Source organism: Nelumbo lutea, chromosome 3 (genome assembly GCF_056320005.1).
Source record: "Nelumbo lutea isolate HS-2025 chromosome 3, American lotus-T2T, whole genome shotgun sequence".
Taxonomy (NCBI): domain Eukaryota; kingdom Viridiplantae; phylum Streptophyta; class Magnoliopsida; order Proteales; family Nelumbonaceae; genus Nelumbo; species Nelumbo lutea.
The window spans coordinates 44613080-44685168 of record NC_142686.1 but is presented as its reverse complement, the minus strand read 5'-3'; the positions used below and the strand labels follow the sequence as shown (position 1 = coordinate 44685168).

The window sequence follows — 72089 nt, the reverse complement described above, 5'->3', positions numbered from 1 at the left end:
CGCTGCTTGAACCCTCACAAAGGTATAGAAGTAAGCCCCTAATTTCCTTTTTCTTTTAGGAGATCAGTAATATCATTTATAGTGGAAAACTTTTGAGTTAAGCCTCAAGATCAGTAATATCATTTGGACAACTCAAATGATATTACTGATCTCCTAAAAGAAAAAGGAAATTAGGGGCTTACTTCTATACCTTTGTGAGGGCTCAAGCAGCGATCTCTCAATGCTCTTTAAACTGCTTCTTATCACTAATATCATTTAGGAGATCAGTAATATCAGTAATATCATTTGATCACCAGTAATATCAGTAATATCATTTGATCTAAACGTCTTTTTTAACTGTTCTACTTTTGAGTTGTCCAAATGAACACCAGAAGATCCGGAACAGAAATCTTGAGGCTTAACCAAACCAGTTTCTTATCACTGCAACTCATCTATTTCAAAAATTAGTGTTTAGCAATGATCAATCTGATTTAATCACCTCAATTAAAACTTGACTTTTAATAATGGACATTGCACTGTATAGAGGGGGATCAATGATGGAAGGAGATTCGTGTAGCTGACAGCCTGACACCATATAGTTGAGGCAAGGCTTTTTTGACTTGTTAAGTTGAATTGGAAGCTTTTTTTTTTTTTTTTTTTTTTTGAGAGGCTAAATATCAAAATAAGTTTTGTGAAGTTTTTTATCTGATAGTTTTTATTTCATTTATTATTACTATTGTTGCTGTTGTTGTTGTTGTTGTTGTTATTATTATTATTATTAGTAGTAGTAGTAGTAGTAGTATTGTTATTATTATTTACTTTCTTTCTTTTCTTTGATCATTTCTAAGTCATTCATTTAGTGTTCTATATTAACTCTAAATTTATACGGATCTACTTGTAAGGCATAAGTCCTAGGAACTTGTGATGCACTTGGTTTGATTTCTGGATTAAAAATTGGGGTTATTGTAGTTTTTCCTTTAATCTCAGTATTGATAGCTAACAAACTATATGTAAGCTATAACGCCCAAACGGTTATATGTGCCTATCATGCTAATGTTTGATAAATATGTGCCTGATACATCAAAGGATACTGCATGGATACTTATTACAGTATGTTTCGTAGCATTAGTACTCTTAAAATATGTAAAATGATACATCTTAACAAATCATAGTATAAATGTATAACTAATCTCTATAAATTATTAGTTTAACTAAATTTGGCAGGTGAAAAATGGCACTCAACTTCAAACAATATTAGTATAATAGACAGCACACCTTTTTTTCGATAATTATAGACAGCATACCTTTTTATTTACTTTTCTTAAAAAAAAATCTTTTTACCACAAGATATAACCAAAATGTTCAGGATCTCATGTATATTAAACTAGTGTACATAATAAAAACATGTATACTTTTTTCCTTTAGGTATGTTCTTTAAACTGCTTCTATATTCTCCTTTTTTTAGCGATAGAGTTCTTTTGATTGTGTTGGAAATCAAAGAAAATAAAATTAAGATTTGTGTGGTGTTGAGAGATATACTGTATTTGGTTGTATTTGTAATATTGATAAGTTATGGGGACCTATATGTACTTATGTTAGAAAAAGGGGCTTATGTGTAATTCTAATGTATTTTGGTCTTTTGCTTATTTAAGCAAGTGGTTGTGTGAGTGAGGAAGAGAGTAAGAGTGTGTGTGTGTGTGTGTGAGAGAGAGAGAGAGAGAGAGTTGTATCTCTTGTTCTCATAGTGGATATGTTTCCTCTCCTCCTGTGGATGTAGGGTACCAAGTCGAACCACATTAAACCTTAGTGTTTCCCAATTTCTTCTTCTTGTTTCTTCCTTGAGTTGTTATTCTATTTTATGTTGGTTAACATGGTATCAGAGCTATTTTATGTTGTTTAACATGTGGGATACCATTTAGGACAAAAAAAAAAAAGACAGTCAATTTCTTGAACTTGAATGTATCTTACATTTGCCTAATTGTTGCACCTTTGAAGTTTGAACCTGGAAGAATGTAAATTGACAGTCAGTTCTTGTTTGTTTGCAGCAGTCGGTACTTCTACTTGCTTTACTTATTGGAAATGACTATTGAAATCTTATGCCTTTTACACTATTTCCTAAAATCAGCATCATAATCATTAAACAGCTAACCTGAGTTGGGCATTGCCCGGGTCTGTATTAGACATGTTGCATGCCCGGCAGATTCAAGGAATAGCAGCTATTCCTTGGACAATCTGGTCTGAAAGGAATAGCAGAATTTTCAAAGCTAAGGCAAAACCTCTAGAGGAACTCTTTAATATAGCTGTTGGCAGAGTTGGGTCCTGGGCCTCAGTCTCTAAGAACATCTCTCGGACCACCCCATTGCCTTCTCTGTATCATGCTGACCTTGTACTGATGTGATGTTTGTTGTTTGTGTTGGGGGATCTTTAGTTTAGAGCTTTCTCCAGTGGTGTGTTGTATCATTACTTCTTTTCATCAATAAAATTTACTCATCTTTCTTAAAAAATAAAATAAAATCTAAGCCTTGTCCCAACTATACAGGGTCAGCTACATGAATCCCACCATTCCATCCTCTTCAGTACCATAATCATTGCTAAATTGTGAGCCCTTAAATCATTTCTCAGTTCTCATTCCTTCAATCCATGTTGTTTTTTTCCCTGCTCCCCTAGCTCTTATTAGCCCCCTCAACATGTAATAGATTACTTCTTATTGGTGCTGTAGATGGCCTTCTTTGCACATGCCGAAACCATTTTAGTCTATTTTCCCTCATTTTATGACCTATTAGAGCTACTCCTAGGATGTAATTTGTGGTTTTTTAATAAATCTTTCTTTTATGTTACTATAAAAAAAAAAATAGAACTACTCCTAGGTTCCTCCAAAGTTCATTTATGATCCTATCCTTTCTAGTTTTCCAGTTCATCCATCTCCGCATTCATATCTCCACCACACTAATTTTATGCACACATTGTTTCTTGATTTCCCAACACTATATACAACATTACAACACTATATAACTGTTTTATATGGTTTTCCTTTTAGTCTGAGTGGTATTATCCTATCACATAAGACTCTGTATGCACCTCTCTATTTTGCCCATCCTGCTCTAATTTTTCACTCACCATTAATATTATCAGAGGCTTGACGTTATATGAAAGTACAAGGGTCTATCAGAAGAAATTTATAAAAAAAATGGGTCTATCACAATAAATAGTACAGGGAATTTAAGTGTCATGCCCCCATGATACAGAGGCGATCTTTGTAGTTTACCCAAGAAGAAAGATAGCAATATGGTATGATAGAAACAAATAAGAATATGTCAGACAGTGCTTTATAATGTTATATTCTCATGATCATCATTATGGGTCATGGCTTCTCTATTTAACAGGATGTAATCAAAATAGCGTTGGCTGCTAATTATAATAGAAAGTTGTCCAAAAGTTAGAGAAATTGGCTATTCATTGCCAAAGTCTTCAATGGAGATGTTGCCTATGCAAGTAAACATGCGTTGAATAGTTGATTTGCTTAGATGTTAATTTGGATATTGGACACTGGATGAACTGTGTTGGCTTAAAGTGTTTATATGTTAATTTGGCATGCATTGATTGGTTATGTAACTCTTGGTTCATAACAGACTAACCGATGGCCTACTAGATGAGCAAATCAATTAGTCATCAGGGCATTTGTATATGATGGAAAATGATTGTAAACAAATAAAAAGGATATTACAAACTATGTACAAATGTGAAGATCCTGCAGGAAAACCTGGATGATAATATATTTGAATTACTTTAACTGAATAAAACCTTAACCCAACTATCAGAATCAGCATTTGAATTACGATTATAAGAGTTCATTAATATGTTTGAATTACTATTAATTTGGTAAGGATGACTTCTCAAATGTGGGTTTTAAATTTTAAACAAAATAAAACAAATACATTAAATTTTGTACATAGAAAAATTGCGTGCCATACCCAGGGACCACATTGTAAAAGCCTTGCTGCAAGAGTTTATAATGAGCATGTAGAGTGTTGTCAGCTCAATGCTTTTATGTTGTCCCCTCCAATCCTATCTTTTGAATTTACATTTTTTTTCTTTATTTTCACGGTAATAAGGTTTTTCAATTATGTTAACTAGTGTAAGGGCATGCTGGCAAGTAAAGGGTAAAGATACTGAAGTTAACTTTTATAACCTGCACCAAAGCCAAGTATCCACTTTATATAGTATAGATGATATATTTTAGTGATGCTTTCTAAGTGTTAAGAGATGCTATATTATTAGTTTCAGTAGTCTTTTTTTCCCCTCTATCCTTCCCAAACAAATCCCTCCAACACCAGCCTGTTCATTTCACAGGTCGGTGTTATTAAGGTTCTAAATTTATGTTTCTATCTATACCGACTAACAAGAAATTTTCTAATGCATCTCTTGGTGTTTTTGCAGGTTTGAAAGATTAGTGTCATGGAGGACTAATGTAACCATCAAACAAGTTGTAATTGTAAAAACTCTCTTTGGGCCAAGGTTTCGGCCCCTTGCTTCAATAAAATTTCCTTTTATCCAGAGTAAAAACTGTCTTACCCATTCACAAGAAAATTGATGAATTGGAAGACGCTTGTTATAAGGGTATATAATAAAAAAAGAAAAGAAAAGATGATTATTTTCTGTAGGATTTTTGGGAAGAAAATGGTACTGCTTGAAAGATTTCTAGAGTCGAATCATACCGAGAAAGTTGCTTGATTTATCATTTTTGTTTATGGGAAATGATCGACTGAGCTGATCGTTTGCATTCATCCTTACATGTGCAAGTCAGAAACTAGGGGTGTCAATTGGACTTGATTTGGTCCAGTCCGATGTCCAATATGAGTCCATTACATATGGACCACGTCCAATCCAATCTGATGAATACTCTGGACCATTTTGGACCAGTTCAATTCAATGTATGTACCATCCAATCTGTTTAAATTGACTTTAATTTAGATTGGTCCCAACCCAAACCTGGTTCATTGACATCTGTATTCTTATCTTCTATCAAGGAATCAGATATTGGTTCAATCTGACCCTATGCAATATATATTCATTACTGATGGACCAGGTCCAATCCAATCAAATACTTTTGAACTCTTAAGTTTGGACTGGTCTAATTCAATGTTTTATTGGTCCATCCAATCTGTCAAAATTGATTTGATTTGGACAGAGTCCAACTCAAAACCATTGACACCCCTATCAGGAACCTAGTACCCAAAAGAATAGGCGAAACTTTAAAGGTTTTATTTTGCCTTTTCTTTTACAAATATATATATATATCTTTTAGGCTGTTCTTAGGTTTGATAAATTACTCAACTTTCCCTCAATTCTGTTTATCTCTTATTTTGAAATTCTGTAAGAACTTTGTCTCAACGTTAAGACCCTTTCTTTTCCTTTTTCTTCTTCCTAGTTGGTTTCTATGCTACTGGTTTTAGGTTGTTAAGATGTATTCTTTTTTTTGCTATTATTTTTGCACCCAACAAAACAGCTTGCCTACCATTCTCAAAGATCAATATAATGCAATGTACCAGACTAATTTGTCAAGATCTAGGTTATATTTGGTACCACTGCTGTTTCTTCATGAAACATTTGGGGTTAATCAATAGAAAGTGGTATTAAAATATGAGTTGTCATGTCATATTATCGGAAACATTTTGGAAGTTTTTTGTGGAAATCCAAAAAGAAAGGAAGAAAGAAACTGAAATCAATAAAAAAACAATTCAAAAAAGGAGAAGCAATGGGGATTAAAAGAAACAGGGGAAGAGAGGAAACAATAAAAAAAGATGTATAGAAAGAGGCATTTCGAAAATAAAGAAAGGAACAATAATTGTAAATCTTTTTTGGGAGTGCAGATGCTTCAACAAGTACACAGAATAACTTGGAGTGGAGGTAAAAATCAGGAAAGAAACAAAAAATTTAAAGATCAATTCAGAAGAGATGTTTAATTGTTGTATTTTAAGTTTTTCTCTATTTTCAAATAAGTGGGTTAGGGGTTTTGTCCCGCAACAGAACTCAAGGGCCAAATGAGGATTATGAGCTGGAACTGTCAAGGATTAGGATCCTCTTTGACAGTTCGTGCCTTGAAAGATATCAAAACAAAAGAAAAACCTGAAATACTTCTTTTTTATGGAGACAGACAAACTTAATTGTAGAAAGAAATTAGATTTTCTTAAAATATGGGAATCTTGGGGAGTTGATGTTAGTGGGCTGAGTGGGGGTTAGCCTTGTCTTGGACTATTGACATAAACTTGAAACTCTTTATGTGGACTGTAAATTTATTCATGTCAGAATCCATGATGGCAACAAAGGCAATTTGGCAGAACTGACTTCAGAACCTTAGTTATACATGGGGGATTTAAATCTCACTTCCTAGATAAATGAAAAGGAAGGGGATAGAGATACTAGCATAAACTATCTTCAAAGAAATAGAGATTTCCTTTAACAATGTGGCTTATTGGAAATGGCTATTACAAGTCCTTGGTTTACTTGGTCAAATAAAAGAGAGGATCCCCATTTAATAAGAGCAAGATTGGATAGAGGTATTTGCAATAATAGTTGGAGGCAATTATTTGAAGAGGCCTTTGTCCGAAGCTTTAGGACCTGACGATTATCCAATTCTAGTAGAAACTGGAAAAGAAAATTTGAAAGAAAATACATTTTAGGTTTGAAGAAATGTGGATGTCACATGAGCAATGTGAATCTGTAGTTAAAGATAATTGGAGTGTGAAGCCCCATGGGTCAAAACAACTTAAACTTTTCCAAAAAGGTAAAGAAATTAGGAAAAACTTTCAAAAATGGAATAAGGAGGTTTTTGGTATTGTTCAAAGGAAGATCCAAGAGTTGAAGTCTAAAATTGAAGATGAACAAAAGAAGCAGGGTAATCAATTTCAAGGAGAAATGATAAAAAAATCTGGAAAAAGACCTAGCAGACTTTATGAAGAGGGAGGAAATCATGTGGCATCAAAAGGCTAGGGTGAATTTGATGTCTTGTGGAGATGGGAACACTGAGTATTTCCATGCCTTAACTTTGAAAAAGAGCAAGAAACAAAATTCAGATCATCAAAAATGAAGAAGGAATCTAGTGTGAGGATGAGAGAAGATGAGGGCATCTTAAACCAGCATTTTCACTAAAATACTTAAAACCTCCAACCTCGATTGTCTAGAAGAATGTATAAATGGGCTCTAAAGAAAATTTGATAAATATGAGAGAATTCAACTAGAAAGGGAGATTACTCAGGAAGAGGTGAAATAAGCAATGTTTCAAATGGTCCTGAGGAAGGCTCCAGGTCTGGATGGACTTCCATTTTTTTTTTCCAAAAGTATTAGGTGGTAGTTGGAGAGGATGTAACCAAAGCAATTTCCATGTTTTTTAATGAAGGATTTTTGCTGAAAGAAATAAATAATACCTTCATAGCCCTAATCCCTAAAGTCAAATGTATTGAGTCTCCCCCCACTTTAGACCTATAAGCCTATGTAACACTACCTACAAGATAATAGCAAAAATAATGTTGATCAGGTTGGGAAAACTAAAGTGCCTTTATCCCAGGAAGGTTGATTTAGGACAACATACTCATTGCTCATGAAGTGATTCATTACATGAACCAGACAAAAGGGAAGAAGAATTGGGTCGCCCTTAAGCTTGATATGAGTAAAGCATATGACAGTGGAATGGTTATTTCTCAAGGGTGTAATGCAAAAACTTGGTTTTGGGGAAATGTGGATTGCTTGGGTTATGGAGTGTGTAACAACAGTGACTTATAGAATCCTATGAATGGTACTCCTGGGGTTGTAATAAAACCTGAGAGTGGACTAAGGTAGGGTGATCCACTATCACCCTACTTATTCCTTTTTGTCTCTAAAGCCTTATCAGCAAAATTAAATAAACTTGTTGCAAAAAACAAAATCGATTGAGTTAAACTCAATCGAAACTACCCTACCATCTCACATATTTTTTTGCATACGTCAACTATCTGTTCATTAGAGTTGATCCTAATGAAGGGAATGCCATATTGGAGGCTATCCATAGTTATGAGAGCGCTTCTGGATAGAATGCAAACTTAGCAAAATTTGAGGTTTTTTTTTTCAACAAAAATATGCATCTTAGGCTCCAAAAATTGATGACAATTTTTTTAGGAATGAAAAAATTGACTATCCATCAATTTACTTGGGTTTGCCCACTAAAATTGGTAGATAAAAAAAAAACATCTATTCAATTTCATCGTGAAAAGAACTGGGAAAAAAACTCAGAGTTGGGAGAGTCTACTCCTTTCTTGGGCAAGAAAAGAAGTTCTTTTGAAGTTGGTTAGAACAACAATCCCATCTTACACAATGTCTTACTTCCTCCTACCCTTGTTAGTGTGTGAACATTTGAAAAAAAAATCCAAAGAAAATTCTGGTGGAATACAAAAAACTCAAAAGATAAAATTCATTGGCTGAATTGGAAGAAAATTTGCATAAATAAATTAAGTAGAAAACTGTGCTTTAAAGACCCTCGCAGTTTTAACCTAGTCCTTCTGGCAAAGCAAGCCTGATGGTTGTGCACAAAAGAAAATTGTTTGTGGGCTATTAAAGGTATTCTCCAACAAAGGTGTTGTTGGAATGTGAACTCAGGTGACAAGGCAAAAAATTGGAAGAATCCTTGGATCCCCTCGATTCTAGGTTATAAAATACAAGGTCCAACACCTCCAAACCAATCTAACTTAGTGGTTCAATATTTAATGTTAGAAGGAAGACGGGGCTGGGATGAACAAAAAATTCAAAATTTGTTTATTGAATTCTATGCTAAAAAAATTATCAATATTCCCTTGGTAGTAGGAAGTTGGGAGGACATACTCATGTGGAAGTTTACAGAAAATGGTAAGTTCTCTATTAAATCAGCATACCAGGTGGCAATGAACAAAACCAAGAGCATGGGCCAAGAGAGAATGATAGAGATGGGAAGGGTCAAAGTGGAATGGGGAAAAAATAATTGGAGCTTAATCTGGAATCTAAATGTAGACCCCATAATTAAGTTCTTCAACTGGAAGTGTTGCTGTGAAACTATTGCAGTTAAAGAAAATTTAACAAAAAGAAAAGTGACAGACTCAAGTATTTGTCCAAATTGCCATACTGAAACTAAATCAATTATCCATGCCCTTTTCCTCTATCACCATGCAAAAGCACTGGTTTGCAAGCCCCCTAAATCTGAAAAGCTATGCTTTCTGTTCCTTAAGAGATTTCAAATCCTAGTTCATTTTCTAGGTGGAAGAAAATGAAATCATTTTCCTATCAGCATGTTTGCTTTGGCTGATCTGAAAAAATATAAATAATTTTATTTTTAATAATGACACCCCTAATCCAAAATGGACTGTTATTGTGGTCTACAGGAAGATGAGGGAGATGAGCCAGACTTCCCAACAAGATTGGTAGCTTACTTCCCCAACAACTGAACAAAGAATGTTGAAAGTTTTTTGGTCTCCCCAAACTTTGGTGTTCTCAAAGTTAATATAGATAGTTTTTTGAAAGAAGGTTGTGTGGGTTTTGGGGCAGTGGTGAGAAACCACTTCGGTAAGCTTGTAGTTGTTCAGTTTGGTCAATCTACAGTCTCATCTTTGGTCTAAGTGGAGGCTACTGCAGTCTTGAAGGGGTTGGAGCTTTTGTATCGGTTGCAGAATCCCAAAGCCATAATAGAAAGCGATTGTGCCAACCTAATCAGAACCATACATTTGAGGGAAAATGATTGTGTTAAGGATGCCTTCTTCGTGTGCAAGGATATACTGGAAGTTTCCGACTCTCTTGGTGTTTATTTAAAATTGCCCTCTTTGGGTTTAGGAGCTTGCTGCCCAAGATCTGCCAAGCTTTAGGGCATCTATGTAATCTGTTTTCTTGTACTTAGTACATTTCGCTCTTTTTACCAAAAAAAAAAAAAAAAAAAAAGAAAAAACCTCTAAACAGCAATGATCAGTCCTTACATGCATTTTTCATAGTTGAAATGATTCCCTTATGCAAGTGACAACCCATCTTTCTCATCAATTTCTATTGATCAACCCCAAAATGTTTCATGAAGAAACACCAGTGGTACCAAACACAACTCTAATAATTTCTTTCCACTTTTACCCATGACCAAACAAACATACATAGAACTAGTAAGAAATGATTTAAGCATGAATAATTTAATAATATATATGATATTAAATAGATTGGAATGGTGAACCAGGATTAATGTAGCCAACCCCATATAGTCGGAACAAGGCTTGGTGATGATTCTAGCTGTTGAGCATGGTGACTTGGATAGCTGAGTGAGACCTTGATATTTTTATGTTTTTTATCATATAACTAGGTAAACTGGTGGTTACCAAATCCACTAGGTCACTACCCAGCCAGCTTTTCACGTATCATTTAAGTATTGATACATATAAAACCTATGACCAATCAATTAGATGGTATTTATCAAAAGGGGGATTGTCTAAAACTCACCACAAGTTTTTAGCATTTCTCTTAAATTCACCACAACTTTTCAAAATGTCTAAAATTCACCATGTCATTAAGTTGTTATTTTCCAAAACTCACATTCGGTTAGTGCATCGATAATGCCTCTTAATAGAAGTGTCCATGTCAGCATAAATAACAATTTTCACGACCAAATTACCCTTGAATGGCGAGTTAGAGGAAAAGGGTCTTTTTTAGTTTTCAATTTTTTTTTTTGCATTTTTAGTGTTTTGTTATAATTTCCAATGTTTTTTATAATTTCTATTTTTTTTTACATTTTCTATTTTATACGATCTATAAATTTTCCTTTTTTTGTTATTTATTTGCATTTTTTGTGTTTCTTCTATAATTTTTATTTTCTGATTTTGTTTTTCAATTTCTATAGTTTCTATAATTTGAAAATAAATTTTTATTTTTTTTTTCAATTTCTATAATTTTTTTTGTAGTTTATGTGTTTTTATGCATTTTATATTTGAAAATATTTTTTAAACTTTTTCCTTTTTTTCATGTCTAAATATATATATATATATATATATATATATTATATATATATATATATATATATGTGTGTGTGTGTGTGTGTGTGTGTGTGTGTGTGTTTTATATTTTTCTATGAAGGCTAAAATGATAATATATTAATACCGTTAGTCTGTTTAACGTCAAGTTAGTGACATGGTGAGTTTTAGACATTTTGAAAAGTTGTGGTGAGTTTAAGAGAAATGTTGAAATCTCATGGTGAGTTTTAGGCAATTTTCCTTATCAAAATTCATTAGTAAGTTTTGCTTGGTCAAAGATCTTCCAATACCATGTCTTTTTGGCATGTATGCTTTCCCTCTACTGTATTGTATGGTATTTATTAGTTTCCAACATCACCGAAATGCTATATTACTAGGATTTAGGAGATTTCTAAATTTAAAATTAAAGCCCCTTCTAAGTCCTAATGTACTGCACTGAAAAAAAAATATTGTTGTTTGAAAACTCATAAAAATGCAAATTTTTTATGCAATGAGTATTGATACATTGAGCCATGTTTCGGTGCAAGTGCAAAGTCTTGTATTATCTATATATTTATAATATTTATTTGTTATAATCTATTTATAATACATAATGCATTATATATTATATATATTTATATATTATAAATACAAAAAACAAAAAAAATAAACAAAGAACCAGATTAGTCAAAACCGGAATTGGTCAACAGACTAATTGGTTGATCCGATTCTGTTTTGGGCCGAGGATGTTCAAAATCGATAATATTGATTCGATTTCAAAAAATAACCCACGATTTGGTTAATTGAACCATGAGCACTTGTGAAAGCTGTTCGGGTTATGGTTGAACTAGCTCCAGACGTTACATGGCCGCTCTATTCCCTCAGCCACATCAGCACCGCATTGTCTCCGAGGCTCAGCTTAACTCTTCTGCTACATCAGCACTACATCACCTCTGTGGCCCCACCTTATCCTTTCAATCACGTCAGCACCACATCATGAAGATAGGGGTACAATCACAATGTCCAATAAGCACAAAAGAACTCCAAATCAAAATGCAAGGTTGCAATTGACTTGTAATTGTACTGCAAACAAACAAATCTTAGAAGAAGGCATTCCAAATAGGGGCACACTCGAGAGTAATAACATTTCTATAGGTCTGCAAACTAATTGTAAAAGATTGGATATAGGTAGGTCCAATTTTATTGTCAACAAAAAAGGTAGGTCCAAATTTGATTCATTTATATTCGAATTTGGATCAGGTCTCATCCATTAGATTTTATATTGGGTTCAAGTGGTTGAAGCCATATCCATATTGCACTTAGGCATTGAATAATAATAAATAAATAAAACAAAAAAAATCAAGATGTAGCATATTATTAATAAAATGAATTAAAATTAACTGATATCGTATTGAACAAAATGAATTAAAAATAGCTTCCATGAACTTAAACAATTTATTATATATTTTATATAAAACACATATTTGCCTTGGTTTTGATGCACATATTGAATGATATAATATTAACTTATATCTATATAATGTTAATTGAATCAAATTGAATTATTTTGGATTTGGATAAGGGTGGGTTTATATTTCATCAAATTTTATCATCATCAAATTCGAATTTGAATTTGGACATATACCATTTGTAGCTCTACCAATCTTCACCTAGAAAGGGCCAGGGTGCACCAATCATGTGTCTGGTTTGTTTGTTGGTGTGTTAGCTGGTTTGTTCTAGCGTTGACACGGAATTGAATTCCACAACAAGAACTTTGGGGGAAAATGGGATAAAGGGGAAATTATCAGTGGTGCATGGCACCAAATGCCAAAGAAAAAAAAAATAATGTCTGCATGCAACATCTCTTCAAAAGCATGGATGAATAACTTATAGGTCCAATGTGATTCGGTGAAACCCGACTCAGATTCAAGTTGGGGCTTGTAGTTGTAGATAGGATTGGGTCATATTCAGCTTTAGGGTTGGGTTAAGGTTTTAATTATTTGAACTGTGTTATGTTTAGGTTTTGGCTGACCCATCCTATTGGGTCATGATACCCTTGCATATATACAAAATATTCTTATACTTTTTGACTTTTAACTTTATAGTCTTAAAGTTTAAGATTTATTTATATGTTGATTTTGTTTTCTTTAAATGAGAAAATGGCACCTTAAATTTATAAAATAATTTCGAAGAAATAATGACAGGCCCAATGCTGATTTTTGATTTCCACTGCAGAGCTATAAACAACATTCAAAGGTTAAAAACCCACACTTTATGCAACCGGTATCCACCCATTGGCATCAATTCCCATATGGCACCTATCCCAAATGTACTTTGAGCCTACAAATTCTGACCCTAGGCTGAACGGTCATTCTCCCAAATAATTTTCTAACTTAAATGATTGAATTTTAGGTCTTTAAAATGTATTAGAAAATTACAGTTAAAATTCTACGATTAGGTTGGACATCAAATTAGACCTTATAGGATCCAGTCGGGATAAGATGTTAGAGGGTCGGATTATGGTTGAGGCAAACCCGTGCCGTGTTGACATCCTAGCTGTGGTGACACGAAATACTTGCCACCTGTCTCATTTTCCCAAAAGTGGTCAGCTGCCACTAGTGGGTTACACCAAATAGAAACAGCGAATAAAAAGCCCATTAATACATGACGGGATGGGCGCCTCACAGGCACATTCACAATGCATTGGGAACATTGAGCGCCTGACACTGAGCAGATCTGGTCTCCGCTTAGCCGGAGTTGGAATCTGTTCCTGACATTGTACGCCTCACAACGACCTCACAGACACATCCACCGTGCATTGGGAGCAACTACCGTAAATAATAACACATCTCCCGTAACGACCTCACAACGACCCCATCCACTCCCATCTGTTTTACTTTTGCCGTTCACGGTTTTTCACTTTTCGTGCCGCCAAACTCAAGTCTCAAGTCTCAACTCTCAAAACAAGAAGAAGAGTAAAGAGAAAGGAAACCAGGGGATGGATGAAACGGAAGTAATACTAACACGAACAACTGTGAGTGAGTTCGAAGCAGTGAAGACATAACGAAAGAAGATGGGGTGGGGATGGGTGATCTACGAAGGAGTGGTGGTGTTGGGGTCTCTTTCTTTGCTGGGATGGGCGGGGCTCTGGTTCCTGAACCGAAGACTGTACAAAGAGTATGAAGAGAAGAGGGTTCTGGTTCAGATCCTCTTCAGTGTCGTCTTCGCCTTCTCCTGTAACCTGCTCCAGCTCGTCCTCTTCGAGATCATACCAATCCTCTCTAAAGAGTGAGCTACCCCAATTCCTCGCGTTTCTCTCCGCTGCATTTCTATTTCAATTCTTGAATTTCTCCCAGTTTGGCACAATTTAGTTTCTGTTTTTGGTGTTCCAAGGGTTCGATCTCGTTGTTGTTTCAGGCAGTAGCAGAGTATAGGTTTTTATTTTTGATCTAATGCTTTTTTTTTTTTTTTGTTTTGTAAAATGCCTCGAAGATGTTGGGCATTCTTGCTTATGCTATTTCATAATCTGACTTTTGTGAATTCGATCTGAGTTATATTCGTACTTAATGTTTGGTTTAGTTCTTGCACGTGGCTGTAAATCTGTTCCGGATAGAACCAATCAAGGGAGAAAAAAAGGAAATTATACTTGGTAGTTAGGGTAACTGAGTTATAGGGAACTATTTTGGACGAAGGTTTGACATTTGTTTGAAATGCTTGGAAGATTAGAAAGTGCTGTCTCATGTCGCTTGGTATTCTGAATAACGTGATTTTTGACTCAAATTGTGGATTTTAGGGGGTCAATAGTCAGTTCTTTCAGTATGGTCTATGGCAGAGCTTTGCTTAGTATACAGTACTACTGTACTAGACTACTAGTGAAATTTCAGATTCATATTCTGTGGGCTTGAAGAGGTTAAAATCAGGTAGATGATTAGTGATCACCAATGCATTGAACTGTTAGCGGTTGGTTTGCTGGATGAACCAAAGTTTTTTTTTTTTTTTGATTGGTAAAGAAGTAGCTTTCTTTATTATGTGTAAAAAGAATCAAACAAGTACAAGTATGCTGTGCATCCCTCAAGTAGGCTACTGGAAATCATCTCACCACTTACCCCTTACAAGTTATAAAAGTGAAGGGATTATCATTGATCCATATGCATAGATAGAGGGTTTAGTGGTAATTCTCTAGTTAATACCATCTAAAGGGAAGATGGTCGGGTTCCGGCACATAATTGATCTCTCTCACCAGATGATGGCATCAATGGGTTATCCTTTGGTTAGAGTCTTCAACTCTGTGATGATGATGATATAATCTGGACTGGACTGAAACTAGTGTTGGTTACTTGCGAGTTTCAATGTTATTCCCCTCTATAAGTGGATCACCAAATCTTGATACCCTTGCTAATCCTAATTCTTAGATTATTCATTATTGCATACAACTCTGCCTAATGAATTGCCCACTCCCATTGGCCCAGAAAATATCTCCATCATGATTTTTGAAAACACCTCCTATGCCAGACTGACCTGGGTTGCTAAGGCTACAAATGTCAAAATTCAGCTTTACCACACCTCCTAGTGTTATCTCCACTTGAAGAAGATGATGCCACTATTTTCTATCCCCTAAAATAAGCATAATAAATTTTCAAATGTCTTTATGCAGTGAATTACTCTGAGCCCAATAATTGATTCCTTGAATTGATATTTGTTAGAAAATGTCTTGAAATTACCTTCTTCCCTTATCCAGTTATACCTTTTTTTTTTTTTAATTTCCACAAGTATTAATATTTAGATGGTATACTTTTTAACAAAGAAAGCTCTAATTAGACCTGTTGTAATATCTGCTGGTTGTTATCTTAATAAATTTTCTTCTTTATTTATCTTCAAGAAGAAAAAAAACCTTTTAACAAAGAAGCTCTAATCTTTGGAGTGGTCCCAACCGGATTGCTTTATCTAGAAATGCCAAAGGATACAGAGGAGAAGAGACAAAGGGCTTTGAAGAAAGAAGAAGAAGAGAATTGTCCACAATTATCAACACTTCAACAGTTACAGTACTCTCTAATCCACCCCATTAGAATCCAGGAAGACACCCTCAAGAATCAGGAGATGATAGAAGCATGACTTTTAACATCTGTTGATCCCTGAGGCCTTTCCTAAAACTAAAATACCAAGAAAAGGAATTACCTGTAAAAGACACAAATGATGAGATTGGATGATTTTTATAGGTTGAATAACCTAGGGAAGCTCTGTTTCAAAGGAGATTCTCCCCACCAGAGATCTTCCCATAATGTAACCAATTCTCACTCACCTAGTCATTTCTAATGAATTTAAGAAAGACTTAAAATGTAGAATAAATAGTTTTCCATGGAGAGGCCAAGGTAGTTATTGGCACCAATTTTGCATCCCATCCATTTGGCTGAACCATATGAATACTTTTAATAGATGTCATAGCTCGTTCTAGATTGAATCTCCAGAGCCACTTACCTAACAAAGATGTGTTTATCAACAATATTCTGCTTCCTCCACTGCCTCCATTACTCACTTGGTTTCTTCCCATTTACTGGTCAATCATTGAATCTAAAGACTTTGCATCCTCGTCAGTGTTCCCAGCTTTATTAAATTTCATCTGATGGTTGGTCCTGGGTTTGCACACCTTGTGCTTTTGCAGTGACAACATAATTGTTGGGCAGGCTTTTGCCTGACTTGTCAGAAAGATCCCTAATCTTTTGAGTTCTACAATTATCATGCATTAAATCCTGCTAGTTACTTGAATATTTTGGTTTTCATATCCTTTTCCCCTGCCACTTTTATGTCTAAGCATAAGAGTGCTCGAACACCCCTCAGGGTCATCACCCGCCATTCTTCCTGTAAATACTACCAGGTACATTTCAGAACAAGAACAGAATGTCTGAATAGGTTAATCAGTCTATTTCCTTTTATGCCCACCATTCTGTGATTAATACTTCCTTATGGATTAATGACAGCCCTAAAGTCTGATATTCTGAGTAAAATTGGCATATTTCCTACCAAACTGGTTGTATAGGTTAGATGCAAGGCTGCTGGCTGAATCCTCCTCCTTCAGTGTGGTCTTTTAATTGTGATAGGTCCTTGGTGGAAGACAGGTCCAAATATGGAGGCATAATTTGAGGGCATACTGGTGACTGATGATTGCTTGTGGTGGAGTATGCAAGGGAACGCTCATCCTTGAGGTGGAATTCTTGGTTCTGTAAAGAGTTTAGATTTGGACTGCCTCAGTTTCCTTGATGTCTGGATTTGAGACCATAGACCATGGGGGTGCCAGATTAAGCCTTTTGCAGCACACATTTTGAATATTCACTGTGCTAGGATTACTTCCAGGACAAAGAGGAAGGCCTATCTGCTGACTTATTAGCCTTCTTTTCTCCTGAGGGCTCTTGGTTCATCTGTCTGCTTTGCCCTGGATTTCTATGTACTGTACAAATTGATATTGAGCAAGTTGCATACCAAATGATGTAAAGATCTCCTTCTAACATGGATGTTTCTTCTCTGAATTTCATTTTCAGTATTTTACAAATGGTTAAATTCCTATATTGATAGGAGGACATTTTTATAAGATATGAAGAAGTTTGACTACTTTCTGGCTGCAGGGCGAGATGGATAAACTGGAAGGTTGATTTGTTTTGCTTGATAATATTGCTGGTTTTCATGTTGCCATACTATCACTGCTATTTGATGCTCTGTAACAGTGGTATGTTGCATTTCTCTTTGCTTATTTGTTGCTTAACATGATTTTCTTTTGTGAAATGATTTAGTCAATGGAAAAAAATAGTATTGGTCTTTTCATTGCAGTTTAAACTTCTGTTAGTGCTTTCAGATAGACAAGTTGTTAAAAAGTCTAGGTGTTGATATTATTTTCAAATTCTATCCAGTATTTACTATATAATTTTGGGGAAAGTAATGTGTGTAATATTGCCATAGACAAAAGTGTACAAATAAAGAGACAACCTTCCAGGCAAAATGTTTGAAGGCAAAGTGCTATCATCACTCAAAAACATCCTTTGTACCCTAGATCTAGCTTTATCTGTTTTTACAATTTAGCCCGTAGACAATTTATTTCCCACCAATTGATGTGAATTATAGATTTGTTCATGATGTAACATATGCTTGCATCTACTAGTGTCATAGACCTGGCATCATACTTTGGCAATCCACTAAATTTAGCAGCGCACAGGACTGAGTGTAGCTTTTAGTTGTTTTGAGTACTAAATTTGAAGCAGGGAGACTGACGTCAGTGATAATTTTCTGCTAGGAAGGTGCCATTGTCTTCAAGTTTTTCTTCTTACATTTATGGTGGGTTTTTTTGATCAATAATGAGAAAATTTCATTAATTAACAAAGAAGGTCGAATTATTGCCATGTATTCTGGTTCTATTGGATGGGGGGATTCTCTAAGAGCTGAAATATTGGCTGTTCTGGAAGGGGTATAAAGAGCCCATGAGCTGAATATCAGAAAACTGATGGTGGAAGGTGATTCTAAGCTGGTTATCAGTTGGCTACAGAAGGAAGAGTTCAGTTTGTGGAAGTACTTAAATGAGAAAAAGAAAGTTAAACAGTTTAGTCAAAACATGGAAATCAAGTTTCAGTGGACTAAGAGGAGTGGGAAGAGTCAATCTATTCTGGGCAATATGTAACTTGAAATGTACCTTTGGGGAGGGTTAAGAGATTTTACCCCTCCCTCCTCTTGTATCCTTTTCTCCTAATTTTTCTTAATAAAAGTTTCTGTTAATTATAAAAAAAAAAAGGAAACATCTTGGAGAGAGAAACTCTTAACTCTCTCCAAGTCCAAGATGACAAAAACATACAGCAATTACAGAACAGCCCAAAAGAGTTTATCCCTTCCCACCCCTTGCTTTGCCAAAACATCGGCAAAGGCATTTGCACTCCTTTTAACCCACTGCAACTTGATCTCTATATCTTGTGTTAAAAACTTAAACTTCCTCCTTTTATTGATAAGTTTCCACCAGCCAGTCCCATCTTTTTGCAGCCAGCTAACTACCAGCTTTGAATCCCCTTCTATGCTCAACCTTCTTATATTCATCTCATTGGTTTTTTGGATCCCTTCCATCACAACCAAGATTTCTGCCCTCAAGGAGTCTCCCACATCTATTGGCCCCGAGTAAAGGACAATAACTCTTCCCTCCTCATTCCGAAAAGACATCCTTTACCTGAAGGATCTGGATTCCCCTCATTACTACCATCAGAATACAGCTTAATAAACCCACTAGGAGGTAGGACCCAAAGAGGCCTTATAACAGCTATTGGAAGAGAGGAATCAGCCACCTCCTTCCACTTTCTAAGCAAGTCATTTGTGGGAATGTCATCGAAGCTTCTCAAGGATTTAACCCAATGGATCACTCTGATAGTAATGGCTTCAATGATTGCTTCTCTGCTCCTTTCCTTGTCTGAAAGAATTCTTTGATTTCTTTCTTCCCATATCATCCAGCATACTGTCACTCTTGTACTTCTCCAAAGGGTTCTCCCTTCCTCTTTTTCTGGTTAACAAAGGAAGAATGAAACAAGCCTTGAACATTTGGCAGGGGTTCCACCTGCACCCAAATAGAGAGAAAAACCATTCCCAAATAGAAAGAGCAAAAGGGCAGGAAATTAATAAGTGGTAGCTAGTCTCACCATTAGCCTTGCAAAGGATGCACCAATTTGGGGAGAGACACCAAATTTGTCTCCTTCTTTGAAGAAGATCACAAGTATTAATTCTTCCCAAGAAAAAAACCACTTACCCTAGGGGGAATAGGCTTGTTCAAAACCTCCTTCATTGGAAAGGCCAACATTGAATTATCAGAAGGTTGGGTCAAAGCCGAAAAGAAGGAAGTACAAGAAAAGGAACCAGAAGAATCAATACACTAAATCCGACAATTTGACTCTGAAGGTTCGAGAATACCCCATCCAAATAATGAAGTAAGACTGAAACACTACTCAATTCAGCATCCTCGAGACTCCTAAACCCTAGGTTCCAGGCATAGCCTGAAATTGAGCTAGAAGGTAACAAAAAGGAAGACACAGGTTCATCCTTAAAGATAGAAAGTCTAAAAAGGGAGGGAAATTGTTCTGATCAGCAATGATTTTTTTGCTACTTCTCTTGGTCTTACCCAAGGTTTAAAATATCGCAACGTATTGGGCCATATTGGCCGATACATATCATTTCGACAAGAACCCGATACACGGAACGTGAAGAAATTGTTTGTGCCGTTTCTTATCGTATGTATCACACAGATATGGGCCCATATCGGCCTGTTTCAGGTTTGTATTGGCTGATACGATCCCAAAACAGTCCGATATAGCCCGATACACTTGATTGGGCCCCCTTCTCAATCTATATTTAATACCGAATTCTCCCTCATTAATTTCGTTAATTACTCCTAGACTTAAGTCTAATCATTAATTAGTTAATTACTTCTAAGACAAATTTAAATTTTAAATTTGAATTTTAGCGCTTAAGTCAAATTCTCTCATTAATTCCATTAATTAATGATCCCCTCTCTCATTAATTTAGTTTTTTCTTGTACTTCATTAATTTCGTTTTGTTATTATAAAAACTTCAAACTTAAGGTGATGGCAAGATTTGAACCTTGGTCACTAGACTTTAACACCCATAAGTTCACCACTAGGCCACATCTACTTGCTTGTTATTAGTATATGCATTTTTATTTTTAAGTAAATGTTTTCTTTTCTTAGTGGGTGTTTATTAATAAATGCTGGAATTAATTATTAAATTTTACATATTAATAAATATTAAGATAAATTATATTGGTTATTTTAATATTGATGTATATACACTCATATTTTAATTTTTTTTTTTGTTTTTTTTCATATTTTATTTATTTATTTTTTCACATTTTTGTTATTCCATTATTTTTCAATGGTTTCTAATTGTGTCCCGTTATCTCACACTTTATATAAATTATTAAACTATGGTTTTTTACATTTAAATGACTTATTTAGAATCATATAAAACTTGTAATTATTGTTGGTAATATATTTTTTAGGATTTATTTGAATTTCCTAACATATTTATGTGTATCTTAATTTTTCGTTTGTATCAATATGTATCCAAAGCGTATCCCGATATGTCTCTTAAAATTGTCTTTCCGATACACCTTGCGTTTTTGATACTTCGAACCTTGCTCATACCTGTTTTTTTTATCTAGCAAAATATGAGAAATTTCAAAGTTATAAAAAAAAAAGGTTTCAAATTACGAATATTTAGGAGGTTTCCAGCTTTTTTCATCTATGTGATGAGGCTCATCATTGAGGGAGACTCCCACATTGTCATTACTTACTAGTGGGGACCCGTGCAATGCACGGGATTTGTTAAGTTAAAGATAAATAATAGAAACATGTAAGAGTATATAATCGTTTTATATAATAATTAATAATCATTTATATTTTATATACTACTTTTAATAATTTTTTACAATACAAAAATAACAATAATTAATTTTAGATAGGGTTGTTTATCAAACTTAGGAATGACAATTTTCCCCATTTCCCCAATCCCCGTGGGGATCCGCCACGAATGGGGTAGGGATGGGGATGATTTTCCCTCCACGGGGACGGAGATGGGGAAATTTTCATCCCTGTTGGCGAGGATGGCACAGGGACGGGGAGAGCACTCCCTACCCCACAGGGACCCCGATCCCCGTCCCATGGGATTCCCGCTAACACACACACACACACACACATATATATACACACACACACATACGTTTATATATGTATATATGTATACATACATCTATATGTTAATATTTTTAAAAAATGGTTGAATATGTTTGAATCTTTTCTAATAGGATTGTAAATTTTAATTATTTTATTTTTATTTTTTAAATAAAATATAAACAAAAACATAATGGTTGATATTATAAAGAATCACAGGGAGTGGGGATCCCCGTGGAGACAGGGATGGGGAGAGGCTCCTCGTTCCCACCCCATCCCATTGCCATTCCTAATCAAACTAATGAAACTGACCAACCCGATTTCTAGTATTTCCAGTTGGCTTTGGTTCAACAGTTTCCTAACCCGAATGGGTTGAATTAGTTTCGCTTTGCCCATTTGTAAGTGGACTAAAATCGAATGACCGACCATAAATATTTATTAATATTTTATATTTTAAATGTATTTTTTAATACAGGAAAGTGGAAAAATTCCAATATTTCCTAGGCTAAAATATTTTATATCATAGATTTAATTTTTAATAATTCCATTGTAATTTTTTTAAAATTTATATTTAATTTTTTAAGTTTAAATCTTTCAAACCAACCGACCAAACCGAAAATTAACCCAAACCAATATAACCTGAGTGATCAACCCCCAACCTGACCAGGCCAATTTGGTTGGCCAAACAATTTACAACTAAATCGAACCAACCTGTGAACAATAGTTTAATATCCAATAATTGTTATAAATTTATAGCAAAAATACACAATAAATTAAATTTAAAAAGCTAAATAACAATAATTTAAACTCCAATAATTATTGAAAATTTTCTATTAAATAACAAAACAACAATAGATTTATACATAATTATTGAAAATATATTTATCATAGAAAACAATAAATAATTATTGAAATACAAAAAATATTATTTTTAGTATATTTAAATATATAATAAATATAAATTAAGTTTTAAAAATATTATTAATAAACATTAATTTTTTTGAAAGTTATTTTCTAGAATTATTAATTGGTATAAATGAAATTAGTTATTTACAATATTATTTATTTATTGAAGTAATATCATTATTTAAAATTTAAAATGTTAATTACTTGTTGAATTTAATAATCCATAAAATTATAGTACTATTAATACATAATTTTGTTATTTTAACTATTTAAAATTAGTTATGTTAAATATTTCATTATTTAAAATATTTGGTTATTTAACTAAATATTTAAAATCTTAATCTATGTATTATAATTGAAAGTTATTCAGTAAATATTGAAAATATATTATTAATTGATTTAATAAGTATTGAAAATTTTCTATAAAATAACAAAACAAAATAGATTTATACATAATTATTGAAAATATATTTCTCACAGAAAATAATAAATAATTAGTGAAATACAATAAATATTAATTTTAGTATATATAAATATATAATAAATATAGCTTATGTTTTTAAAATTATTATTAATAAACATTATTTTTTTGAAAGTTATTTTCTAGAATTATTAATTGGTATAAATGAAAGTAGTTATTTACAATATTATTTATTTATTGAAATAATATCATGATTTAAAATTTAAAATATTAATTACTTGTTGAATTTAATAATCCATAAAATTATATTACTATTAATGCATAATTTTTTTATTTTAACTATTTAAATCTAGTTATGTTAATATTTCATTATTTAAAATATTTAGTTATTTAACTAAATATTTAAAATCTTAATCTATGTATTATAATTGAAAGTTATTCAGTAAATATTTAAAATATATTATTAATTGATTTAAAATGTTAATTTTAATGTTTTGTTATTTAAAATATTTAGTTATTAAAATATTTAAATAATATTTCATTTTTAGTGTTAGATTTTTATTATTTGAATAACATTTAGATTGAACGATCCGAAAAGCATAATTTATATCGTTTGTACATAATTTTGTGACGAGTTTTCTAAAAATATATAATTATTCTTAATATGAATATTATTAAATTGATTATAATTATTTTTTGTCTTTTTAATTAAGATTTTAAAGTTATTATATACTTCTGTTGGAATATTTAAATAATTCATAAATTTTTTTAATTCAAACTTTCTTTAGATAGATGTAGATAAAAAGTGGGGGAGAAGATAAAATAAGAATTAGAGATAATTTTTAGGAGAGAAGCTCTCTACTAAATTAGAGATAATTTAGGAGAAATTTGGGGATAGTGGGGGAGGGAGGGAGAGAGAGATTTTAGGAAGATTTTTTTGGGGAAAGTAGCTAATTGGTAGTTTAAAAAATGACATGGATTAAAAAAATAAAAAAAATTCAAAAAAGGAGAAAATTTCTAGACTTCCTTGTTTTAATATATATATATATATATATATATATATATATATATATATATATATATATATATGAGATAGAGTGGTTAAGAGGTGTTTTGTCCTTCACCTTTAGATTGAATCCCTCATTCTGATGGATGTCAATATCCACTACTTTGGTTTCTGACAGCCTAGCAAAAGGGAGTTTTATGAGGGTTCATTGTATTGTAGCACTGACATGCCAGTTGCCAATCAACATAAATTAATAAACAAATAGATAATAAATAAATAATGGAAGGATCAAACTATTCTGAAAAAAATGTAATTTCATACTATTGTGTTTTTGAACTTAAGAGGATTTGGAAATTTTACATGTGTAACCAATATCTTTGTTTTTCGATGAGTCACATAACAAAACCTTATTAAAGAAAAATCCTGAAATACAATGTATGAGGGTAGCAGTTCTGTGGCGTTGTGGTGTGAAAGGAATGCAAGACTTCTTGAGGAGAAATTTATGCCGGTTGAAGAGATGCTAGAGATTACAATGATAGGAGTGTCACATTGGGCACTAGGGACTGACGAATTTAGGGGAGTGTCTGTCAGTGATTTGTTAAGGGGTTGGCAAACAGTGGCTGGGTTTCAGGATAGCAAACAGCAAAGAGCAAAGACTGCTGGGTTGGTCTCCTCCTGAAGCAGGTTTGATTAAGTTCAGCTTTGATGGGTGTTGCCTTGGGAACCCAGGGCCTTCTGGTGTGGGGGGTGTTGTAAGAGATCAGTGTGGCAGTATTATCCTCAGCTTTTCAGGTCCAGCAGGCCTGGGTAATTCATTAAGGGCAGAGCTGTTAGCTTTAATTCAAAGTTTAGAACTGATGCAGTGGCAGGGGTTAAGGGATGTGATAGTGAGTGGGACTGTCAAACTGTGATTTATTGGATGAGCACAAGATCATTTACCGTGGGAGTTTAAGCAGTTAGCAGAGGGTGGCAGTTGCAATAGGGACTTTATTGAATGCCTTATTCAATTGGGTTCCTAGAAGTGCAAATATGAAAGTGGACTCTTTAGCAATAGCTGTGGTGGGGGAAGAGGTGTTAGATTGGGGTTGCCCAGGGCTGCGCTGTAATTTGTAAAGCTTTTGTAGTCTTTGGTTGTCCTCACAATGTACTTTGTATGCCGTCTGTTCTTTGTATGAGCAGTTACCAGTTAGGCGTTTTTATTTGATGAAATTATTTCTGTTATCTATCAAAAAAAAAAAGGAAAAATCATGAAATACAAAGGAGAGGTATCCCAGAGGTTGAGATGACCTGATCATAGAATATGGACATCAATGGGTACTACCATGCCCTTAAAATAGGTTCCTTCTCTCTTCCTCTTGATTTGTCAATCCATCAGCCAGCCCATTAGAAATACTAGAGAATAATTTTAGAAATAAAAGGTAGGTAGTTTATATTGGAAAATGTTTTCATGTAAATCTTTTAGAAATACTAGAGAATAATTTGAAATGCCCACAATGAGGATGCTTTGTTATATTGATTTCTATCATATAAATTGTCTAGGAAACTCCTTCAAATGTGTTTTAATCTTTAAACCGGAACTTCATTATCTCATCTTAGGTTTGAGGAAGGAACGAGCTGCACTGGGGGCAATCCTATTCTTATTGGCATTTCTATATGCTTTTTGGCGCATGGGGATTCACTTTCCAATGCCTTCCCCTGATAAAGGTACTGCTCTACTTGTATTGCTTTACTTGGTTTTATTCTTTTCAAGAAACAAAGAGATGTTTGGGCTGTTTAGTTTTTATTTGATCTCCCATGTTTCACCCCTTCCCTGTGCCTTATTTCTAACTTCTAAGTAAAACAAGGGGACATTTATGTTTCCATTCTTTTGACATAAACTTTTAGTTAACGAAATCGGTTTTCATCAATTTTTTGTTTCCAGGTTTCTTCACCATGCCTCAGTTGGTCAGCAGGATTGGAGTGATAGGTGTAACTGTCATGGCTGTCCTCTCTGGTTTTGGTGCTGTCAATTTGCCATATAGTTATTTGTCTCTCTTCATTAGGTAAAGAACTAAATTAACCTTGCTACTGTAAATGTGACTAGAAAGAAAACTTGAAGCCCAAGTTTCATTATTGGGCTCTTATCTTACATGCGCTTTTTATATGATTCTCATTTCTCAACACTCATCCTACAAGGAACATGCAGTAGACAGCATAAGGATAAGGCCATTATTGGACCCTGGATCCAAGGGAATTTAAGTGAGAGTTCTTCCATTTTAAGGGGTATCAAAGGAATTTTGAATCTGGTGGGTTGAAGACTTGTAGTCATAGAAAAGGTAAGAGTCACGTTTGCCTTGAGCAGGTTAGCACATAAAACGCCGGGTTCCTTATTGATGATGGCATGTGAGGAGAGTGCCCCAATGATGGTGATGCTGCTGTTGGCAGTGGCTGAGAGGTGGTAATTACTAACTTGTGTCTGTGACTCTGTGTTCCTTCTTGCAATTATGCACATAGTAATGAATTGAATTTGTCCGTATCTTATGGAAATTGCATCCCATCATGTGTTCTAAGTTGGGGCCTTCCTCGAATATGTCACCACTTATTGGGAGCTGCAGTCTGTCTGTATTGGCAATAACTGTTTGGTTATACATGATTTGAACTATGACTCTATGAGGCTGGGATGGGAGATGGGAATGGGGTTCTGGTGACAATAGTGCTTTGAGTGGGTTGGAGGCTATTTCTTATAGTGTAATAAGCATGAATTGATGACTTGATTTCTTTTCCATCTGTTGGGATGGTGGGTTGTATTGGTAGTGTTTCAGATTTTTCTGTTGTTGTCCTGGGAATTTTTTTTCCAACTGAGTTTTGGTCAGAGGGGTAAAAGGTCCTACTGCCCAAGGAAGAGTAGGGGAGCAGGATATGGTGTCTGATGCTATTGGTGATGTAGAAGATAAGAAGCAGCCTGATTTGGCAAAGTTTTCCAAATTGAGATATCTTTGCCACTGGACTAGGTTGTCTGGTAGGAAGTTGTGAATATGACGAGAAGTGTAGGAGAGATCCTGCATAGAAGCCATGGGTTGTTCTTTTTAGGGCGAACATTTTATGAGGAAATCTGTAGAAAGTTGGGAATATGATGAGCAGTGTAGGAGAGATCCTGCATAGAAGACATTTCCTTTGTTTGATGGGGGTTGTGGTAATGATTGCGTAGGGCAGTGTTATGGGGGTTGTGGTGTGAAAGAAATGCAAGGATTTTTGAAGAAAATCTATAGAGGAAACATTTGAACTGATTAAGATTAAGGCTGCTCACTGGGCTGTGGTATGTGAACATTTTAGAGGTGTTTGTCTAAACTGTCTATTGAGAGGATGTCAAGTAGTAGAGGCTGCCTTTCAAGTGAGAAAACAACAGGGATTGACTGAATGGGCCCCTCATGTAGAAGGGATGATTAGATTAAACTTTGATGGGAGCTGTCTTGGAAATTCAGGGGCTTCCATAGTGGGTGGAGTTGTAAGGGATCATGGGGGGAATATAATCCTGAGTTATTCTGGGACAGTTGGCAATGGGAACTCTCTGAGGGCAGAACTGCTTGCCTTGATTCATGGTTTGAAGCTGTTGGTGAGGCAGGACTGAGGAATGTGCAAGTGGAAGGTAATTGTCGAACAGTTTTAAGTTGGATGAGGACAAATGTTAAGATACCATGGGAGTTTAGAACTCTGGTGAGACAATCTTTCTCACTAGATGCCACTTCGAATGCCTCATTCACTTGGGTACCCAGGAGCAGGGGTGGGTAGGGAAGGTTTTGAATTGGGATGCCCAGGAATGGGTGCTAAACTGCTTGTGTAAAGTTATTTTTTCCTTTTTTTTTCTCTTCAGGTGTAGACACCTGGTATGGTGTTCTGATGTACCCGTTTTTGGCCTCTGCTTGTTTTTTGAGCAGATTGTTTTTTTTTTTTTTCAATGAAATATATCCATTACTGATAAAAAACCCAAACCTTCATGCATTTTTCTCTCTATATTAACTTTCTTGTTTAAAACTTTTTGTCTACTTCAGTGAATAAAAGTATTGAAAATTTCCAAGCGATACTTTACATGCATGGGGCACAGAAGTTTTCAGGGCAATCGGAAATGCTGTTGGAAACTTTAGAAGTTTCGATTTTAGAAATAGGAGGTCGGAGAATATTCAGTTTGCAAGAATCTTAGTTGAGACAGAGGATGTGAGCTCAATACCAACCTTCCTGGATTTATTTTACCTGAATGATGTATTCAAGCTTAGGATTGTTATAGCAAGGGAAGATCCACTTTTCCGTCTGAAAGACTAGAAGGCAGCAAGAGAGGCGCTAAAAGGAAATAGTTTGGAAAAACTGTTGGTAGTTTGCTCTGCGTTGTGAGAGTTGCAGAGCAAGGGTGTAGTCAAAGGTGAAAGGTCGGGGACCTTTGTGGCTCATTTTGTAAATTTAAAAAACTCTAGAGACCAGATCGAAAAGAGAGAAAACTTTAAATTTCGGGTTAAGTGGGGCTGGTCCAAGTAAACCATGGGTCAACCTGATCTAGCAATGGTCCATATCAAATCCTGTTCTGAACATTAATAATAACAGTGTTTTGAACGAAGGAACAGAAGCTTCAGTGGCTGTCAAAGGAAAGAGACACATCCAGGGGAAGACCATGAGTGTTTTTGGAAAAAAGGAGATTACAGGTGCTTTGTTATGAGATGTACCCATGCTAATGGTGATTGTTCTGAGAAGGGACAAGACTCTGTCCAAGAGATCCAAAGATGCTTGGTGTCTTTGGAGGAGAAAAGTGAAGCACCAAGGAGTCTTGAAGGCATGAAGGTTGATTTTACTTTGTCTCAACCAGGGAAGCTGGAGGGCGACTCTGTTCTGGATTTTGGGGCAGAAAAGGAGTTGGTTGTATGCATTGCCTTAGGTCGCAGCATTTTGGAAGACAATCCCTTCATGTTAGAGGTAGGTAGCTTTAATTCCTTTTTAACTTCTGAGTTTGATAAGGGGAAGAAGGTTGATAGTGAGGTTTCAAAGGATCTGGGGGCTGTTCCTCTCTCCATTGCGGGGACAGACCAGGTTCTAGAACCGACCTCTGATAGAGTCAAAGAAGGGGCAGAAGAAGGTCCTCCCTCTAGCTTGGTTATGACTGTTCTTTTGGAGGGGAAGGAGTTAGTGGAAGGGGGAAGAAACAAAGGTAAAGGCCAGGTCAGCTCATGACCTGAAGTGTATAATAGGAAGAGAGCATACAGGACAAGACTGCTGAAGAGTCTGAGCTTGAAAATAATTAGGATGAAGTTCTTTCATCAGATGAGGATGGAATTATTAGCGAGGTAGGTGAGGAGGAAGCTTGTTTATATGAGACTCATCAGATTGATAAAACTATTGACTTAAATGAGGTTGCAGATACGGTAGTGGATGTAAAAGTCTTAGGTTTGTTTGTGTTGGGAGGTGAGTTGTTCACAAGGAAAATGTTCCAAGAATTGGAGGGGAATTACAAACTACCCACGAAGAAGATTCTTGCTTCTTAGAAAAAGAAAGAAAAAAGAAAAGAGAATGAGAAAAAAGGAAAAGAAAATAGGAAATAAGAAACTTGCGTTGTTTCAGCTGCTTCTTCTTTCAGCACTATGTTGAGAATTGTCTTTTGGAATGATAGGGGGTGAAGGGATTTCTGAAGAAGAGAGGTAGTTAGGAATTAGGTCGGGGCCTTCCGAATAAAAAACAGATACGGATCTTATGTCGGAGTTGTGGGGATCTTCTAGTTTTGGGTGGGATGATTGTGAAGCTGAGGGGTTGTCAGGGGTTTGGTGGTGATTTGGGTTTCTGAAATTTGGGCCAAGGTGGCTTTTTCTGGGGTATTCTTTCAGGCTTTTGGTGTCAATCGTGTATGGGCCATCAGGGGAGGGCAGTAAGGAGGAGTTGTGGGAGGAGCTAGAGGAAGCTCTCGGTGGTAGGGATTTTCCTGGGCGGGGGGGGGGGGGAGGGGGTGATTTTATTGCTCATTTGAAGTCGAGTGAAAGGAAAGGGGGAAGGGGCAACAGGATCATCAGGGCTATGAGAAATTCTTGGGAGTTTGTAAGAAGGTATGGTCTTGATGGAAGGGCTGAGGAAGCAAAAGTCTGAAGGGGTTTCAAAAGGAGATCTTGGTGTTTGGATTTTGGAATTCTCTAGAGTTGGTTTAAAAGCTGTCCTTTTTTTGGCTTTAGTCTTGTCTTTTAATTTTAGTGCCTATCTCTGTACTGTTTTGTATTTCTGGTGATTTCTCATTGCCCTCAGTTGTACCTTTTTTTTATTAATAAATTTTACTTTTTATTTATTACCAAAAAAAGGTAGTACCCATTAATCAGAGAGAAATAAAATTTCTATTCCATGTAGTTGATCATAGTCTCTATAAAAGGTGCTTTTTGGTATCTGCTGAAATAGGTGCTGAAGTGCAGTTTGGGAAGTTCCAAATTTAAAAATGGCTTAAACCTAGGGTTATTGATGGCATACGATAAAATTTTTAGCAGAAAAATAATCACCTCAGTGGCTGTGCTTCATTATTCTGCAAATAAGGAGGTTGGTGACTGAAATGTGGAGTGGGGCATTTTAAATTTAGAAGCCTTTCTGCATTCTGCTTTCAGCCCCTATTCAGCAGTTATCAAAAACACCTGAAACAATTTTTGGAAGTAAAGCAATTGTTAGAACCTCTAAATGTACACTAAGCCCTAAGGGGTTGGGGGGAGCTGAGAGGGAGGTGATAGTTTAGTCTGGTCTTGTATGCTCCTGAGACTTGATTCAAGCTGATATTGGCTTTAGAGCAATTGTGCAAAGGCTCAGATTGATGTAGTATTTGGTTTTTGAACCAAGCTTTATTCCAACTATATGGGGTTGGCTACATGTATCCTGTTTTTCCATTTGATTCTGTATAAAGCTATTATCCATTGTTAAATTATTGACGCTTAAATCATTTCTTACTACTACATCCATGTTGTTCTTGGTCTACCCCTAGCTCTTCTAGCTCCTTCAACTTGCAACAAATCACTTCTTATTGGTGCTGTTGATGGTCTTCTATGCACACGACCAAACCATTTGAGTCTACCTCCTCTCATTTTATCACCTATTTGGAGCTACTTCTATGTTCCTATGAATGACTTCATTTCTGATCCTATCCTTTCTAGTTTTTCCATTCATCTATCTTAGCATATGCATTTTTGCCATACTCATTTTTTCAACATGTTTCTTGACTGTCCAATACCCATCCATCCTGAGTCCTGCCCATTTGCGTCTTGCATTTGGGAATACTTTTGTTCTCTTTTTGGTTGCAGATGGGTTCCCCCATAGGATGTGGTAGATTTGTTCAACTCTAGTTTCTTGAGGCAACAGAAAAAGATAGGAAGAATTATGTGGAGGACAGTAAGAGCAGCAGTGGTGTGGATTCTTTGGGAAGAAAGAAATCAAAGGATCTTTAATGAGGAGAGTAAATCAAAGCAGGAAATGATTGAAGCCATAACAGTTAGGACAGCACATTGGGTAAAGACTTTGGACCTTTTCCGAAAATTCTAAACCAATGACATAATAAGGTCTTGGACTGAAGTTGGCGCAAACAGTTAGACACATGGAAAATGTAAGGTTGGAATGGAAACCTCAAGCTTTAAATTGAAGTTGAACTTTGATGGCAGCTTGTTGGGCAATCCAGGAAGAGCAGGCATAGGGGGAGTGTTTAGAAACAATCACGGAGTGTAGTGGCCTTGTTTTCGGGAGTCAGGACCAATTGGCTTTGGAGATTCGGTTCAGGCTGAAATATTGGTTTTCTAACAAGGACGGGACTTGTAGTACAGATTGGAGTTAGGGAACTGAAAATTGAAGGAGATTCACAATTAGCCTTTTCGTGGACCAAGAAAATCAATTCAGTCCCTTGGAAATACAGACATGCTTTCAGGGAAATCGATCTCCTAGCAAAGATGTTTAATTCTAATTTCAGCTGGGTAAGAAGGACTACAAATGGGATGACAGATGTGTAAGCAAAACAAGGAGTTGACATGCCTCTTTTGTTTTGGGCAAAATTGTAATATGATGACTGATGTAATTTGGGATGGTGGATTGCTTTAATAACTGTACCAAGTTTCTGAATTATTAATGAAACCTTTTTGCTAATAAAAAAAATCATCCATCCTGAGGTAGTATATCATACTGTGTTGAGATGGTTCCTATTTGTATATGTTAGCCTTTTTATGGAGTGAGCTTTGTTTTTGGTCTTGCCGCTCCTTCCCTTGGAAGGATTTGGCAATTGCATTCTTTCCTCTTCCTTTTCATTTTAACAGTATAATCAAAGCATTGCATTGGAGTCAACTAGGCAACTGCCTAGGTGTTTTGGAGGCCTATTGCCTGGGTGATCGACTAGGTGGGTGGTATAGGTATAAAATAAACGTGTACTATGTGCACAATTTGATTTACTTATGAGAAGAAAGGGGGTTCCAGACCAAATAGGGGAATGAGAGGTTCTGTTGACTTTATGGGAAGATGGGAGCTGGTGGATTTGCCGCTGCTGTGTGCTAAATTTACCTGGACAAACAATCAAGATGATGCAAACCTTAGTGAAACTGGACCGTTTTGTGATATCTTCAGATTGGGAAGAGAAATTCCCAAACCTCTGTCTAGAGGCCTTACGGCCCTTACCTAGACATTTTCAGAAAAAAAGCTAAAAGCTCTAAAAGAGAAAAAAAAAGACTTGGAAGAATAAAGTGTTTTAAGGGGCTAGAATAGAAGAAAAAGAAATGCCTGGAGGTAATACATGAATTAGACAGGAAGTAGCATATCAAGAAAACACAGGAAGTAGACAAAGCTGAAGAGGAGGGTTAAATTTCTCAAGGAGATAAAGAAGAAGATTAAATGCTAAGGCAGAATTTGATAAAGTAGCATATCAACAAGAGATAAAGTGGAGACAAAGGGCCAAATGCTTGTGGTCAAAAGAAGGGGATAACAATACAGAATTCTTTCATAAGATGGCTTCAGCTAAGAGAAGGTAAAACTTCATAAAAAGGTTGGTAGTGACTGGGGAAGTGGTGGAAGAGGAAGATAGAATCAAAGCCTGTATAGTTGAGTACTATGAGAACTAATACAAAGAAAAATGGAGGTTTAGACCCAGACTTGATGGGCTAAACTTTGATGGGTTGTCTAATGAGCAAGCATGTGAGCTGGAAAAGGGATTTTCAAGAAGAGGAGGTGAGAGAGGCTATTATGGAAATGGAAGGCGACAAGGCCCAGGGACCAGATGGCTTCACTATGGCATTTTATAAGCATTGTTGGGATTTTTTGAAGGCGGACATTATGAACATCTTGGAGGAATTCCATGCAAATGCAGCACTGGAAAGGGGGCTAAATTCAACTTTCATAACTCTTGTTCTGAAGAAGAAAGGGGCTGAGGACGTAAAAGATTATAGGCCTATCAGTTTGATTGGTAGTGTTTCGACTGTTGCTACAGTAGTTCGAACAGGAAGAGGAGAAGAAGAAGAAGAAGAAGAAGAAGAAGAAGGGTCTGTCGAAAATCTGATGGGTTTCCCATTCAGTCGACCCCCTTAATCTATATTAGGTTCTAATCATAGTTACAAAGACAGAAATGACCTTAAGTGTGGGGCAGAGTAACTCTAATAACACTGCCACATAAGCAAGTTACTTAATAAACAGAAGAAGACTAAACTACCCCTATTCGGCACCTCTTAACACTCCCCCTCAAGCTGGAGAATATATGTCATATAATCCCAGCTTGTTACATAGATAGTTCACTTTCCCTGAGTTTAAAGCTTTTGTAAACAAATCTGCCCACTGGTCATTGGAGCCCACATGTTCTGTATTTATCTCTTTGGCAAGAACCTTCTCTCTCACAAAGTGGCAATCAACCTCTATGTGCTTTGTTCTCTCATGAAAGATAGGATTGGATGAGATATGTAGTGTAGCTTGGTTGTCACAGTACAATTTCATAGGTTTATCCACGTGAAACCCAATTTCTTGTAGGAGATTCCTCAGCCACACTAATTCACAGGTAGTGTGAGCCATGGCCCTATATTCGGCTTCAGCACTGCTTCTGGCTACAACCGTCTGCTTTTTACTCTTCCATGTCACAAGATTTCCTCCCAGAAATGTGCAATAGCCTGTAGTAGATCTTCTGTCTTTCACTGAGCCTGCCCAGTCTGCATCTGTATACCCAACTACTTCAAGTTTTCCTCCTGGTTTATACAATAGCCCACGGCTTGGAGCACCTTTCAGATACCCCACAATTCTAAGGACTGCATCCCAGTGAGGTATACGAGGGTTCTGCATGAATTGGCTCACCACACTGACTGCAAAGGAGATGTTGGGTCTCGTGATAGTCAGATAATTCAGCTTTCCCACTAGTTGTCTATACCTTCCAGGATCTTCAAATACTTCTCCTGTATCACTGCTCAACTTAACATTTGGTTCCATAGGGGTCTCAGCCGGTTTTGCACCTAACAGTCCTGTTTCTTCCAATAGATCAATGACATATTTCCTTTGGCACAGATTCACACCTTGTTTTGACCTGGCAACCTCTATTCCCAAGAAATACTTTAATGTTCCAAGGTCCTTTGTTTGAAAATGATTTTGCAGAAATACCTTTAGTTTGCCAATCCCCAATTTATCACTACCAGTGATGACAATATCATCCACATAGACCACTAATAAAATCTTCCCAGCTTCTGAGTCATAGCTGAACACTGAGTGATCAACCTGGCATTGCTTCATTCCAAAACTCTTCACCACTTCGTTGAACTTCCCAAACCAAGCACGTGGAGATTGCTTCAACCCATAAATTGCTTTCTTCAGCCTGCACACCTTACCACCCTCCCCCTGAGCAACAAACCCAGGTGGTTGCTCCATATATACCTCCTCCACTAGATCACCATGGAGGAAGGCATTCTTTATGTCAAGTTGAAGGAGAGGCCAATCGTACATAACTGCCAAGGAAATTAGGACACGAAAGGAACCAATTTTAGCCACCGATGAAAATGTCTCCATATAGTCCACACCATACACCTGTGAGTAACCTTTAGCAACAAGTCTGGCCTTCAGACGCTCCATACTACCATTTGGCAAGTATTTCACAGTATACACCCATTAACAGCCCACAACATGCTTCCCAGGTGGAAGAGTAGTAAGTTCCCACGTTTGAGTATGTTGAAGAGCAGAAAGTTCCTCCTCCATTGCCCGTCGCCATCCAGGAACTAAGAGCTTCTTGAACATTGTTAGGTAGGGAAATAGAAGACAAAAGTGAAACAAACTGGCGATGTGATGCAGAAAGACGAGATAATGAAACAAAATTGGAAATGAGATGGAGTGTGGAACTACGTTTACCTTTCCGTAAGGCAATGGGTAGGTCAAGATCTGAAGGTTCAGCAATAGGAGCCATGGGAGGATCCGCAGATGAGGTAGAAGCTGGAGGAGGGGCCGGTGTCGTTCGACGTGTATACACTTGTCGGATCGGTGGTCGTTCAGTGGTGACCTGCATCGGATGAGGAGATGAGTCTACTCCAACAACAGCCTCTGGAACTGAATCACTGACAGGAAGAGGAAGAGGAGGTAAGGGTGAGGACAAGGGTGCTTCATGATTGGAGAAGAAGGGGACAGACTCAAAAAATGTGACATCAGGGCAGACATAGCACTTTCGGGCAATAGGATTGTAACACTTGTACCCTTTTTGAGTCCGAGAGTAGCCAAGGAAGACATTTAATTGAGCATGCATCTAGCTTGTTTATTCCAGGACTCAGATTATGAACAAAGCACACACAACCAAAGACACGAGGAGTTAATGGAAACGGAGATAAAGTGGGAAACAAGATGGAGAAGGGGGACCGACCATGAAGAATAAAAGAGGGCATCCGATTAATGAGAAAACATGCAGTGAGTACAGCATCACTCCAAAACCATTTAGGAACATGCATGTGGTGAAGCATAGACCGAGCAATTTCAAGAAGATGACGATTCTTCCGTTCAGCCACCCCATTTTGTTGAGGGGTGAAAGCACATGAGGTCTGATGAATAATGCCATGCTGTTCTAAATACTGTTGAAATGCAGTAAGAAAGTATTCACGACCATTATCTGAACGGAGAACTTTGATTGGAACACCAAATTGTGTGCGTATTTCAACATGGAATTTTTGAAAAATGGAAAATAATTCACTTCTTTCTTTCATTAAGTAAATCCATGTCATTCTTGAACAATCATCAATAAAGGAGACAAAATACTTGTACCCATTATAAGACTCTATTTTGATCGGACCCCAAACATCTGAGTGAACCAAAGAAAAATGACTCAACATACAACTCTCAACTCTTGGACTGAAGGACACACGGCGGTTTTTACCAAACTGACATGACTCACATTGTAAAACTGACAACTGACTCAATGATGGAACCAACATCTTGAGGACCTTGAGAGATGGATGTCCCAGTCGGCAATGCCATTGTAGAGGAGTAAGGGAAGTCTAAAGTGCAATTGAAGATCCACCGCCATCAAGGTAATACAATCCACCAGCTTCATGCCCCCCACCAATCTTCTTCCCCGTCTTGAGATCTTGAAAAACACAAGTGGAAGGAAAGAAGGTAACAGAACAATTAAGAGCTTTGGTTATTTAACTAACAGACATAAGATTGAATGGAAACTTAGGTACGTATAAAACAGATGATAAAGGGACAGAAGCCAAGTCAACATTACCAACACCACAGATGGGGGATGAGGACCCGTTGGCAAGTGTAACAGTTTGTGGTGTGGAGGTTTCAGCAAGAGAAGAGAACACACCTGGAGTCCTGGTCATGTGATCTGAGGCTCCAGAGTCAATAATCCAGGAAGGAGTTTTAGATGACATGCAAGCGATACCTGATTGGGCATGTGTGGCAATGGTATGCTGTGAAGTAGTTTGAAGGAACCGTTCATACTCATCACGCGGAACACTCACCATCTCCTTCCCAGAAGTAGATGTAGATGTGGAAGGAGTTAGGTCTGCCAGTTTACTATCACTAATAGCAACCTCGCCTGCTACAGCATGATTAGCCCATTTAGAGGGAGGGCCATGTAGATCATAACAGAAATTCACTGTGTGTCCATCCCTACCACAATGAGTACACTTCTTTGTAGAGTTATTTTTTTCCTCTGCCACGGCCTCCCCCTGAGTCACGGCCACCCCTACCAATCATGGGATTGCCACGGCCCCCTCTGGAATGACCTCCCCCTCTTGTACTATGTCCACCACCTCTAGCTGTCACAAGTGCTGATCTATCATACTGTGTGGGGTTCTCTGTCTGGCCCAAAGAGATTCTACGAAGTCTTGAGAATACTTCCTCAAGTGTAGGAAGAGTAGAACCCCCCAATATTTGAGCTCTAACTGGTTCATGTTTCGACTTCAGCCCCACTAAAAATCTTGTAACATCTAGCTGCTCCCTTTGCTGTTGCTGAACTTGAATATCTGGAGTAAGGGGATGATAGACATTGAGTTCATTCCTTATATTCTTCATGCAGGCATTGTACTCTTCTAGTGTTTTGGTTCCTTGTTGTAAATCAAAGTACTCCTGATACAGCTGATATACTCTTGTTGTGTTATCTTGTCCAGAATATAGCTTCTTAGCATGCTCCCATATATCCTTAGCCGTATCAAGGAACATGAAGTTGGCACTGATTTTGGGTTCCATACTATTCCACAGCCAAGTCATGATTTGAGCATCTTCTTGTTCCCAATCATCAAACCCTGGAGAGTCAACCGGTGGCTTCTCATCTCTAACATGCTTTGCTTTCTTCTTTGCCTTGAGAAAAACTTCCACGGATTTAGCCCATGGAACATAGTTCTCCCCATTTAGCTTAATTGAGGTCATTTGTACTCCTAGTAGTCGGAAGAAATTATTACACTAGGTTTCTGATCATTGTAGCCATCTCCTATTGCTGCCATTGTACCTTTTCACGGTTGTCTTTAACTTTACTTCTCAGCTACAAGCTGATTGATGTTGTTCACAGTTTGATATTTCAGCCCCTATTTTAGCCTCTAAACACCACTGCTGAGTTCACACACTTGTTCTTATTCACACTACTGCTGATTTCACACACTTATGTCCCACATAAGCATCAGTTTACCATTCACTAATCACAAGTAGAGGCCCTCTTACAACCACTCAAGCACCACAACACAGCCAAATCTGCTGCACCCAGTTCAGACTTATTTAACACACTTAAGAGGGCATTACACAACCACAAGGAGTTCGGCAAGGTCACTGCATTCTACCTTATACCACTCGGCTACTACCCTACAACAACTTACTGCATTCTACCTTATACCACTCGGCAATGTCACTGCATTCTACCTTATACCGTATCAAGAGGGCATTACACAACAACTTACAGCAGCCCTACACATTCGGCTATTACACAACAACTTACAGCAGCCCTACACATTCGACTACTGCACACACAGCCCTTCCTAGGGCAACAACGAACCTAGTTCTCTAGGTTCTACTCAGTACAACAACTTCTTGTAGGGTTTCTCCCCAGAAATGTAAGTAACACTAGAAGAAGAAAGAACTGACCTTCCTTTGAGAATATCAATCAACCATTCACTACTGAAGTCACTTTCCTTGTTGAAGAAGGTTATGCGCAGCAGAGAGACAAGCTGTACTGTTTCTGACCTAGGGCGAACTAGTTCTCTCCATTGACTGATCAGAAACGAAGGTGAAGAGTCACGAACAGTGCTGAGTTGCTTTACCAACTGACTTAGGTCAGGAGCATTGCTCTGATACCATGTTTCGACTGTTGCTACAGTAGTCCGAACAGGAAGAAGAAGAAGAAGAAGAAGAAGAAGAAGAAGAAGAGAAGAAGAAGAAGGGTCTGTCGAAAATCTGATGGGTTTCCCATTCAGTCGACCCCCTTAATCTATATTAGGTTCTAATCATAGTTACAAAGACAGAAATGACCTTACTTAAGTGTGGGGCAGAGTAATTCTAATAACACTGCCACATAAGCAAGTTACTTAATAAACAGAAGAAGACTAAACTACCCCTATTCGGCACCTCTTAACAGGTAGTATGTATAAAATCATTGCAAAGATGCTAGCAAAGTGGATGTAGCCAGTTTTGGGGTGCATCATTTCAGAATGGCAAGGGGCATTTATGGAAGGAAGAAGTGGAAGGGATGGCTTGCTTTGCAAAGTGGACCTGGAAAAGGTGTATGATCATGTGAATTGGAGCTTCTTTGAATATGTGCTTAGGGGGATGAATTTTGGTTCCAAATGGAGAAACTGGATAGATGTATGTGTTGGTACTCCTTCATTCTTGGTTTTGGAAAATGGAAGAGCCCACAGAAATTTCAAAAGCTTGAGGGGAATTAGACAAGGGGGCCCAATCTCCCCTTTCCTTTTTATTTTGTGGTGTAAGCTTTCGGCAGATTGGTGAAAAGATCTGGTAAGGAGGATTTATAGAAGGCTTTTCAGTAGGCAATGAGAGGTTGGAGGTGAATTTACTGCAATATGCTGATGACACTTGTTTTTTGTGATGCATCTCAAGAACAGTTTTAATTTGTAATGGCTGTGCTGAAATGGTTTAAAATTGTCTCAGGGATGCAAGTGAACATGAGTAAAAGTGAGGTAGTGGCTGTGGGAGAGGTGTAGGAGTTGGCTAGATGGGCAGCGATTTGGGGATGCAGAGTGGGAAAGCTACCCTTAAAATACTTGGGAATGCCTCTGGGTGCAAGGTGCAACTCCAAAACAGTTTGGGAGCCAAATGTAGAAAGACTTGAAAATAGATTGGCCTCCTGGAAAGCCAAATACCTTTTCCTATGGAGGCAAAGTTACCTTGGTAAAACGTGTGTATCTTCCCTCCCTATGTATCTCCTGTCTTTATACCCAATTCCAGCAGCAATGGCAGCTGTTATCGAAAAGAAATCGAGGGATTTTCTTTGGAGAGGCTGGAAAGAGTAAAAGGAATACCACTTGGTGAACTGAAACAAAATTTGCAGGCCCAAATCCCAAGGGGCGCTGGGTGTTAAGTTGAAGAATGTCAAAATTGCTCTGCTAGGGAAATGGTTTTGGAGGTTTGGGGAAAAATCAAGGAGGGCTGTGGAAAGGAGTGGTGCAGGCTAAATATGGTGAAAGGAATTTGCGGTGGGATCTGGGAGCTTCAAATCAATCCTACAGGTGCTCAGTTTGGAAAGGAATTGAAAACATGTATAATATGTTTGCAAAAGTAGTGAAATTCAGAATAGGAAATGGGGAACGGGTCAAATTTTGGAAGGATGTTTGGTGTGGAGAGAGTCCTTGATTGAGAGTTTCCCAGTTTTATTTCAAGTTGCAATGGACAAGGAAGTCAAAATTGCTGACTGCTTGCAGATTCAAGATGGTAATGTGGTCTGGGCCCCACAATTCAGGAGGAATTTAAATGATTGGGAAGTGGATGAGTGGCTGAAGTTGCTACAGTAGTTGTATAATTTGCAGGTGGAGTCTGACAGGTCTGACAGAGGAGTTTGGAAGTGGGAGAAGACTGGAAGCTTCATAGTTAAGTCCTTTTACAAGGCTTTGGACATTGCAGCAGGACAATCAGTCCCAGTTCACATCATCTGGAGTAAAAACATGCCTTGAAAATCTTTCTTTGTATGGACTGCTTGCATTATCAGAATACTCACAAGGGACAACCCTTCACGGAAAGGCTTATTGCTATATTCAGACGGCTGTGTATTGTGTGAAGGACAGCTGGAAATAGCAAATCTTTTTTTCTGCACTGTAGTTTCTCTCATGGGATTTGGAGCAGAATTTCAGGTTTATTCAAAGTACAAAATTGCTGCCCAGGATCAATTGAGGACTTTGTAAGAGGTTGGAGGGGGAAGGGTTGAGTAAAAGAGGAAAGCTGATCCGGAATATAACCCCAGTGGTGGGATTTTGGTGTCTTTGGCAAGAGAGGAATTCAAGGTCTTAAAAAAAAAGTCTAGTTCTGCTGATGCTATTTATCAGAAAATTTTGGGAAAGATGTTTCTCATGGTTGGCTGGTCATAGGTTGTTTAAGGTTGTAGGTTTTGAGCCCTTTTTTGCACATGACAATCTTCTTGTAAAACAGGATGGGGGATCAAGGTCAGAGGGGACATGTTTTTAGGGTCCCTGTCTCCCTGAGTATATCATCTTTCTGTACTGTTTGTTCATATTACTACATTTATACTTCTCTAAAAAAAAATCTTGTCATCTCTTTTCAAAATCAGGCACAAGTTGTCATTAAATCATTCACTGATTTTGTAGTATAGTAATTTACAATTAACATGTAATTTTACATAATACTTATGTAATATGTATATTTTTGTTTATTTATTTTATTTTGTCACCTAGATGTTGGCTTGCTTTTCCAGGTCAGTACATATAGGATTGCCTAGTGGACTTAACTATATTGTTTAAATTTTCAGTTACTAATAACCAATGAAATTAGGACTTAATGTATTTAGCAAGAAGGAATCATTTTGTGCATGGTCTGTTTCATCAGAAATTGTCATAGTTCTGAGAGATACTAGAATCTCATCATTTGTTTTCTTAACTGTAGGGAGATTGAGGAAACAGAGATCAAAGCCTTGGAAAGACAACTAATGCAATCAATAGAAACTTGTATATCGAAGAAGAAGAGAATCATACTTTGTCAAATGGAGATGGAGCGTATTCAAGGGTCAGAAGAGGTAGAACTTATCTTGTTACATGTTGCCTTTCAGCAGTTGTTATATCAACTGTTTTATCAAAGTTAATCAATGTCTATTGACTTCAAGGGTCAAGCTATTGCAACATGTTGGTGCATATTGTATGATACATATTGATTTTTGAAGCCACTGGAATACTATTTTGAGGGATTTAGGGAGTGTCTTCTGTTTAAACATAACAATCCCTCCTAATATGCTTATCCTCGAAATGTCAGCCTGAAAAATAAAAAAGAGTATTGCCCTTTAGAAATGTGTCAATACTTTGAACCATGACTGATATTAATTTTAAATTGTCTGCTTCCTTAATTTGTTCGATGCCATGTAAATGTGCATATATCTTTCATGATTGTTCTTAGTGATTTCCTTTCTTTTTTGTTAACCTCTATTTATGGATCTTCTAAGCAGAAGGCCAATCTGGCTTCTCGCATTCTTGTTAGGCATACAGTGGACAATTTCAGACAGGATGATAGGCATACCTTAGAAGCAAATGGTTATTGTTAAATTATAGTGTTTGTGCAGGGTCATTTTAGTCTTTTTCCTCTTTTATTTATGGTTCTTATTGTATCTGTTCATAAGTCACATAATCAGGGGTATTTGTGTAATTTTCATCTTTTATGAATATAAGTTATAAGGGTGGCAGTTTGGTCTCTCGATACTGATTAAATCACAGATTAATTAATATATCTCCTAGATTTCTACTTGGATTTTACTTGTTTAATTAATAAATCACAGATTAAATCACAGTTATGTACTGAGATTTCTGCTAAAAGAGTTCAGGATATGAAGATCACCTTAGAAAAAAGGAAAAAGAGACGAGGCACAAAGACAAGTCGGATAAAGGATGGACTTTGAAGAGGAGATGTTGGAAGGGGAAGTTGTTTTCTTGGTTGATCATTGGATTTTTGGTTGGAATGGTACTTTGAGTAGAGTTGTGTGCCACTTTGTTCAGAGAGTGGCAGTCTTAACTTTATTCTTGATGGCCTCTATATTTGAAGCCTTCTTTGCTGGCAGCATCCTTAGGGCTCAAAGTAGGGCCATGGTTTATGCTGAAGGAGTTTTGGTTTCCCTATGGTTTTTTCTTCACTTTATTGGATGCTTTGATGTTTTCTTCCTTTTTTTGAAGGTTGGAAGTAGACCTGTTCATGGGCCGGGCCGGGCTTTGTATATGTATCAAAAAAATACACTCAAGCCCGAGCCCGAGCCTGGCCCGACTGTCAGGCCTAAGTCTTGAGCCCGAGCCCGAGCCCCACCAGAAATTTGAAGACAGAAATTTTTTTCTTTTTTTTATTCAATAAAAAGGTGTTTTGTTTATATTAAAAACCTTCAAAACTCAAAAATAATAAAATCTCACTATTACTTGAAAAAAAAGAGAAGAACAAAGAAAAAATATTATATATATTTTATTAAATAAAATATATTTTTATTATTTAATATATAGTATCAAGTTGGGCTCGGGCTCGGGCCGGGCTTTTTTGAGAAAGACTGAGCCTGGCCCGAAAAAAGTTGGGCCTAGTGCTTTAGGCCCGAGCCCATGGGCCTAAAATTATGACCAAACCCGACTTAATAACGGGCCGGGCCGGGCCAGCCCGTTGGGCTATCCGACCCATAAACAGGTCTAGTTGGAGGTGTCAGAAGTTGGCATGGAGGGTGATTTGGTTTAATGAGGATTTACCATACTATGAGTATTTGCACCCCAAGGAAGTACGAGTATTTCCCTTTTACTATGAGGATTTACCATACTATGAGCATTTCCTTTTTACCATAATAAAGTATTTACACCCCAAGAAAGTAGAACCAGTAAGCTTACATTATTGAGACAGAATGGACTTTGAGCATGCTTGGCTAATTTATTAAAGTTTCCATGTAAATTAAATGAATTGGATGTTATAAACTGGCAATTAGAATGATGTGATATCCTTGGGCATCTTATAATCATTAGATCCTCCCTCTGTTCTATTCACTTCAAGCTTGCAATTAGAATGATGCAATATCCTTGAATTTCTGCTTGTTGTTCAGTTTAAATTTCTAGGAAAACACTGAAGAAAGCTGTTGAATTTCTCTACTTGGTGTTTGAAAGAATTTAAAATTTCTATATTCATATTTAGCATTTATTCATTTACCTTAGGAGATTTGATATACAAGACTTTCTGTCATAAGAATTTCTCTACTGGTTTTTGAAATGCTGTCATAAGAATATCAATTTTACTTTCCCTATTCACTGGTTTTTGAATAAATGCTGTCGTAACCTGCATCCTACAGTCTTTTGTACTTCATTTTGTTTAATCACTCATCATGCAATGGAGCAGTGAAAAAGTAGCTGATTTTAGATATTGGAAATGCTCCTATATGACTGCTTAAAATATTCTTACAACAACAATTATGAAAGGATAACAGGTTATATATAATTTTTCAATATAAAAAGACAGTGGACTGGCCCTTTTTCATACATAGTTTATTGAGTATTGCTTGTTGCAGAATCTAAAGGCTCGATCCTTTCTAAGACGCATAGTTGGAACAGTTGTACGTTCTGTACAGGAGGACCAAAAAGAGCAAGGTAAGTTTTAGTTATACTTTCCCTATCATTTGTTCTGTTCATTTATCTTGTAAGAACTGGGGGTAACTTTGGTAACGTTTTGTGATTTTTGGTTTAGATAATTTTCTTTCTTATACCGATTTATCATAAGAATATCAATTTTAAATCTGGTTTTAACTTTCAAAATAAGCATGGTTGAGTAACATTTTAGACAGAGACGCAGGTGGTTCTAGCAGTTTAGAATGGTCTCTTGTCTTTATGGGATAGGTCATAGATTCCACGATTATCCTATGGTTACAATGTGGAAGATAGGATAAAGATAAGGAATGGAGGGGATATGATTATGAAGGTTTAGCAGGTTGGTTAAAACATGCACTTGGTTTGGTAGGTTCAATAGTGTGGTGTAGGTGTTTGGATAACGTTAGTGCAGTGTTGATCATTTAGTCTTCAGCAGAAATACTTCATATGACAAGATTGTTCTTGCAGTATATGTTGATGACATCATTATCACATGAAGTGATACTTGAGGAATAGATGAACAGAAGCAATTTCTGCAAACAAATTCCGAACTAAGGACTTGGGTCGGCTGAAGTACTTCTTGGGGATTGTGGTGGCAAGTTCTAAGTATGAAATTTCTCTCACTCTCACAGCAAAAATATCTACTTGATTTTCTGGAAGAAACAGGGTTACTAGGGGCTAAGCCAGTTGAAATTCATATTGACCGAAATACTAAGGTAAATGATAGTGTGAGGGGGAGCTATTGGATGGCCCAGGAAGATACAGAAGGCTGGTAGAAAACTTATCTTTATTGGACGTCTCATGTAGTATGGGAGTGCCCAGCCAATTTATGCAGAACCCATAAACCAGTCATTGGGAAAGTAACTAGTTTTGTTGTTTGTAGTAACAAATCAAATTTGAATTGAAAAAAGAAAAAAAGGAAAAATAAGAGAAACTAGAAAGTAATTGATATGAGAAGTAGAAGAGAACTGAGAACTTCAATAGTGTATTCCCCTTTCTATCAATCTTTCTATAGTTCTATACCCCTATTGCCAACAACTGGCATACAAATGGGTGATGTATTCTTTTTCTTGAGCCCTTAGAAGGCTAGAATGCAGTGTCTTGTTGTACGATGTGGTGATTTGTATACTTTTTCTTCTTCAATACAATTCCTTACCATTTCAAATATCTTGTCTACCTTGTTTCTTGAGATATGTTAGTGAAATGGTATGAATGAACTAATTGTTAGAACTGGCCTCTTTGGGTTTAGCCGTGAATCTGATCACACTTCTAATCATGTTCAGCCTTTCTTGTGCTTAAAGATACAGCTCATCTTGCCTGTCGTCTTTACCTGTAGCTACCAATGTTTTTATGGATGTGGGATGAGATTCTTATGCTATCTCCCCCTTTTAGAATCCTAGACTCAGCCACAGATGAAATGTTCTCTTTTATCTCCTTATATTGCACCTTCCCTTTTGTGCATGGTGGATGATTTCTGTCTTCATTTTTTTTGAAAGGTAAATAAGAAAAAGAAGAGAATACACAAGGAAGGTGATAAGAGTGAAGGAGAAAAAAAACTGAGATGCAACTTTCACAAATCAACAGCAAACTACAAAACTCTTAACAAAATATGAAAATAAAGATCAAACAACACCAGGATCAGATCCCCCAACAACCCCACATTCGCCCACCTGCATTGCAAGCAAACAGAATCTTGCAAAACCAAGACCCTAATCTTCCCCTTAAACACTTCCTCCTTCCCATCATATTCTTCATCCTCTCCTCCTTGTCCAGTTACACCTTTCCTCAACCTTTCTTCCTTCTTCCTCCTTTCAAACTCCTTAAAAGTATTCCTAGCAAACTCCTCACCACTAGAAGAACAAGCCAAAGCTTTTGCCAATCACTACAGTTTTCTTTTCTCAGTAGGAATACTCAAGGTCATTCCGCCTTTTTTCAAGGCTCTTTATCAAGAGCTCTCGCAGTAGAATCAAATCCACGCTCACTAACTTTTTCTTGCTGAGAAATCCCCATCTGAGTACCCAGATTATAGAAAGACTGAGAGTCCTCATCACCAGCTACTTTGTTTGTTGACACAATAGTCTTCTTTCCTCTTTCGTTATACACCTTTTAGGGTATGCCCCCATCAACCCAAGTTTCAATTGAGAAAAAACTTTGGTAATGTGAACGGTATGTGAATATCTTACCCAGCAACTCCACGAGATTTTTGGAGGTCACCACTTCAGCTACAATTAAATCTTTCTCTACCTCCCCCCTCCTACCCAAATCCACACATATCCTTCCAATCACCACCTCCTCAATTAACCGGTGATCAGCATCAGAGCCCTCGGCTTGGGGAGGGGCACTACAATCCGCATCAATGTCAACACTTCCTCCTTTGCCAACTCCAAGCTCTCTTCTTGAATCGGCAGCAACTACCCCTCTTGTGTCCTCCTTCCTCTCCTTCAACCCAATCTTCTCTTCTTTAAGGATCTCGATAGAAATATTACCAAAATCTCTTTTGCATCAGAGATAGAATCCTGAGACAATACACCAACATTCTCCTTGTGGATCACAGCTTCATATTCTGCCATAGATTCATTCACCCCTATTTTGAATGTAGCATACTGGGGCAAAGCTTCGGTCAACTTCCTGATCATTATGCACGCAGCCTTCACAGTTACCTTCTTCTTACTTCTATCATACCTAAAAATTGCCCATTTCCATTGTTCTTCCTTTCCCCTTTGATCCTTATCCAAAAAAGTTTTGCTCAATCTCCTATGGCTAATTACCTTTGGACATTCAAAAGTGACTAAGCTCCTATTCACCCTTAACCCAAATAACTTGATAGGCATCCTCACATTTTTAGGTTCAGGCTTTCAACAGTGGGCCCTAGTCAAACCGGATCCCACTTCCTAGCACGAGACACCTCTTCAAAATCCAGCATTGAAGGCTTTCCATCTTCCTTGTCAGACCCACCCCAACTTCTCTTAGCCAACAATGTGTCCCTCAGTCTCTTTCCCTCCAATATCACTAACCACTAAAGCAAGTGGGCCAGGCCTTTTCTTCTCTTTAATCAACTTAGAGTGGATTCCACTTCTTTCACCCTTTTTTGAACTCTTCTTGAAATCACAACTCTGCACCTTCCCAATGTCTTGAAATCACACTATCCGCACTGTCATAATCTTCTTTTTTGTTCCAAAAATGCGTCTTCTTCAACCTCCAACCCTTCCTCTATTGAGAACCCTTTCAACTTCCACAGGTTCGAACTAGTCGATGAATGAAATATACTCCTCTCCTCCTTCCGCGAATCCATAGTATCGACCCACCTACCAAGATAAGTCCCTTCCACTACCACTATTAGATCAAAACATTCTCTACCAAAATGAAGCAGCAAAGACATTGCAAAGAGATTAATTTCCTCCATCTCAATTAGAATACCCGCAGTGACTAGATTCTTCCACACATTGGTTATTGAGTTGATGAACCAGAACCTCCCACATGCATCACCAACAGCCCTAAATGTTTGAAAGCTCTAAGCATATAAAGGAATACCAAAGACATTTGTTTATTTATTTATTTTGATCAGAAACGATAACTTTCATTAGAGATAAATTAAACTGAAATACAGAAGTCAACCCTTATTAGAAAAGGTTGATCCAATAAACATCAAACATTACAGCACTGCCCAATAAAGTCTCTCCCTTACAGTCCTTTGTTTTTCTAGGGCATCAGCAAATTTGCTGATCTCCTTACCCACTTGAACCAAACACCCACCTCCCTTGTTATGCTAAGAATTTCCCTTATCAGCTGTCTATATTGCCAAATTCCCAGCTGCCCTGATTGCATCCACCCAATTACCAACTTGGAGTCTCCCTCTATCTCAATCTGCTGTAGCCCCAATTGTTTGGCCAGTTTTACACCTTGATGTAGTGCCAAGTTTTCAGCTCTTAAGGAATCTCCAACTCCTACTGGACCTGAAAACAGAGCCATTATCTTGCCTTCATTATCTCTGAAACACCTCCTATACCAGATGGGCCCGGATTACCTATAGAGCTTCCATCAAAGTTCAGTTTCACCCTTTGTTGTGCCAGCGGGGACCAAACTTCCTGTATCATAGCTTTGGAAGTAGTAGTAGATGCCACAATACCCCAACTTCTATAAATGTCTTCAGCTGAGAAATCCTTAAAAAGATCACAGGATTCCAACCAGAGACATTTATACAGATGAAGCTTGAAGGCTCCATGTTTCTCAAAGCCCCAACTAGGGGGTTCCATCTCCCCAACCTTAATTCTGGGCATCATAATTGATCTTGTTCACATTTGAGGGTATCAAGAACTTCATCATCATTACTGAAAGAAAAAGAAAGAAATCCGCATCGAGTATCCTCACCTAAAAGGAGCTACTTGGATGCCATTCAGCCATTTCCCAAGTCCACACATCTTCCGCATCTGGTGCAGAGTTAACAAATCATCCAATCAAGCATCTATTGAGTAGCTTAAGCCAATTGAACATGCCTCTAGTCGAACTAACAACCATCTCATTCATTTTCTCAGTTTTCTTGTTTTTCTTGCATTTTTTCCATTGCTGACATTGAAGTATCTCTTGTTCCTAGCTCAAAACATACATGGTCCAACTAGAAAGGAGAAATAGCAGAGATCAAATTGGCAATTTTAATCTTTAGAAGCAATTATTTTACAAACCTTAACATAATGGCAGGACCAGTTTTACAAACCCTGAGATATTACAAAGAACAAATAACAATGCACTGTGAAGGCTGAAAGTTATTAGTGGTATTAAGTTTCAAAAATAACAATGCACCAAATATTCTTCTTACTTGGAGGAGTAGCTCAACCAATACACAACACCATGTCTTGTACTTTTCTTGGCTTTCCTATCCTACCCCCATCCCTTGCCTTCCCAACTTATTGCCTTGAAGCTATTAGTAGTATTACCACCCTTAAAATTTGCTTTTAACAACTGCATGTATGGGAAGTAATCTTTTGCATTTCCACCAACCATCTACATCAAAGATTTTTATTTCTTGTGCAAAAGAAAAAAGAGGACTTTGAGGTGGACGCTGAACTATGTTTTTCATGCCTGGACTTGGGTTTTTTTTGGGTGGGGGCTGTTGCATGAGTGGCAAGAAAAGCGTGCATTATGCATTTTCTTTTTTCTGTTTCCAATTGTATTGGTGTTGTTGATCTGTAAGCACAAAACTTTTTAGGCATTAGTACGTGTCAAAGATATTTTACTTCACTGCAATTTGCATAGTTTTGGTTTGTTATTTGCAACATAATATGTTGTCCGTTTGGTTCCACTACATTATTTAGTTGCCTTTGCTTTTCCCCCTCACTTTCCAGCTCTAATCTGTTGTTGATATTGTCAAGATATTAAAAGCATGGAAGCAGAGGTCCAGGCATTGGAGGAGCTTTCAAAGCAGCTATTCTTGGAGATATATGAGCTTCGTCAAGCTAAGGTTTAAGACTTTTAATTGCTCAGGTTTCCTGAGGCAAAATTTTTGTTTTATTTTTCCAAAGCAATGTCAAGTTATTGCATTTTCTTTTTATGGGATGAGTTTATTATGTAAAGGGTTAGCTGATGGACTGGTCATTAAATATGTTCTTTGATTTTACTTGAGAACCAGTTGGTGTTTTCTATAATTTTTGCAGGAAGCTGCTGCTTATTCTCGAACATGGAGGGGTCACTTACAGAATCTCCTAGGTTATGCCTGCTCTGTCTATTGTGTATATAAGATGATAAAGGTATTTACCTTTTTTCTGGGTAATAATCACCTTGGTTCTTCTGTTAGTTCTGGTTACTCATTCATATCATTAAACTATTTAATAATGATGTGATGTTATCATAAACTTAAACTCTTTTTAAAACAGTTTTCCTATTAGTATAGTGGAAACTGCTTCTGGGAATTTCAAAATCATGTCTTGAATGGAAGCAGAAAGGCAAAGAAAGCATGGAGTTATGTTCCTTTTGCAATCTGTTGGGAATTATGGAAGGAGATAGATAGAAGTTTCTTTGAAGACCAACACAAGTGTCATAAATGTCTTGTCTCAATTATTGGGAAAAGAATTTCGGACTGGATCATGATTCTTCCAGAATTTGTGGATGATTATAGACTCATTTTGGATAGGTTTTTGTTCAGTCTTAGAGGTGGAACTGGGGGGATGAAAGTTGTTGAGTGTTTTCTTTGTTTATGTATTTTTGTTTTTGTTTGTTGGATGACCTCTCATCACCCCCAGTTATACTTGTTTTCTATTTTTTCCTCTAATGAAATTTCTTTTTTATTTATTACCAAAAATTTCTTGGAAATTAGTTTGTAGTCTATGAATTGTCACTGGTAAATATTTCTATGGAGATCACATATTTAGTTATCAACGATGAACAATTTGGTTAATGTTTGACAATAAAAGCCATGTTTAAAGCTTGAGTTAATTCCCAAGGTCTAATAGTTCTACTTATTTGTGAAAATACCTTGGCTTCTCCACATCAACATCAGTGATTTAAAAGGCGCGCCTAGGCACACAACAAGGTACACGCCTAGTGCGCCTGATGTGCCTTGTGCCACAGCCTAGGCATGCACCTTTTGAAAATTTGATGCTTTTTTCGAATTGCTCGCTCCCCAAAGCTCTGACAACCCCCTATTTGGTAATATTGTTCATTCATTCATCCTAATAAAATATATTTTTAAAAAGCAATTAAAATTATAAAATCATTATTTTTTGTGTGAGAACTAAGAATTTAAGACCCTAACATGAACTTGTTTGGGCTTTCCTCGAGGGGCGTGGCACGGAGGCAGCTTGTAGAATTAGGAATGTAACATGTTTTACATCCCATTAGCTACTTGGAGTAATGCAATTGAGGAAAAAAAGAGATTGTGGGTTTTACATGCTTGAAAATGTTTTATATGTTTGATTTTATTTTTAAATTCTCATTTGAATATGCTTTACATGTTATGTTTATTTATTTTAATTTTAGATAGTAAGTTTTTTAAAACATTTATTTTAAAATTTAAGTTTATATTTTTTATTAATGTTATGTTTAATATTTTTTTATTTTTTGGCTTTTTTTTATTTTTAGCATTTTTTATTTTTGCACCTTGCTTCAAAAAGGCGCGTGCCTCGCCTTGCGCCTTGGGCGCAAATTTACCCATGTGCCTTTTTTGCGCCTTGCGCTTTTAAAACACTAATCAACATGTTACTAACCAACTGTATTTTTGTGAACATGAACGTTTGTGTTGGAAAGTGATGGTTTATGATCCAAAGAACCTGGAATCTCAAGCTTCCATAATAAACCCATTCATAACTTTTGAAATAGAAGGAAATTTTCTAGATAGCTATCTGAGATCATTTTGCTACATGATGCCCTTTAAGCTATGTGCAGGGGTGGTGTTGCTAATCCTGACTGCCTATTCAATAGATGATCCTTTGCACTGTCTGGCCTTGTGTTGAGTGCATAGTTTTGAAGGCACCAAGGCGAGGCTAGGCAACAGGGGAACACCTTGTCGCCTAGGTGCCTGCCTAGGCGATGGATTTTTTTATGTAAAAAACATAGACCCTAGGTACCATAACCATATTTCCTTAATAAATTTTCATAATTTTCATGAGAAAAGTATAAAGTTCATGTTAAAGTATAGAAAATCAACATATTCATGAGAAGAAAAAGAAGAAGGAAAAGAAAATTAAAAAAATATAGGGGCTGAACCCTTATCATTGTTATAGGAAAAGTGTTGATTAGGCACTTTTAAGTTCTTCCTTACTTCGGTTCAGGTTTTGAAGTCTTTGAGGGTTCAATACAGCATTTAACAATGTTTGTGTTGATTAAACCCTAACAAATAGGAAAATAATAAAAAGAATTTAGTATATAAACACACAAAATGAATATTTTAGTTTAATAATCTCTATTTTATAATTATAATCTCAAAAAATAAAGAATAAAAAAGTATTTTATAATAGAAAGTACAAAACAGCTTGGCGATTAGGTGAGGCGAGCCTCAAAGGGCGCCTTGTCACCTAGGCGCCCGCCTAGGTGTTGCCTTGACAACTATGGTTGAGTGCCTTAATTGATGAAAGCTTTAGTATGCCATATTGACCAATGGGATTTTGAAAAAGGGGGGGGGTGGTCAATGGGATTTTGGTTCCCATTGACTAAGAAACCCATGTTTTTTTTTCAGGTTTATGTGGGGACCTGGAAAATTTATTTTCCTGGTTACCACCCATTTCCCAGGTGGGTAAATAACTTTTCCACCTGGGGGAAAGTTGCCAACACTTGGATGGGACAAATATGCCCCTTTTAATAGTGGATTTTCGTGGCTAAAATGGTCATTGTCTTATTTACCTGGGAAATAAAAGAACATGGAATCCCAGATTGGTAACTTACTGAAAAGCGAATAGGGCCAGAAATTTTCATCTTTTTTTTGGGTGAGCCAAGGATAGATAGATAAGAATGTAGGAAGCCAAAGATACATCAAAAAGCCAATCCTTGACTGCTTACAAAAAGATTATCTAACAAGAAAAATGTACTATATCTTCTTCCTTCAAAAAGTTTATGGTTTGCCAACCTAGAGTTCATCATTCTAATGACTCTTCTAGAGTCTTCTTTCACTAAACTGGCTCTGTTATGAAACACACACTCATTTGTTTCCTGCCAAATTGCCCAAAACATATCTTCTGGAGCTATATTCCATGCCACTCTTCCTTTCTTACTTGAGCCTTTGTAAACTCAATTCTCCAAGCATAAACCATTCGAATACAGATGCTGGAAAGAATCCTAGTATTTTTTACCAAATCCTGAATTAAAAGGAACAATGGAGAAGCAAATGATTCACTGATTCTAATAATCTTGCCCCAAGTAGCAGTCCAAAAAAAAGCTATTTTGGAAGGAACTGCTGCACCCCAAACCTTGCTGTGAGGAAACTGAACACCTGCAGGATCTGTGAGATGTTTGTAGAAGGATCTTATTGTGAAGGATCCAGAATTCTCCTGCCAGGTCCAAGTTCTTTCGTCCTCCCTGCTAGGATCCACTTGTTTATGTAAAGACTAATCTCAGCTTAGTGTTGACATAGTATAGCTGTATGAGCAATTGGTGTTTCTAATATTGGTCACCATTCACCAAGTCTTAATATTTTAAATGACATAGTCAAATGGGTTAGCTGACTCCCTTGCTAAACGAGGGGCAGCAAGGCAGCGATTGTTTTGGGCATCCCTTGTAACACAGTTATATTCATGGGGATGATGTCTTGGTCATAAAATTGCAATGTTCTCACATATAATTATTTAACATAATCAAATTTCTATTGATCGAAAAAAATTTTAAATGACTTAGTGGCACTGATGCTGTGCATATAGAAATTAAGTTCCATGCACTTGATAATTTTTTATCATGTTGAAGGATATATTTCTAGCCACATTTTGTCTTTATGTCATTTAATATATGCAGGCTTTACCACCATTACTTTCTCATTGTTTATTTATTTAGTTATTATGTTTAGTTAGTTTCTACCAGGCAAAGTTCCTGACTGATTTTGTTGTATTATGCAGTCTTTGCAGAGTGTTGTTTTCAAGCAGGTGTGTATATGTTATGAATTTCTTTTGATAAGTAGCAGCACTTAGTTTTATTAACATGTACATGACCTGATTCCCATGGGTAGGGTCATGAGAATCATTGTAACAGAAATGTCAAGGGCTGACCATGAAAAAGAGAAAGCAAAAGAGTGCTTGTGTCATGAATCATGTTACATTTGATTGCACTTGTCTGCTTTGTATTTAAGTTCTAATTTGTTTAACATACTGGTCTTGCCTTTTAATTATATTTATTATGTTAAATAAGCAGCAGCTGATGCAGTTAGTTTCCTACAATTCCTTTTTTTCCCCCTGACAGGCTGGTTCTGTTGATCCAGTGACAATGACAATCAGCATATTCTTGCAATTCTTCGATATTGGTATTGATGCTGCACTGTTATCTCAGGTAGACATAACATCTATATTAACAAATTGCTGTTGAAATTTATTGGAACACCTTCATTTATGTTATCTCCAACTAACCTAACAAAGCATATAGCAGAAAATACCACCTATATATTACTATATCATTTGATGTTTCTTTCTCCACTTTGAAAGTTTTTTGTTATTCCAGTTGTTTTCTTTCTGGTTATATATGCTAGATGAATGCAGAAATAAAAAAAAAAAAAGAATTGGTTGGGCATGCTTCCCAAGGAAGAGGTAAACAAGGGAGTTTGTGCTGCACCTTGAATGTTCAAACTCCATAGTTGCAAGGAAAACAAACTAAATTCATTTACTAACTTCAAGAAGAAAAGAAGTCCTATCCTTGTTAATCAAACAACCAAATAAAATAAAATAAAACACACAAAATATTAGCCATGCTGAGAGGTCCATTGGCTTAAAATGAAGGGGTTGGCTCTAAAAGTGAAGTTCCATGGCATAAAAGGGATGTTTGGGAATGTCCAGCCTGGCCCAGCTTGGTTTCTTGACTGGGCCTGCATCAGCTCCCCCGCTCCTTCTTGGTCTTTGAAGAACTTAACCTTGTTAAGAGATGGGCTACATATCTGATTGTTGAACTCCAAAATATCCTTCAGGACTGCTGTGTGGCATCATCTTTAGAGATTTTTGCACAGGGTATTCCAAGAGGGTTCTTACTTCTTAGGGCTTGTTTGCTTCAACTGAATGGACATCTGATATCTGAAAAGATGACCTTTCAAACTTTTCAGACAGTCCAGACCATTTTCTACAACATCTGAGTCTGTACTGTTAAATTTAAAGATTCCTCTTAGTAGCTCAGATGCCCATCTTCCTCTTTGTAAGCTAAGAGGTGCTTTATATCTTTTTTTGTTCCAAAACTGACCTCACTCTATCAAAGAAATGCCCATGTCTTTTACTCTTACCTAAAGCCCTACCCCTCTCTCTCTCTCTCTCACCACTGTTTCTCCTTGGGAGGGGTGCACTGGATACAGTGGTGAGAGAGAGAGAGAGAGGATAAGAGGGGAGATAATGCGGATATGTACAAGAGCAAGCAAATTCAAAATAAAAGTTAAAGCAAACAAATGAACTCTTAAATTCTCCTTGTTGCATTACTTTAAGTAGCTAGTGTAATGTTAGATGTTTTGTATTCTTAATCTTAGGAGGTTGGGGCCTTTACACTGATATCTCTTCAAAGTCCCTTGAAGCAAAGTCCAAACAAGACCATGTCAGGGGTTTGGAGACAATGCCACTTATCCAAAATTTTGGCTGGAATTTTTAAGGGGGTTGGTTTTATGATTTTGGTTGCATTCATTCTATTCTAGGGTTAGGGATCAGAGATCAGTTGTATCATTGTTGCTTCTTCAGTGGAAATTTTTCTATTTGAGATCCTATTTGCAAAATTAGGGTTTCATGTATTCAAAAGGTCTTCGTTTTTTGTTTCTTTGTTAATAGACCATTACTATTGCATAAGAATCAATAAAAAGTAATTCAAAAGTTAATAAGCCATTACAGAGGTTGAAATATATAAGAATGGTATTAAAAAAAAACTAAACAAGCAAGCTTAAAGAAAGTTACATGCCTTAAAATGTGCCTCACTTGTGCGCCTAGGTGCACTTAAGGAACGCCTTTTAAACCCTAACAAGTGTTGCATATTCACTAGTTTAAATAATCCTAAGAATGCATAAGATGGTTATAGTTCACAAGTTTGGGAAGCAAAACGTGGATATTTTTGTAGTTAGTTTGTCGAGAAAAGCAAATGAATGACATCACCACCTTTGGTATCCTTTTCTAGATTATTTCTGAGTTTTAATTATTTCTTCCTATTACATATATTTTGATGTCTTGACATAGCTATGATGGTGTTTCTTTGTAATTCATGGGGTTGTTTCTTACATGCAGTATGTCTCTTTGATGTTCATTGGGATGTTGATTGTGATATCTGTCCGTGGCTTTTTAACAAATCTAATGAAGGTACCTTATCCTTGGGCTCCTTCCCTTTTGTTTTTCATATTCTGTTTTCAATATAAATTAAAATATCTTTGTGCTTCTTTCTTTTAGTTCTTTATGTTCTATTTTCAATATAATTTAGAACACTGCTTTTATGGTATTTGTAGAAAGTTTTGCTCTTTTAGTTTAATCTTAAGCATTTAAGTGATTTATATTAAGTGAACCAAGTCTATAAAGGTGAAGTATAAATAAACCAACTTCAATTATTTCTGATATCATCAAACAAAGTGGGTGATATCAGTGGTTGAATATATTTATGGGGAAAGTCAGAAATACATCCAATGAGGTACTGAAACATTTCAAAGAGTAGGTTGTAATTAAGCTGAAATAGGTAATAGTCAGGGGTCATTTTTATACTAACCAATGTCTTGTTTCTACATATAGTTCTTCTTTGCAGTTTCTAGAGTTGGAAGTGGCTCATCTACCAATGTTGTGCTTTTCCTCTCTGAGATCATGGGAATGTATTTTGTATCTTCAATCCTATTGATAAGAAAAAGCTTAGCAACTGAGTACAGGTATTTCTCATTATTGCTATCAGATGAACCTTTTGCCTATTTTGTATCTGCACAGAAGCAGCTTTAATAATTTTTTATTCTTTAGTTTATTTTATAGACTTTAACTACTGTTGAAAATTCAATATGCTCAATAATGATTATGGAAAGTTCCTTTACCCTTTCTTGGAACTGGAGAACATAAGTGGACAAATTCTATGTGAATATCCATGTTGTAAGAGTGTAGAGTTCTTCATAGCAAGAAACCTCAAGACAATTTTAGTTGTATGGTCTATATGAATTGGACATTGACACTTAGTGTGAAATAAAGATTGAAGATGTCTGACATGAACACTAAAAAACTTGAAATTCTTTTACATCATTATTTAGACTGTAGTTTGATTTGGAAGTGTTGTATAAGCTGGATCATTCACTATGATAATTGGATTTATCCCAAGACTCTGTTAGGACAATAAATGGATTCTCTTTCGCAATGCCAAATATTTATAGTGCAACGTCTAGCATAATATCATGTTTCTTCCACATTCTCTTCATTCTCCCCTTTCCTTGCTAGAGCCTTCATTTTTCACCAAATTACCACTTTCTGATGCCTTTTGTTGGTCTTCCCTGCGCATTTCCAAATCACTGAAAAATATCAAATATGATCTTCATTTACTATGTATTGAGGTTACTCACTACATTCTTTCAATTGTGATGATTTTTTATTTTTCTTTTCATTGTTGTTTCAATTTTCTATCTTAGTTCTTACCTCATTTTTGTGTTTCCAACTAGTAGCTATAAAAATTATATTACTATGAGAAAAAGGGAAGGTTTTAAAGGCCAGAGGCTTAAAAAATTTGAAGACAAGGTTTCTTCTAAAACCCAAATTACTTTAGGTTTTAAAGGCCAGGCGTACGCCTCCCACGCCTTTTAAAACACTAGATTCAAGAGAGCATGAACTTGGACTATTTCCAATTCCTTTAGGTTTCTTCTAAAACCCAAATTCCAGTCAAAACCAGAGGAAGAGAGGGAAGGTAAAACAAACTTAGAAACAATTTTTCCTTCAAGGGTGGAAACGGTAAAAAGTGAAGGTAAGGGATCTTTGAAAGGAGTCTCCCCCACCCAAAGGTCCTCCTAAAATTTAATTTTATTACCAGAAGAAAGATTATAATTGATATGAGAGAAAGATACTATAGATGGCTTTCCAAGGTGAAGTATGGGTTGTCAACTTGTCTTTAAGCCCATGTATACTTGCCACCACCTTGTGCTACAATTTCTCACAGTAACCTCCACAACCATTTACCCAAGAGTGCCAGATTCTTCTTGCTCAGATTGCCTAAACCCAATCTCCCTTCCTTCATCCTCTTGCACATTATCTCTCACATCACCAAATGATCATTCTCTTCCCCAAGTTCCTAAAAGAAATCTGTCAAAATCTTCACAATGCATCTGGCATCCTAAAAGCAGAGAGAAAGTACACTGGAAGATTACCCCAAAGGAAATGGTCCTTTTTTCTTACTCTTCAAAAAAGAAGGTGGTTTTGATCAAAGTAATTCTACCCCCAAGGGAAATGTAGCCCTTTTCCACATTGCCTACTCAGATTTTTCTAATACTAGATTCTACAAATTGCTAGTTCTAGGGTTGGCACCTAAGGGATGACCTAGGTAAGTCATCGGCCATTCATAAGACAAACACTCCAGTAACACCACAACATTTTCAAATTCACCCTCTTCCAAATTTAATCCAGCCACCATACTCTTACCCCAATTAACCTTCAAATTTAACATCTTCTCACATAGCCTCATTGCAAACTTCTAATTTTCAAATCATTTGTTTTCCGGATCACAAAAAATGATTATATCGTCAGCAAATTGTATATCACCATGACTCCTCTTCTACATTCCACCTTCTAGTTAACTGCAGCCTATTAACTCTTGAAGTAACCCTACCAAGCACATCAACAATGAGGGTAAAAAGAAAAGGTGAAAGTGGGTCCCCCTGCCTCAATCCTCTAATAGGCCCAAATAAATCTTTCATACCATTCACAATGAAAAGTGACAAGTTTGTAGACAACCCCTTATCCATTTGCACAATTTCTCCCCAAAACCATGTTCCTCAGAACTTATATTAGAAAGTCCTAATCCACAGGATCATAAGCTTTCTCTAAATCTAATTTAAGCATGACATCTTTCCTCCCTACTTTCCTTAATTCCTCTTCACATTAATTTGCAATAAGAATATGGTCCATAATCTGTCTCTCTTGAACAAAAACTCCCTAGAAATGAGTGATAATCGAAAGGACTTTTTTAATCCTTAAGGAAAGTACTTTGGCAGTGATTTTATTCAAGCTAGAAACCAAACTGATGGGCCTAGGGTGACTAGCATTTGAATTCTTAGGGACTAAGGTGATAAAAGTTGCATTTATGCCTGAACGGACAAACCCTCGTGGTGGAACTAGTAGAAAAGTGCTGAAATAAAAAATCTGTAAAAGAAAAGAATCTTTCTTGAAGAAGAAGAGAAGAAAGGAGAAAGAAAAGAGAACAATAGTGCTCGCCACCCTCTTCACTATTATTTATAGTCTAAAATAATAAAGAGTGAAAAGACCAATATGCCCTTTATAGGGTGGCTAACACACAAAACAGCATAAAACATTTAAAATAACTACTCAAAAAAGACCCAACAAGAGTGCTTTGGTCCCCACTTCCTATCTAAACAATAAATAATCAAAAGCTGCCACTATAGACTACACAATTTGTCTAAAACCTCAACAGAACTCATTAAACATTCATTCTTTTTTTTTTTTTATTTGTGAACCCATCTGGCCATAGAGCCTTGGAGACCTATCCGTATCCCCAAATCTCCTCCAATTCAATTTTCCTTTCCAACACTTCACAATGGTCCTTCCCCACTAGTGACCAATCTAAACCCTCAAGATTCCACCTCCCATTTAGTGACCTTCTATATATAGATTTAAAATGATCCACCAAAGCTTTAGTCATCTCCTCCATGATGATTCTTCCATCAACCTCCAACATAGAGACAAATTTTCCTCCATTTGTCATTAGCAGCATTATTTAAAAACTTAGTGTTTCCATCTCCCTCTTTGATCCTTTACGTCGACTGAGCCACATGTTCTCAAACTTGAAAGGATAAAGGCTTCCTACATCCCTCTCTTGAAAAATGCATATAGGCCAATGACTTGAAGTGGCTTTAGGGAGGGTCTTTCCAAAGAGTCTATCCCAATGTTCTTCCCACTCCATGGACACTAGGAACCTATCCAATTTAGAACATATGGGATTCTCTTGAAGGTTAGACCATGATTATCTTGTTTGTTCAGAAGAAATTTCCTTAAGTTCCAAGTCTCAAAATAATTGTTGAACCTTCTCATGCTGGTAGTCACCCTTTGTCTTTGATTATTAGATTCATTTGAGAATCTGGTTACATTAAATTCTCTACCAACACACCATGAACCTTCCCACAAGCCTCCAATGTCTTCCAATTATTCCCACAACAAAGTTCTCTCTCTATAAGAATTGGGTCTATAAAAAATTTGTTAAGACCCACACAAACTCATCATCCATGTTCTTGAGCTTTAAAGAGAGTAAAACTTCCTATTAACTCCTCTAGATATTTCTTCCCTCCACAAGGTGATTATTCCTCCAAATGCACCACAAGAGGGTGCTAAGGTCCATTTAATTTCTATTACACACAAACTTCTAGCCCATCTCCTATCGAACTCATGCAACTTTGATTCCTAGATCATAAATATATCAGGTTTTCTTTCCTAAGTACTTCCTTTATTACCCTTCTTCTGGTAGTAATTCCAATCTCCTTACATTCCAGCTTACTATCTTCATTTTATTTCTGGTAACTTCTGTCCCACCCTATTGACTCCCTTACTGGTTCAACCCTCTCTATCAGTCCTTCAACTAAGATCCTTATCTCCCTTCACATCCAACTTTAGTTTTTCCACTTCATTAATTTTTGTCTTCCTTTTCTTCTCCTCTCCCCTATTTTTTTTCTTACATAGGATTTTTCTTCCTCTTGTATTTTTTGATCTTTTACAGTAAATATTAATACAATATCTTACCTATTTCTCAAAAAAAAAAAAAAAAAGCTTACATAGGATTTACTTTCCTTAGGGGTGTTAATCTCTAGACCCTAGTACCCAACCTATTAGCTAGGTTATTCATGGATTCTCCCTTCCCCAAAGCAATAACATCTCCTGTGACCTCTAGACCCCCTCCTCTTTCTACAACCATCTTGACCATCCCCTACCCCAGATACAACCTCCTGTTCTGACCGAATTTTAGCTCCTTGCTCTTCTCTTCCAAATCCCCTTCTTTTTCTCTCTCTTGCTTCTCATCTTGCTGCTGTAACTATCCTCTCCCTCAGACTCTCTCTCCCCAAAATTCCAAAAATTACTTCCCAGAACAGTATCGCCTCCTATCTCACTCTCCTCTTCAATCAGAACACCTCTTATCTCACTTTCCTATTTCATACTGCTGGGGTATCTGCACAAGCTTCAGAGGAGGCATTAGTAGCAAAACAGTACATTTACCTTCAGGGTTAGAGACCTGAACAAGTGGGCTAGGGGGAACTGAAGGAATTTGTTCATGCAATTCTTTTCCCAGGGTGTTTTCCTTGCCTCCCAAGATATCAACCTGCTGTGTATGGAGAAGTTTAATAGATGTATTTTCAGACTGTCCCACAATTGGCATCATGTCTCCTTGTACGTTAGTTCTCTTCTCTTGAATTGACTCTCTTCCCACTGTACATACACCCTGTGCTTGTCCCTGTCTTGGTAGCAGTTCACACTCAATTTGTGTACTCAGTATTCCCCCACTTTGCCTGGTCCAATTCATTAACCTCTGTTGAAATAATTTAGTTATTTGTGTTAGGGTCTGTTTGGCTAGTTAAATCCTTTTTTATTTTTTGTTATTGTACTTCACTTACAGCAGGGGCACAGGAGTCATTTCCCTTCTTATTTCTGTCGCCCTATATAATATAATAGAAGCTGGCGCCGCCAGCACTGTTCCATTGCTCCAAACCTTTTCTTCTTCCTTCTTTCTTCTCTTTTCTCTTCTTCCCTTCTCTTCTCTCCTTCCTCATTTTTCAATCGGATTTATTGCCAAGATCGTATCAGAGCAAGGCTGTTGAATCCGGGCGACCAAGTTTTCTCTTCAAGTTGCTGAATCTGGGCAGAACAGAGGATTGAATCTGGGCTGATCAAATCAGATCTGCAACTGGTACAACCCTAAAGTTTTTTTTTTTTCTTTTATTTCTCTCCTTGGTTATGTACCAAGTGGAGAACAAATGAATCCAAACCACTGAATGTCGGCAGACTTTTGTGAGGGTTATACCTCTTTTATTTGTTGGATCGTGTGATCCTGTACCTGTGAAAAGGTGACTGTAGGTCACAGATGACCTGTTTTCTCTGCTCGTTAATATGATTTCATGTGTGTTAGGATCTCTCTTATTGATTAATGTTGTGGAACTTAACTGGAAAACTAGTAGGCTGGGAGTGTTCTTCATGCAGATTTGAAAAATCAGTCTCGTCATAGTTCTTCTTTGGAAATTGGTGCTGTTTTTTGTGCTCAGATTAAGTCCACAACTGAATTGTTGTGTGGAGTTTTTGTCGATATAAGGAGGGATCTAAGTTGAGAGTTTAGATTAAAAAAAACTCTGTGTTTACCATGCTGTCTGAGAATTTTGCTACTTTCAGAGATTTCAGGGAGCCACAACGGAGTGAGTGGGGGAATGGATATGAATTTCCCCATGGATGTTGTTCCCTTTGATGGTCTGAACTACTTTGAGTGGTCTAGGGGAATAAAACTCTACATCACTGCTAGGGGGAAAATAGGATACATCAATGGGAGAGTGAAGGAACCGAAGAACAGAAGTGCTGAATATGATAGGTGGAACCAAGAGAATAGTATGGGGATGTCATGGCTCTTGGTTTCCATGCTGCCACAGGTAAGGAAGACATTTATGTGGGCTGAAACTGCTTGTGAGATATGGGAACAAGCAAAGTCCACCTATTCAGAGCAGAGACACTATGCCAAGATATACCAACTGCAAGCTAAATCCTCTACTTGCAAGTAGGGGGAGAGGAGTCTCTCGATGTACTAATCTGATTTGACATTGATATGGAAAGAACTTGATTGCTACCAGAATGTGAATTGGAAGTGTGATGAAGATGCAAAGGCATATAAGTCACTTGTATCTCAACAACGGGTCTTTGCCTTCCTCCTAGGGCTGAATCCTTCATATGAGTCCATCAGGGTGCAGATCTTGGGTAGTAAAGACTTGCCATCAGTTCAGGAGGTGTATGCCTTAGTGCAATTAGAAGAGAGTAGAAGAAGTGTGATGAATTGTGGAGAGGGGGAGTCAGTTGCCCTAGCTGTCCGGGGAAATTCAGATACAAATGTCGGAAGTGCTTTTAAGAAAGGCAACTCTTAGAAGAGAACAGATGATAAGAGTAAACTTTGGTGCACTCACTGCTAGAAGACAAGACATACCAGAATACATGTTGGGATCTCCATGGAAAACCTAAATGGGCACAAGATTTGGGTAAGAAGTCAACACCTGATCAGGGCAAGAAATCAGGTCAGCAAAATCAGAAAAAGTATAACTCTGCTAATATGGCATCTCAAGAGACTAGTCCATTGGTAACTCAGGAGAGGCATCCCAGTTCTGACCCTAAGAAAAATTATCAACTCCTTTCGTGACCATTTGGAATTGTATGGTAGGACTCTCCGCCAGATGGATTTGGTCCTACTCCCTCTACCTCTTTCGCGTCTACATCAGGTAACACTGCCACTGCCTTCCATGTGTCATCTCATACCACTGATTCTCCTTGGGTTATTGACTCCGGAGCCTCAAACCACATGACCGGTAAGTCAAATTTATTTCAGACATATAACCTTCTCTCTGGGAGAGATCAGGTGAGGCTAGCTAATGGTTCTTTCTCTACCATAGATGGCCAAGGCGCCATACCTCTCTCACTCGGCCTTACCCTTTCTAATGTACTGCATGTTCCGAAATTGCCTATAAAATTGTTGTCCATTAGTAGTATTACTCACTCCTTGAACTGTTCAGTCACTTTCTTTCCGTCTTCATGTGTGTTTCAGGATTTGGCCTCAGGAAAGACGATTGATAGAGGAAGCATGGTGGGTGGTCTCTACGTGTTGGAGAATTTAAAGCTGGTCTTGTGGCTACAGAGTCCATGAGTTCGTCCATGAGAGTCAAGCCTATTTATGGCACAGCTGTCTTGGTCATCTTTCTTTTGGGTCATTAAAATTTATGTTCCCAAAGTTGTTTGAGTTCTTGTTAGTGAGTCAGTTACAGTGTCGGACATATCAATTGAGTAAACATTGTAGAAGTTCTTTTTCTTTGAGAAATAAAAGATCTGAATTTCCAGTTCATATTGTTTATTCTGATGTTTGGGGCCCTGTTACTCTATCTACTGAGGCTGGATATAAGTACTTCATTACCTTGATTGATGATTACTCTAGATACACTTGGATTTACCCTATGCGATCTAGAGATGTAGTGCCAAAAATTGTGACAGACTTTCAACGCATGGTGTTCACTCAGCTCCAAACTGAAATCCATATCTTCCAGTCGGACAATGTGAAGGAATACTTCCATAGTGATCTTACGGAGTTTTTTGCTTCGAGTGGGTCACTTCAATGAATCTCTTGTACTAGGACACCCCAACAAAACGGTGTTGTTGAACGAAAGAACCGTCACCTTCTCAAAGTAGCTCGTGGCTTATTAATTCATATGAATGTGCCAAAACGTTTTTGGATGGATGTAGTTTTGTGTGCTACATACATCATCAATCGTATCCATCGATGTATCATTTTTTGAGAATCAACCTTTCTTCTTGGTTTCTCCTCAGGGGGAGAGTAGGGTTGAGGAGAAACAGGAGGCTCAAACTCAACTACCTCCTCTACCCGATCCTCCTCCATTTTCATGTCTTTCATCGCCGCCATAAAAGCTAGCAGAGTTCAAGAGTTGTGGAACCTGACACTATGCAACCAACATCATCGGATTCACCAGAGGCAGATCCTTTTCATCTGCCAGGTACACTTGCTCCTATTGATATGCCTGTTCCTCTCGGTGTTGATTCCCCTGTCATTAATGATCTTGATGTTCCTATTGCTAAGAGAAAGGGTGTTAGATCTTGTACCACTAATCATCCTATTTCTAATTTTGTGTCCTATGATCACATTTCACCTTCATTCCGTGCATTCCTCTCTTTTGTGGACAGTGTCCCCGTTCCCAAGAATATGGTAGAAGCTTTATCCAAACCTGAATGGACAGATGCAATGCAGGAAGAAATTGATGCATTACACAAAAATGGCACTTGGGAGTTAGTGGATCTTTTTGAAGGGAAGGAACCAATGGGTTGCAAGTGGGTGTTCACAGTGAAACACAAGGCTGATGGAACTGTTGAAAGGTACAAGGCTAGACTGGTAGCAAGAGGTTTTACACAGGTATATGGAGTGGACTATGTAGACACTTTTGCTCCAGTAGCCAAGATGATCTCTATCGGGATTCTTCTTTCATTGGCAGCAAATCTTGTTTGGGAACTTCACCAATTGGACATCAAAAAATGCTTTATTGAATGGTGACTTGGAAGAGGAAGTGTACATGATCCAACCTCTAGGTTTTTGTGCCAAAGGCAGTGAACAAAAAGTGTGCAGGTTAAAAAAATCTTTATATGGGTTGAAACAATCACCTTAGGCCTGGTTTAGTAAGTTCCACTTAGCAGTTCAATAGATGGGGTTCAAACAATGCCAGTCAGATCACACTCTATTTGTGAAAAAAAGTGAAGGGAAAATTACAACTCTAATTGTGTATGTGGATGATATCACAAGAGATTGAGAGGTTGAAATACAAAGACAAAAAATTCTTAGCCACTCAATTTGAGGTGAAAGATCTAGGCCCCTTGCGTTATTTCCTTGGAATTGAAGTTGCCCACTCTCACAAGGGCATCTTTATTTTCCAACGGAAATATGTACTAGATCTACTAGAAGATACAGACAAGTTGGGGGTAAAACCAATTGACTCACCAATTGAATCTAATCATCAGCTGGGAGACAATCAGGGAGAGTTTTTGAAAGATGTGAAGAAGTTCCAGAGACTTGTAGGGAGACTCTTGTATTTGTCTATGACCAGGCCTGATATTGCTTATGCAGTGGATGTCCTTAGTCAGTTCATTTACAATCCTAGGACAACTCACTTTGAAGCTGCAGAGAGGATCCTTAGATACATCAAGAAGTTTCCCGGAGCTGGTTTGTTGTTCCAGAAACATGGACACTTAAAGGTGGAAGTATATACTGATGCTGATCGGGCAGGGGTAGTTGATGACCAAAAGTCCACCAGTGGGTATTGTGCCTTTGTAGGAGGAAACCTGATCACATGGAGAATTAAAAAACAAAGTGTGGTGGCTAGATCTAGTGCTGAAGCAGAATATAGAGCGATGTCTCATGGGGTTGCTGAAATCATGTGGATAAGAAATCTGTTAGGTGAACTAGGTTTTGCAGTGAGCAACCCTATGTCACTCTATTGTGACAATAAAGCTGCCATCAGTATTGTTGCTAATCTAGTCCTGCATGATAGGACGAAACACATTGAAGTGGACAAGCATTTTATTAGAGAGAAACTTGTAAATGGAGAAGTTTGTACTCTATATGTTAGCTCAGAAGAACAACTTGTAGATATCTTCACCAAAGGTCTTCATCATGTGCGGCATAATGATTTGTGTGACAAGTTGGGCATGATTGACATCTATGCTCCAACTTGAGGGGGAGTGTTGAAATAATTTAGTTATTTGTGTTAGGGTCTGTTTGGCTAGTTAAATCCTTTTTTTATTTTCTATTATTATACTTCACATCTATGCTCCAAACCTTTTTTTCTTCCTTTCTTTCTTCTCTTCTCTCTTCTTCCCTTCTCTTCTCTCCTTCCTCATTTTTCAATCGGATTTATTGCCAAGAACCTCCAATCTACTTTTGCTGGTTGTGTGGCTGTTGACTGCAAGTTCCAACCTTTCATCATCACAAACCTCCTGGTTGACACAGCTGAAAAAATCTGACAGGTTAAAGTCTTCATCATCACATACCTCTTGATTCACCACAATGTGCTGTGTCTCATCAACACTGCCTATGTTTCTTCATCAGAACTGCTGCCTCCTTCCTCTTCAAGATTGATTCACCCTATACGTGTTGTTTCCTCACTCTATTCCTTCCTGTGTCTAGAGTACCGGGGGTTGGGATGATCAGGTTCAGGGATTTTATGCTGATTCCATTGCAGCACCACTCTGATTGCTGGCCTGAGGTTTTGGTCATCTTAAATTTTTCATCAAGGGGGATGATGATACACCATTGTAATTGTCTCCCAATAGCCCTCCTTCAACTCCCCTCACATGACTATTTAGGGTGTCACGTGATCCAGGTCTAAGAGATGGACTGGTTTTGATAATTAACCTGTTCAGCCCCATTTATCAGTCCTTTTGTCTCCGCTCAGTTCTGCCCCATTGTTCCGATTCCCAACCCCTGTTGTCCTTCCCTCTATATTCTCCACCAGGTTTGCTCTTTGCCACCTCCACATATGATGCTCCCCCCCCACCACTGGATCATATTCAAAATCTTTTAAATTGCTTTCTCCATTTGGACACCCGCAGCCTGCCCATTTTCCCATTTTCTCTTACTCCCCTTCCGCGTCTTTTCATTTACCTTCTTCCCCACCTCACCTTGTATTTTCTTCTCTTCTCATCTCCTTCCTTCACGTGGCACCCATGATCCATCATGCCACATCATCGAAACTTCATCTTCCGATACCAGCCAAAGCCTTCTCCACCTACCTTAAGCAAACACATCCAAGGTTCGAGGTCGTGTTCCCAAAATTTTAATCCTGGTGGCATGTGGATCCTTAGAGCTTCTGGCTTCAAGAATACCTCGACAGGCTGCACCTATTTTCTTGAACACATGCTCCAGCCAAAAACGAAAGGGGAGGCCAAAAATTTTAACAATTAAACTCCCCTCTTGGATTTTCCTCTCATTGCAGGAAGGGAACCAGTTTTTGACCGTTATGAGGCCCTTGTCCTTCTCAATGGTGACAAAGTCTGCTTGAAACTCCCCCCAAGTCCAAAATTGCAAATTGCTTTCTTCTCCTCAAATGGTATTATAATAGTTGTTTCTTTAGTCTGAATCTTTTCCATTGCTGTTTCCAGTATTTCCTTCCAATCTTCCACCTTCATTCTGGTAGAAACCACCATCCTTCTGGTCCATTTTTCCTTATCACCTACCAATACCATCTTTGGTTTTAGCCCAATACATATTTCTCTGGCTTCTCCTCTTCTGCAGCCTTTTCTTCTTCACTGGCACATTCTGTTGCCTCCTCTCTATTTTTGTTATCTTCCTTACTCCAATGCCTAGCCAGAAATTCTTCCAGGGCCTCTGTCATGAGTATCGAGCTCTGTTTCCATTGCCCTTCAGGTAGACATTGGAACCTGCTTCTGAGTTCTGCCTATCCCCAAAGCTTTCAGTTAGCATTACAAACCAACCCTTCTTGTTACATCTTTTCTCTACAGTGTACAGCTTCCCGTCCCTTCTCAGTTCATTTTTCCAACCAAGAGTTCTCACTGACTCAACTGCTCCATCCTAAAATCCCTTAAACCATTCAACCATTCAACCTCTCTAGTTTTCAGTTTTACACAAACTTTAGCCTTGGTTTCCTCTAGAAGAAATCTTTTCTTCTCCACGATCACTTCCTTCTATCTCGCAGCTGGTACAAAGTTGTCCATCTTTTCTTCTCCCCACCAACATTATTACTTGGATCGCTTCGCCCCATTAATACCATACCTTACCCATAAATTTCTTTGCAGTAATGGGTAGTTTGGTACAATATTGCACATCTATCAAGTTTATAGATAGGTAATGCCATAAAGCAATACTTTTTCTCTATTGACCGTAATCTTCTGTACTATCCAGAATCTTGTAGAACAGGATAGTCAGCATAATCAAGTCCAGACTTTAATATCTGTATAAACTTCAGTCTCTAAGGCTTAGTTTGGAAGGAGTACAAATACAAATATGCACAGTGCAAATACATATAAAATAATACAAAATACAAGGTTTTGCAATCTACATATTTGTATTTATACTAGACCTGGCAATTGGGTTGGGTGGGTCGGGTTCGGGTTGGGTCAATGTACTTTGGGTTGATTTCAGGTCGGGTTGAATTTCGGGTTGGGTTGACAAATGCTAGACCCTAACCCTAAATGTTCGGGTTAGGGTTGACCCATGGGTCAATTTGGGTCATCCCAAAAAATAATTGAAATTTAAAAAATAAAGAAAAATTACATGAAAAATGTCAAAATTAAAAGAATTAACCTTGAAATTCCAAATACGAAATAAAAAATTTGAACATTTAACAATTTAAAGAGTAAACAATAAAAAGTAAAGACTAAATACAAAAAATTAAAGAGTGGAAACTTCTAACAATGCATAAATAATCCCAATTACTTGACAATTGGGTCAGCGGGTTGACCCATGACCCAACCCAACCCAGTTTTTTCGGGTTGGGATGGGTTGGGTTGGGTCGGATCATTTTTCACATTCGGGTAGGTAAATATGAGACCCTAACCCTGTTTTTTCGGGTTGGTTCGGGTCAGGTTCACGGGTTGGGTCAACTTTGTGCCAGGTCTAATTTATACTCCTTCCAAACTGGGCCTTTTGCACTATACATATTTGTATTTGTGCTTTTTCCAAGCTGAGCCTAAGTGGAATTTAAAAAGTGCTTATGAATGGTTTAAAAAATATATATTCTTTTTCACTCAATGAAACTATGGGAATACTATGAAAATATTGTAATCTAGGAATGCATTACAAAGTAATTGTGTAACCTTCGACTTACACTTGATATATAACCAAAGCATCCATTTAAAATAGCAAACATAGGATATATGAAGCAATCTCCATTGTTGAACATGTTTGTCAGTGTAAGAATCCAAAATATACATAAATTAATGGTTTATATGAGCATAATGCAGTGTATCATCTACGCCATAGAAAAACAAGCATGTATTCATTTATGTTCATACTTTTACAGAACATTAATATCCTTTGTCTAAACTTGTTCACTAAATGATCTTACTAATTGAACCTTCTGAATATTTATATTCTTCGGTTCATGCTATTAGTAAAATTAATGGAACCAACTGTAAATCTATAATCTTATTTAAAATAAAAAAAAAAAGGAAAAAGTATAACCTTATTGGGAATCTGGATCTGGATAATGATTTTCAGCACATTCTGTCACCTCCATGATCTAAGTAATTGTTCCTCAGCTATTTGCCAATGGATATTTTGATTGGATGTATTTGACAGGATTTGTGTCCTTTGTAGGATGATAATCACAGACGTTTTGGGAGGAGACATTCAGTTCGATTTCTATCATCGGTGGTTTGACGCAATTTTTGTGGCTAGTGCCTTTCTGTCTCTTCTTCTACTTTCTGCACATTACACGTCCCGACAGGCGGACAAGCACCCTATTGATTGATTTGTTTTCCTGTAATTTTGTGATAATAGTTTAAGTAAATATTTGTAGTTTTAGTGCTTCCCCCATCATTATTTGTTCTTCCATTCCTTGTCGTGGGGCCTCTGCCAAGGGTCGTATTGCTTCCATGTTCTCCTGGGGTGGACAGTGTAAAGTTACTGTAGCTCTTAAAAAATGTGATAAAAAATTCCCATGTAATGGTGTTTGTACTTCATATGTTGACGTACAATCCTAAACAAGAAATTCAATGTATTGTATCAATCCCTTTAGTTGAAATTTGAAAAGTTCCAATTAAACCGTGTTTTGTCCTTTGATGGGTATCAAATTCAGTCCACGCAGAAACTCCTGGTTGGTATCATGTTTAGAAAACTCCACGGGACATTGAAATGCAATGGGTTCTTTTTTCCTGGTTCTACTGGGTTTAGCCTGAAAAATATACACAAAACTGCTTCATTTTATTTATTTGGATTTTTTTTCCTGCTTAAATTATTTCAACCCAAGGTTCAAAGCATTAGTATCCATTGAGACATCGGCAAGGCGATTTTAGCTTTCTTGATCCGTGATACGCGTTGGATATGAATGGATATGTCAAATGATTAGAATATGCAAAAATATATTAAGAGTTAGAGAAGCTTGTATACATCCTGAAAATTCATCAATAATAACAACAATCTACTGTTTAAATAACTATAAATTAGATTGGATTGCAAGGTGTTCCTATTTTAATAGTTTATATGAAGTGTGAAACTGGAGTATGCAAGGTTGAAAATGGATAGGTGTTTCTTGGGTGAAAGAAAAAAAAAAAAAGAAGAGAATTTTTTACTTATTTTTTTTATGTACCACCAAAACAACTTCATATAGCTACCCAAATAGATACCTTAACCCCAACACTTTCTTTACCAAAAAACACCCAAACTTTTTATTTGATTCAATGTGTGACTAAACCCATATTCAATCCAATGAGTAGTTTACAAATGGATGGGTTAAGTGGGTTTGGACAGAGAATGCCACCTCTACTTTCACCCTACTTAATACCTTTCTTAGCCTTTTGGCTAAGACCAAGTGTGGTACTTTAACGATTTAATCCTTGCTAATACCATAAAGTACTATATCTTATGTTTTAAATTTTTTAATAACCCATCATTATGCATAGCAGGTTTTGAAATTGACTCTTTAGCGTGTATAACTAATGTTGTTGCAAATTGAACATTTAACTGAGTAGCTTCAGTTCTTAAAAAATAAATAAAGCTAATTGGAATTGTGGCAAATCATCATCCTATATAGATTGATTCAGGAATTGGATTCAGTCCTCACAATACCGTGTTCACACCGTCGTCCTCATAGCCACTTATAGCTGTGCATTGGCCCATGAATAAAAACATACAACTTACAAGTATCGAGATATTCCGAATATACGGTTGTAAGTGACTGAGACGACAGTGTGAACATGGCCTTGTAAGGACTGAATCCGATCTTGATTCATTGCTATATTAGTATATTCCATTCTTCATGGAGAGAATGGAATCCAGATCTGCTATGAACCATGTTAATCTAGGGAGTTGATTATGTAGGGACCCTATGGACCCTCCACATGTCACGTCCATCAGACTAAGCACAACAACTCTGCCTTTATAGGTGTAAGGAGGGAGGCCTGCACGATTTTTTTTATAAAGAAAAATTGAATATAAAAAAATGAAAATTTGAAAATAAAACTTAATGGGATAGAACATGTGTCGTGATGACCCAGCCCATTTTACACAGAATCAGATGTGATCCTCACAAAACCTCATTTAGAGTATCTTTCCATGAATAAAAAATATATAAATACAGAGATATTCTCA

The 72089-nt window shown here is 37.1% G+C and overlaps 2 protein-coding genes and 1 pseudogene across 6 annotated transcripts in view; all 3 read left to right on the top strand.

Annotated features, from left to right (window-relative positions):
• LOC148864620 (cadmium-induced protein AS8-like) overlaps nt 1-4542 on the top strand; it is a 9683-nt gene extending 5141 nt beyond the window's left edge. The window contains exons 3-5 of one of the 5 annotated variants that reach the window (XM_088976015.1): nt 1-22; nt 524-583; nt 4417-4542. The exon at nt 1-22 is cut by the window's left edge and continues 254 nt beyond it. In XM_088976015.1, coding sequence (XP_088832141.1) covers nt 1-22; nt 524-537 — 36 coding nt within the window. In that variant the 3' untranslated portion in view covers nt 538-583; nt 4417-4542. Of the gene's footprint in view, nt 31-523; nt 584-4416 lie in introns of all 5 variants that reach the window. The other 4 variants (XM_088976014.1, XM_088976017.1, XM_088976016.1 and 1 more) reach the window with 4 other exon arrangements.
• Nucleotides 4543-13631: 9089 nt separating this feature from the next.
• On the top strand, nt 13632-70544 carry LOC148864619 (GPCR-type G protein 1). Its single transcript, XM_088979135.1, has 13 exons — nt 13632-14246; nt 17576-17676; nt 25588-25695; nt 25913-26033; nt 41515-41644; nt 44138-44216; nt 49580-49668; nt 49862-49954; nt 53744-53770; nt 54084-54170; nt 56081-56152; nt 56573-56703; nt 70098-70544. The coding sequence occupies exons 1-13, from the start codon at nt 14032-14034 to the stop codon at nt 70249-70251; spliced, it is 1407 nt and encodes a 468-aa protein (XP_088835261.1). The 5' UTR covers nt 13632-14031; the 3' UTR covers nt 70252-70544.
• A 735-nt stretch (nt 70545-71279) lies between these two features.
• On the top strand, nt 71280-71390 carry LOC148864618 (U2 spliceosomal RNA; annotated as a pseudogene).
• The last annotated feature ends 699 nt before the right edge of the window (nt 71391-72089 follow it).

What these genes read in the sequence shown, in the direction of transcription:
- LOC148864619 (XM_088979135.1), top strand. Translation starts at nt 14,032, where the DNA reads ATGGGGTGGGGATGGGTGATCTACGAAGGAGTGGTGGTGTTGGGGTCT. An exon ending in GTGTATATAAGATGATAAAG is followed by an intron (nt 49,955 to 53,743) that starts GTATTTACCTTT and finishes TGTATTATGCAG; the next exon opens with TCTTTGCAGAGTGTTGTTTT. An exon ending in AGCTTAGCAACTGAGTACAG is followed by an intron (nt 56,704 to 70,097) that starts GTATTTCTCATT and finishes TGTCCTTTGTAG; the next exon opens with GATGATAATCACAGACGTTT.